Source organism: Cupressus sempervirens, chromosome 2 (assembly GCF_028749045.1).
Source record: "Cupressus sempervirens isolate cs-2001-9-10 chromosome 2, ASM2874904v1, whole genome shotgun sequence".
NCBI lineage: Eukaryota > Viridiplantae > Streptophyta > Pinopsida > Cupressales > Cupressaceae > Cupressus > Cupressus sempervirens.
Window position 1 is genome coordinate 41,193,687 of NC_143119.1, and position 72,089 is coordinate 41,265,775.

The 72,089-nt window shown below is 33.9% G+C and overlaps 1 pseudogene; it reads left to right on the top strand.

Moving 5' to 3' along the window:
• Positions 1–34,278: 34,278 nt before the first annotated feature.
• On the top strand, positions 34,279–48,669 carry LOC149570971 (stellacyanin-like; annotated as a pseudogene).
• Positions 48,670–72,089: the final 23,420 nt, after the last annotated feature.

The window sequence follows — 72,089 nt, forward strand, 5'->3', positions numbered from 1 at the left end:
AACTTAAAAAATTGGAATTAAGAACATAAACTTTTGATACATTTAGCTTATTTAACAACGAATAATAATAAAGTAATCTGATTGGTAGAAATTCATAGTTTTTTAATAGAGTACAAGTCAATACAATAGTATTGCCTAATAGAAAGTACTAATAATATCCATGTGAAAAATTTCTCAAGTATTTGATTTTTTCAAAATGGTGAACTATTGTTAGTTGTAAACACTACTACTTGACGAGGAATGGAAGACTACATACTACTATATGTGTCACCGGTGAGACATGTGTTGGTCCTACTATCTTCTTTTCTTAGTATGTCTATCGCCTTGGCTTAGCCAGAGTATGGAGAAACAACACACTTCGATGTTCTATTGTTTGTTCAAATTCTTTTCTTCTTCTTACAATCAATAAAACCTTGCTTAGTTGTGTATCCTTTTATTCCTTGATCCATTCATTGTATTGGATTGGAAATTTGAATAGATGAATAAATCATCCAGTCTTTATTTATGTCAATGGTTGAAGAATTTGTATTACAATGACATTCTTTTGAGAATAATTTAAATGACACGCCAGTTGTAAAAAAATATTAAATATATTTGAAAATTAATGATATAATGATGTTTATATTGTCCATGCACTGTAAATTAGTTGAGTAGTGTAGCAATATCTCTCTCCCTTTTTTAATAAATTGAAATGTGTAATTATTTTTTGTCACTCAAGTGCATTCAAGGCTACTTGTTCAACACATTCAAAACAATTGTTTCTCCTTCCCATAAGCATGCCACTTAAATGATCTAAACATACTCATTTTTGTCATTTATTAAATTATTTGTTTCAATTATTGTAACCTATGTTCACTAGAGTTTCTAGGGACAATAATTTTTTTTTACTAATTTTGGTGATGAATTGGAATGACTATATAACAATAGGGAATACTAAAATATATAGAAAAATTTAAAATATTTATATGAAAACATGGATAAAGCATGTACTTATACATAATAGAACCTTAAAATATAAGAATCAACATAATTCATATGCTAAATTTGTGTTAATTTTAAATCAAAGTCTAATTTGTTTAGAAGTCAAAGTCCAAGTCCCCTAGGTATCCTCAAGTCTCCGAAATGTTTTTGAGAAAGAGACAACGTCAAGATGCATCCCTAGGCAACACTATTTTGTAACTTATCCATTTGGCTTACTAGAAAATATATTCCCTTGTGAGGTTAGTAAATTCTCCACCTATTTTTAAATATATTAAATATATATATTATAGTGCCTGCCCCTAGTCTACATTTTTTTCTAGTTACATTTCTGCTATCATTTCCAAACTCTTTTAGGCCAAGTTTTATGTTTGATAATTAGTAGCATTATCTTGAGATTATTAGATATTGTTTCAAACTCAGTTGATAAATGATGAGATTACTGGGTACTCTATACTTCATGTGTGCATGATGATTATTACAATGCTGTTAGATTATTGATGATGTTTAGTTAGATGGGTTATCTTATGTCTTTTCTGATGGATATTTACCCCATACTGCATGTGTATGGTGTCCCTGTTTGTTTTCTTTATGTATGATGTTTATGATATGGTTAAGGAAGGGAGTCATAGTCACCTGCTAGCCAAGATCTACACGATGCACCACATCCTGCCATTGCCTATTTAGCTTAGTATATATTGTGTATGTACATGCGTGGATTTTATGCAGGTTGTAGGTACCGGGTATCGACTTCCTTGAATTGCCAGGATGAGCGTACCCTATCGCATTATCTCAATGGTAAGAGAGGGGAGATAAATTCTTAAGTCCAAATCCCAAACTTTTGAGCCATTCATCCTAATTAACCATTGGGACAAGTATCTAAGTCATGTACCTTTCCAATGCGTCGGATGACTTTAATTCGTGATTTTAAACCCTTAGTTGAATTTTGTATGTGTTTAACTATGATGGGTTTTCGTATTTTTACTTTATGAGTTTTGGTGAATTTTCTGTTAATTAAGTCTAATTAAAAAGATTTAATTAATAAATTAATTTAATAGAAAATTATTTGTTATGTTAATATTTTATTTAATTAATTGAGAAATTAATTATATAAAAGAGTCCTATAAAAAAGAATTAAATTTGAGAATAAATCTATAAGTTTAAATTTGAACATGATAATATTTAATTAATTAATAATTATAATTATATATATATATATATATATATATATATATATATATATATATATATATATATATATATATATATATATATATATATATATATATATATATATATATATATATATATATATATATATTTGGAGTGCATTTTTAAATAAATGCTAAATAATATTATTATTAAAATTAATAGATAGTTATCAAAATTATTGTTCAAAAATAAATTTAGAAGTGGGAAAAGAAAATTAAATTATTAAAAGTTTTATGATTGCATAATACGTGCATGAGATTAAATTGAATAAATCAATTTAAAAGAGGTCAAGTAAAAATTAAATAAATTAATTTAATGGATTATTGTATGTGCATGGAAAAGATAAAAGAAAGATAAATGAAAGTTAATAAAGAGTTAAAAAAGTGTGAGCAAAGAGTTCTCTGAGGGGAATGCACAATTAATGCCCCGATTATAGGGAGAGAACTCCTTTATCACAAATTGGGGGTTCATTTTTCAAGGGGCTGGAAATTTTGGAGGAGAAGAAGGAAAAATTTAGAGAAGGAGAAAGTTTTGAAAGGGGAATTGTTTTCTACAGATTTTTGGAGTGTAGCAAATTAGCATCAGTGTCGAAGTAGACACTTGTGAAGATTTGCATAATTCAAATACATTCTTTTAATTCCTGTCTTCTTCGTGTTTGCTAAATAATTGTCTAGATAATTCTGATAAAGAATATATATATATATATATATATATATATATATATATATATATATATATATATATATATATAATGATATATATAATGCTTGTGAATTCTGGATATTGGAAAATTATTCTGTATATGGGATGTTTTAATTGATCAATATAATTTCTTCCCAATAGATTGAAAATTGTGAAAACTTATCAAAAAGGGTAGAAATCTTATTGGAAAATCTTTTAAAAATATTGATAAGAAAATAAGAAATGGGGATCTAGATTTTTGTCTATCAGATTTAATTCTGGACTTTGGGTAAAAGAATATATATATATATATACACAGTAAATATATATTCATTTTAAAATAGGTTTGATTATAATCGAATTCATTATTTACAAAGTTTTATTGTTAAAACGTTTTTTATAAAAAATGCATTTTTCATAAAAACGTCATTTTTCTTGGAAATTCGTTTCATATATATTAAAATATATATATATATATAAAAAAAAAAATGACTTTGGGAGGGGGGATTTTACCCCACCCCATCCCCACTTTTTGCCTAACCGCAGTACAGATTGCGGCAGCAGCAATAGTACGTAGTACTGTTGCTGCGGTCGCAGCCTAGCCTGCGGCCGACATCTTTAATTTAAAGCCACGCGGGCTATAAACGTAGGGTTTTTTTTTAAACATTTTATTTTATCATTTTTAAATTATTAACATTTATTAATAGTTTTTTTTAATATGTATAAATTTTTAATTATTAATTTTATTAATAATTATTATTAATAAGATTAATATTTGTAATACTTTTTATATATAAATAAAATATTACTTAATAATATTTTGTTTATAAGATATATATTGTGAACAATTAATCAAAGATATTAATTAATTATTTTAAATTAGGTGATCATTTAATTTAAGTCTAGATTAATGAAAATCAATGGGAATCTTATCATCATCAGCTTAGAGTCAATATAATAATATTTGCCTTAGTAAATTTGGAAAATTGATCATGGGGTAAATATTTGTTTTATACTTAAGCTATTATTTAAATTTACTATAAGGAAAATGATGAAAATATTCCATCACTTGTTAGCAAAATCTAAAATGGAAACTGCAACTCCACATTCAACTTAAAACTGAAAGAAATGTGCTTGTATCTTGTTTTCCTTATGCTATTTATGTTTGGGATTCTTTTGGGTTGACTAGATTGTTGACCAAGTTATAGGACGTCTACCAGAGGCTTGGGGGTTTTGTGAGTGTGGTATCATGTTGACTCGACCTTGATCATTATTGCTCAACCATGTATGTGATGGTATGTTTATGATGAGTATATTTGTTTTGTTGAATATTATGTTTCAGTGTCTTGGTGAAATAGCGGAATGTATGCTATGAGATACCTGAATAACCATTATGAGTCATTGATCAATATTGTTGGATTATTGTCGGTTGCTTATTGAGAACCGATGGATATTTTGATTTATCTTGTTGCTTTCCAATTGCTCGTAGAGAACTGATGTGATTACTATAATTATCTTTATGATGCTTTCCAGTCACTTGTATAGGACTGAGGTGATTTTGCTATGATTATGTGATTTGTGATTTCATGAGCTTAGGGTAGGTTATCTTTATGCAGTGTCGGGAAGTGGCTTGCAATGGGGGCCGGGGACCCTAAGTGGTCCTGGGGGTAACCCATTGTAAGTTGTTTAATAAGTGATAACTTTACACTTAATACTAACTTAAATGAACCTAATAAGAGATAATTGTATGTTCTCGCCCATGCCATGAGTGCTATTACAGACTAGGATGGGAGTAGAGAGAATGCTTGGTTATGACCTTGCATTCCGTAGTATGCCTTGTCAGTGTGAGAGGATACTAGTGGCTACAGGGATCACTAGGAACCCAGGAGTCCTAAGGGACTGCTCGGGTAACTCCGAATGTGATTTCTGCGATGACACTTTCCCTCTTGCATAGTAGATACCTACGTGTCTTTGTGGTGCCTCTAGGTTTAGATGTCAATCTATTTTAGGAACCTTTGAGTTAGCATACTTATAGGATTTCCTGGACTTAGAGAGTATTTATGTTATATGTTTTGTTATTCTGTTTGGGACTTGAGATTATCTCCTCAGCGCGGTGGGAGTGGACCATTTAGGTTCCACGTGGTCGGGTGGTAGTGTTTTTTACTCTTACCATTGAGATCCGTCTGAGACACTATGGCTAGAGTATTCTTGTTGGCATATACCTTCATTCTATTCATGGATCATTATGATAGATGGTTATATTATATGTTGGATGTTGTATCATTTTATGATGGATGTATATCTCTTGATGTATGGATTTATTATGTATGATGGATGGTTTCATTTATTTTATTGCACGTGTATCATGGATTCGAAGAGGATGATGTATATTTATCTTGCTTATGTATATTCTTTTAAGCCTTTCATACCCTGTGACATGTACAGTGGATGAATGGGCATTCCGAATTAATTTTCCAAGAGGCATTTGGGACAATTGTATATTTTATGGACATTGGACTTTTCATTATTCTTTCATATGGATGTATTAAATGATGGACTTAGTTTTAGATTAGATTTTAAATGTGATTCAACGTCATGGGATCTTTAAGGAATGCAACATGTTATGTAAGTTATTGCTTCCGCTACTTTGTGTTTGATGTGTATGTTATTCTTTCTTTAAAAAAAAATGCTATCAAACTTAGTTAAACTTTAGGTTATTTCTTTTGGATCCCTTGGCGAGGCATTACATATATATTACACTGAACACATTCTATATATGAGGAGGAGGAGCTGAATATGTGGTTGTAATAGGAAAAAAGGTGAATGACCCCCTCTCTCTTCTCTCATTGTCCATTTTCTTCACTTCTCTGCTAATAATCGAAATGTCATTGAAAGCTATCGCGATCATTGTATATGAAATTTCGTAGAACTTTGAACCTAGTAATTAACCCTCCAAAACCAACAATGTATAATTTAAATATAAAGAATTTGGGAAGAATGAGAAGGGAACATTGTTGCCCAAATGCAATCACAACTTTCTTATCGAATACATTTTTATGTAGCTTAAATTGAATTCCTCCAGCTCACTTTGTGGCTCAGATGCCTGGTCTGACCCACCAATCGAAGCCCAAGATCCACCGTTTTGATTGTGAAGACAACCTTCATTGATGTTGAGTCTGGCACGTAGCTCTCCTACACAACACTATGCCACAATGTCAGAGCCTTGGAAATGGGTCTGGAATGCCAAGGGATTCAAAAGTCTAACATTTTTCTCATTATTGCACAACATCATTTACGTCGGACGATAGATAAAAAGAGAGAAGAAAGGGAAGATAGAGACGATAGAGATAAATATATAGATGATACATAAAGAAAGAATGAGATAGGGAGACATAGAAAGATAAAGGTAGAGATAAGAAATAATATATAGAAAAAGATGAAGAGTGAGGGATAGAAGGATAGACAATACTTATTAGTGTGTTTACAACTACCACTAGAAAGAAATACATAGTGGTCTTGATTTCAATGCATTACAAGCCCTCAGGAAGAGCATATGCTAAAAGTGAACTTAGTAGACACTACCTTTTGAACTAGGCAACCACAGGAGCACTCAGTAGACACAAAAAACTATCTTCATTGCCCGAGTGAGCTTGGCATATACTTCTTGATAATGATATGACATTTGTGTAATATCAAAGACAGTACACAATTAATCAATTGTATCCAAAAATCTCCCTCTTTGGAATTGATGGCAATACAACATGTCATAGCACAATAAAATTTTAAATTTATTCTTGAGAAATCCCTCTGTCAGTATGAGCTCTTTCTTTCACTGGATTCTTCCTTTGTCTGCAACAACTTTTGCCAAGTTCATTCACAGAACTTTCTCCCTCTTACAATAAACTTCTCCTTCTTTGAATGACAATAAACTTCTCCCTCTTTTAGTTCCTTAAATTATTCTTGTTCCAAAAAAAATCTGAGATATGATAGTAAACTTCTCCCTCTTTGACAACACATGCCAAAGACAACAACTCTGTTAATATCAATGTACCTTGAGTACTAATTCATTTGCAATATGCCCTTATCAATTTTGTACTAACTGATTGTTCTTCATATGAGTTCTTGTTGATGCATCACTAAACTTTATTTAGTGAGCTTTAGATAGGGGAATGACCCCTAGCTTACCTCTTAGATACATAAATGCATCCTTAGGTAATGGCTTGGTGAATATGTTTGCAATCTGTTCTTTTGTATTCACATATTCCAATCTAACTTCTTTATCCTGCACCAATTCTCTTAAAAAGTGATATTTTATTACAATGTGCTTTGATTTGGTATGCATCACTAGATTCTTTGATATATTGATTCCACTGGTGTTATCACAGTATATGATTATAGGATCCTTGATTTCTATCTTCATTCCTTCCAACAATTGTTTAAACCAAACAATGTTAGAACAATTAACTAGTTTTGCCACATATTTTGCCTCTACTATGGATTGAGATGTACAATTTTGCTTCTTGCTTGTCCAAGACATTAGTCTTTTACTAAGAAAGAATGCTCCACCACTAGTGATTTTTTTGTCATCAATACTTCCTGCCCAATCAATATTAGTAAATACCTTTAAGTCCAAATTGCCTCCAATTTTATACCATAAGCCATAGTCTTCAGTACTTTTCAGATATCTCATGATTCTTTTGATTTCCATCATGTGATTTTCTTTAGGATTTGCTGAGAATCTTGCCACTATTCTAACTGCTTGAACAATATCAGGCCTTGTATGTACTAAATACTGCAATTTTCCAATCATTGATCTATATGTGATCTGATCTACTTCTTTGGAATCATCATTTTTGGATAGCTTATGTCTAGTAGACATAGGGGTTTGAACTGGTCTTGAATCTTCCATTCCAAACTTCTTCAGTATCTGTTAGGATAAACCACAGACAGAAATAAAAACTACATGCAAATATAACCAATAATAGAAAATAATAGAACACACAGAAATGAACACAAGGCACCAAGATTTAACGTGGTTCACCCAATCCCTGGGCTACGTCCACCAAACAGCAAGTTCGATCTTATTACAATCCAGTGATTACAACCTGATTATAATCTGTAATCCCTTACAGCTCAATACCGCCGCAAGAACCAATTTCGTATCACCACATTATGAAAAATACCCAACCCTAAGCCCTTTTATACAAGTATTAAACCGCTTTAGGGTTATAACATGTCGGCCATAATATGTTGGCTACCATGTCGGCTACTGCCCAAAAAATATTGTCGGGGCGATGCCCCGAACCCCACTATTTGTGAAGTATGTACAGTACTTTCCTAATCAGTCACCACAATCTAACAATCTCCCACTTGGGGACTGATCAGGCTCCACACTAAACAACAATCTCCCACTTGGAGACTGATCCTGTAGCAATACCACTACCACATGGGGCTCCCACTGGATCAAACCATCCTGGACTTTACTGTTCTTTTATTCATGTTCAGTCTAAAAGACCAACCGCTTCTCCCTTGTTACAACCTTTGTCAACATATCTTTTGCTGGATTGTCATTGGTATGTATCTTCTCCAGCTTTAACTGTCCATCCTCCAAAACTGATTGAATGAAATGGTACCGCAACTGTATGTGTTTGGTCTTAGAATGCAGAGCTGAATTCTTAGCAATATGAATGGCACTCTGACTATCTGTGAACAAATAATTATCCTTCTAAGGATGTCCCAATTCTTCCAAGAAGAACTGAAGCCGTATCATCTCTTTGGCTGCCTCTGTAATAGCAACATACTCTGCCTCTGTAGTGGAGAGAGCATTAATCTTCTGTAACCTAGAAACCCAGCTCACGGCTGCCCCACCAATAGTAAAGACATAACCTGTAGTACTCCGCCTGGTATCAATATCCCCAGCCAAATCTGAGTCAACATAGCCTTGTAAATCAATAGTAGAGCCCCCAAAGTGTAAACACTTATTGGATGTTCCTCTCAAATATCTGAGAATCCACTTGACAGCATTCCAATGCTCAAATCCTGGATGACTCATATACCTGCTAACGACTCCCACTACATGTGCAATATCTGGCCTAGTGCATACCATAGCATACATCAAACTTCCTACAGCTGAAGCATAGGGTACCTTGGACATCTTATCCTCCTCTTCCTGTGTCTTGGGACACATCTCCTTAGTCAATTTCAAATGACCAGGTAAAGGTGTGCTGACAGCTTTAGCATTCTCCATAGAGAAACTTTACAACACCTTCTCAACATAATCAGCTTGAGATAGCGTCAATGTTCTGTTCATCCTATCTCTACAAATCTTCATACCAAGGATTTGTTTTGCTGCCCCCAAATCCTTCATAGCAAATGCATGTGCTAATTGGCGTTTCAGCCCCTTAATATGATCCATGTTAGACCCAGCTACAAGCATATCATCAACATATAAACATAAAATAATGTAGCTATCATCATCCAACCTCTTAAAATAAACACAATAATCTAAATGACACCTATTATATCCATGCTCATGCATAAAACTGTCAAATTTTAGATACCATTGCCGAGGTGCTTGCTTCAAGCCATATAAACTTTTCTTCAATTTGCACACTAAGTTCTCCTTACCTTTGACCTCAAAACCCTGTGGCTGAGCCATATATATTTCTTCATCCAAATCACCATGAAGAAAGGTTGTTTTAACATCCATCTGCTCTAAATGAAAATCTTCAGTAGCCACAAGACTTAAAATAGTACGAATAGAAGTCATTTTAACAACAAGAGAAAATATCTCATCAAAATCAATTCCCTTTTTCTGTGCAAATCCTTTGACAACTAACCTGGCCTTAAATCTTTTCTTACCTCCTTCCTCTTCTTTCAACCTGTAAACCCATTTATTCTGTAAAGCCTTTTTACCTACAGACAACTTGCACAAATCCCATCTCTTGTTTTTCAGCAAAGAGTCGATTTCATCTTTCATTGCAGACTCCCACTGAATCTTAGTATCCACCTGCACAGCTTCATCATAACTTTTAGGTTCACCAACATCAGTAAGTAAAATAGAATACAAAGAGGGAGAAAACCTTTGTGGAGGTCTAATTTGCCTTGTTGACCATTTGACATTTACTGGTGTGTGTGGTATTTGTTGTTGCAGTTGTTGCACATCATGAGGAATGGCTGGAACATCAGCTTTTGGAGTATCATCCAACACTACATAATCATCTTCTTTCTTCTCATGTTGCTGCAACAGATCTTTGTACAACACTTTCTCATTGAATATGACATCCTGACTGCTAATAATTTTAAGATTTTCAAAATCCCAAAGCCTATAACCAAATTCATTAATGCCATATCCAACAAAGACACATTTCTTTGATTTAGCTTCTAGCTTGGTTCTATTTTCAGAGTCTATATGAGCAAAAGCTTCACAATCGAAGGTCTTGAGAAAAGAATAACTCACCTTCTTACCAATCCATGCTTCCTCTAGAATACCACAACCCAAAGGAGTAGAGGGACCTCTATTAATCAAATATACTGCAGTATTGACAGCCTCCACCCACATGTGTAAGGGCAACCCAACATGCAACCTCATGCTCCTTGCGTGCTCCATTATAGTCTTGTTCATGCGTTCAGCCACTCCATTTTCCTATGGAGTCCTTGGAACAGTTTTTTGTCTACGAATACCATTAGTGGAGCAATAATCTTCAAATTCATGATTGCAATACTCACCACCATTATCAGATCTAAGACTTTAATTTCTTACCAGTCTCATTTTCAACCAAGCATTTACATTTCTTAAAAGTTTGAAATACATCAGATTTCTGTCTAAGAAAATAAACCCATACTTTTCTACTTGCATCATCAATAAATGTAACATAATAAAGAGAGCCACCAAGGGAAGATACCTGAGCTGGTCCCCATACATTTGTATGCACAAGCTCTAATTTCTCCTTTTTGTTTTCCTTCCCTGTCTTTACAAAACTCACTCTCTTTTGTTTTCCATACACACAACTTTCACAGAAACCCATATTCACACATTTTAGACCTGGTAAAACTTTCCTTGAATGAAGTAGTTTCATACCTTTCTCACTCATGTGTCCAAGTCTATTGTGCCACAGCGCTGTATCAGAATCTACAGCAGCTATTTGTTCTCCCTGCTCAACTGCAGTAATTGTTCCTGAATATTCATTTTTCTCTGAAACAATCAAAGTAGAAGGAACAATATGACCTGTACAAAGATATAAGGTGCCTACTTTCACACCTTTTGCTACTACAAGAGAACCATTTGAAACCTTCCAATTTTTATCATTAAAAGTAACTACACAACCCTCATCACCGAGTTGCCCTGCTGAAATTAAATTTCTACTTAGTTTTGGAACATGTCTTACCTTAGTTTTGGAACATGTCTTACCTCATGTAGTATCCAATGATTCCCAGTCTACAACTTAATCTTAATTTTTCCCTTTCCAACAATCTGACAGGGTTCATTATCCCCCAAATAAACAAGCCCAAAATCCCCTTGGACATAATCAATGAAATAACCTCTATGAGGTGTAGCATGAAATGAAGCACCAGAATCTAAAACCCATGAATCATCAACACTCTCTAAAGACAGAAGCAAAGCATCCTCTTCGGATTTGTTACTTACCACATTTGCCTCCTTGTCTCCATCTAATTTATCTCCTTCATTTTTCTTTCGATTCCAGCAATCTTTCTTTTTGTGCCCTGGTTTTCCACAGTACCAGCAATCATTTGGTCCTCTCGATTGAGACCTCCTCCCCTTTGACTTTCCTCTTGATTTCCCATGATTTCCAGAGTTACTTCCTCTTTCAATCGTTCTGCCCCTGCTTTGTGCATTTAAAGCACTTCCTGATGTAGATCCACTTGAGGATTTTCTACGAGTTTCCTCACTTAAAATAACATCGATCACATCATCATATTTTAGGGTACTAGATCCAGGAACAGAATTACTCACCACCATTACCAAGCCATTCCATCTTTCAGGCAAAGAACACAAAATCAAGAGAGCCCTAATTTCTTCATCAAAATTGATACCCACAGAAGATAATTGACTAGTAATAGTATTAAACTCATTTAAATGATCTGCAACAGATCCACCTTCTGTCATTTTCATATTAAATAAACGCTTCATGAGAAATACCTTATTTGAAGTGGAGGGCTTTTCATATAGTGTCGCTAGGGTTTTCATCAAATCTTCTGTTGTCTTTGCTTTTGTAATATTAAATGCCACCGATGGTGCCAAGCATAACTGAATGCTTTCGAGTGCCTTTCTATCCAAAAGATCTCATTCATCCTCTAACATAGTTCCCTGATTCTTGGCTTTTCCTTCCAATGGCTTCCATAAATCCTTTTGATATAAATAGTCTTCCATTTGCATCTTCCATAAATGGAAGTTCTGCCCATTAAACCTGTCAACCCTCAACTTACCCTCATCTGCCATCGCTCCCACTCAACTGTGAGACTCCCACTTAACCGTGAGACTTTCCTGCAGAGGATAACTGAAAGACAACCTTGTTCTGATACCACTTGTTAGGATAAACCACAGACAGAAATAAAAACTGCATGCAAATATAACCAATAACAGAAAATAATAGAACACACAGAAATGAACACAAGGCACTAAGATTTAACGTGGTTCACCCAATTCCTGGGCTACGTCCACCAAACAGCAAGTCCGATCTTATTACAATCCAGTGATTACAACCTGATTACAATCCGTAATCCCTTACAGCTCAATACCGCTGCAAGAACCAATTTTGTCTCACCACATTATGAAAAATACCCAACCCTAAGCCCTTTTATACAAGTATTAAACCGCTTTAGGGTTATAACATGTCGGCCATATGTCGACCATAATATGTCGGCTACCATGTCGGCTACTGCCCAAAAAAATTTTTTTACCTCACTATTTATGAAGTATGTACAATACTTTCCTGATCAGTCACCACAATCTAACAGTATCTCTTTGATATACTTAGATTGAGTAATGTAGATACCATTTTTGTTCTGCCTTATCTGCAATCCAACAAAGAATTTTATGTCAGGAAACGTGGACATCTCAAATTCTTTACTCATTTCTTCTAAAAATGCTTTGCAGAAGTCATCATTTCTTGTAAATAGAGAATCATCAACAAATATTTCTACCAACACAATCTTCTTGTTTGGTCCTTCCTTGATATACAAACTACTATTATCATTTGTTCTTTGAAAGCCAATCTGTACCAAGTAATTATGAAGTCTTTCATACCAAGCTCTAGGAGCTTGCTTGAGACTGTATAATGCTTTGTGTAACTTGCAAGCCATGTCTCTTTTTCTAGGATCTACAAAACCTTCTGGTTGTTTAATTTAGACTTCCTCATCAAGAATTCTATTCAAGAATGCAGATTTAACATCCATTTAATACACTTTAAATCCTTTATGTGCTGCATATTCTAGTAAAGTTCTAACACCTTCAAGTCTTGCTATAAGAGTAAAAGTCTCACCATAATCAATACATTCTTCTTGAGAATCGCATTTGCACACCAATCTCGCCTTATCTCTTGAAACATTTCCATCTTTATTCAGCTTATTTCTAAATACCCACTTTGTACCAATTACATTTTTATCTTTGGGTCTAGGAACAAGAGTCCAAGTTTTATTCTTCTCTATTTGTTCTATTTCTTTATTCATTGCTTCAGTCCAACTTTCATTATCCATAGCATCTTTAACACTTCTAAGTTCAAATTCAACAAGTAAACATGTACCTTTTAGTTTTATTCTTGTCATTGTTCCATCAGATTTGTTTGTAATGATTTGATCAGGTGCATGATGCCTTTTGACATATCTTGCTAACATAGGCTCTTTGGGCTTTGAATGAGTTCCACTATCTTCATTTTGAACTTCAGTTTCAAGCTAAGGTCTTTCTATCTGTGACTCGGGTCCATCAGATTTGGTTTGAACTAGCTTGGTAGCTTCTAATTGTGACTCGGGTCCTTCAGACTGTAACTCGATAACTATTGGAGATTTTGGGGACTCGGGAGATGAAGCTTCCTTTCTTCTAGATAGATTTGGTAGGGCATTAGGTTCATAGTAAACACATCTTTTGTAATCCAATGGCTCCTTGTTGCTTTCTTCTTCACTCTTTTTTGCAAACTCATCAATTCTAACATGTTCACTTTCTATTATTTTATGAGTGGACAAATTCAAACATTTGTATGCTTTACTTCTGCAAGAGTATCCTAGAAATATGCTTTCATCACCTTTTACATCAAATTTTCCTTTTCTGGATTCTTTCAAGATATAACATGTTCTACCAAATACTTTCAAGTAACTTATGTTAGGTTTGCAGCCATACCATAGTTGATAAGGAGTTTTATTTGAGTCTTTCTTCAACTGTACTTTTCTCAAAGTATGAACTGTAGTGTTGATAGCTTCCTTCTAGTATTTGAGAGCAACATTCTTTTCAATCATCAGGGTTCTTGCACAATCTATGATTGATCTATTTCTTCTTTCAACTATACCATTCTACTGTTGTTGATACTTGTCTTTTAATTCCTCTTTCAATGTAGAAATTATTGAATTCATTGGAGATGAATTCACCATCTCTATTTGATCTTAAACATTTCAACCTCTTTCTAGTTTCTTTTTCTACTCTTGCCAAAAATCATTTGAACTTTTGAAAAGCTTCTGATTTTTCTTTTAGATACATTACAATCATCATTCTAGAATAGTCGTCAACAAAAAGAATGTAAAAATTTTCTCCATTGTAACTCTCTATTCCAATAGGTCCATATAAGTCTGTATGAATAATTTCTAAGACTTCTTCTGATTGATATTTTTTGCTTTTGAAACTAGTCTTTCCCATCTTACCAATTTGGCAATTCTTGCATAGACCCATATCAAGCTTCTTCAAACTAGGAATGCCTCTTACTCTTCTATGTTTTCTTATCTTAACCAGATTATCAAATTTTACATGACATAGCCTCTTGTGCCATAACCGACTTTCTTCTACTTGAGCAATAAAACATGAACAATCACTGAGATCAAGATAAAATAGATTACCTTTTGTTTGTTTGCTAGATCCAACCAGATTTCCTTTTCCATCTAGTAGTTTGGCCTATCCATTCATGAATTCTACCTTGAACCCAATGTTATTCAACTATGCCATGCTCAGTAGATTATGCTTTAGTCCTTCAACCCAATAAGCAGTTGTTACATACAAGTTCTTTAGTTAATGAAATACATCGTTTTCCTTTTATGTTACAAGGTTCCTTGTTTCCAAATCTCACACTACCTCCATCATAATATTCCATGTGCTCAAATTTTGTTTCATCTCCAGTCATATGATGTGCACATCCACTGTCAATAATCTATATATAATTTTTTCTAACATGAGAGATAAGTGTCATCTTATCTCCTTCATCATCTGATTAATCTTTTACAACAATGTATACATTTCATCTTCACTGTTATCAAAATTTTTAGCTATAAAACAAGATTTCTTACCTTTGTTCTTGTAGTTCTTGGAATCCTTCTTGCCTTTGTGCTTATTGATTTTCTTTTCATCTTTGACTTCTTTATTTGGACACTTTGTAGCAATGTGACCAACTTCTCAATAGGAAAATCATATAAGAGGAACTTTACCTTTGTACTTTCCTCTACCTTTGGAATACTTGCTTGCAAGTAGGGCTTTAACAACTCCAAGATCACTGTCAAAACGTTCTTTTGATTCTTCTTCTTCACTTCCTGATTGAATAGACTTTGATTTCTTACCCTTTTTCTTTGAGTGAGAGTTTAATTTTAAAAGCAGATTCAATAACCTTTGAACTAGGAACATAGTTATCAAAGTTATCTAACTCAAAAGTTGTCAATCTTCCAACTAGAGCATCCAAAGATATTTTATTACATCTCATTTCTTGAATAGAAGACACTCTAATTGCATAAATAGGAAGAAGAGTTCTAAGTACCTTGCTTACAACTATTTTCTCTTCAATGTCTTCTCCAGATGCTTTGATTGCACTTACACTTTCTTTGATCCTTTCCACATATTTTGCGATGTTCTCATCTTCTCTCATTTTCATCTGATCAAAATGACCTCTAAGACTTTCAGCTGTAACTCTTCTTACATTGTCATCTCCTCCATATATGTCTTTTAGTTTGATCCACATCTCATGAGCTATCTTGCAATCTTTGACCTCATCAATTTCCACAAAACTAAGAGCAGATGCAATATAAATCATCATGATGTTATCATTCTTATTTTAAGCAATATCTTCAACAAATAATGCTCTAGTGGGAGTTTTGTATTTAGTATCAAGATATTTGCATCCCGAGTCACTGATGGTATGTAATGACCCCTTTTGGTCATTCATTTATTTACCATTTTTTTATTAGTATGCTTTGCAATATTTCTTTCTAATGATTTTTTTCAATGTGCATTGATGTGTGTGTGTGTGTGTGTGTGTGTGTGTGTGTGTTTGTATTCATAGAGTTGTGTCCTTTCATATATTAATTATATTAATAAGGTAATTATTAAATATATATTATTTTTTATGATTATATATTATATCATTATATAAATTATTATTAATATTAATAAGACTATTATAATATATTATTAATTTAAATAATATTATGTAATCTTATATTAAACATACCATCAAATTTTATATTAAAGAATTATATATTATTATATATATTTGAGATATATCCAATATATGTATATCACATATATTTAATATTATTTATCTTATTTGTTATAAGTAATATTTGTATTATCATAATAATTTATATTATTATTATTTCAATATGTATATGTCTATAATAATATGTTATTATATATATTATAATTTATATTCAACCTTGATATTATTATTTTATATCTAAATATATCCAATAATATATATTAAAGATATTTAATATTATTTATCTTATTTATTATTAATATTTAAAAATAGATAATAATAATAATTTAATAATCTAATATTGGTATTTAATCCTTATTTCCTATTAAAACTGAATCTAAAACTGGGGATATCACAATCCTCCCCTCTTGAAATTGCTTGTTGTTAAGCAATTAATTTGATCCTCAATAATTCATAATCTGGATTCATTCTCTTTCCTGCATATGTGTTAGGCACTTGTAAAGTAGACATGTTAGCAAATAAGAGCACATACAAGAACATATGAATGAAGACACAAAGTAGACACAGCAATGCATGAAGATGTGATGCAAACACAAGGTAGCCACATGAATGCATGAAGATACGAAGAAGACATGAAGCAAACAAATTTGAATGAAGACACGATGTAGACACATAGTATACATGTTAGAATCTAGCTTACAAATTGAAATAAGAAAAGGCTAAGGAAATGTTTTACCACTTTGATCATGAATGTCATGCTCCTTTCCTCTGTCTTGAAATAAAAAGTTAGATTGAAGATGCATATTTTCTATAGCTAGTACTATAATAGGGTGTATAATTCCATAGTGGATGGCAGATTTAATGTGGCTCTAAGTTTGGACATGCTCAGCTTGGGGCTCCCTCAGACCTTAGTCCATATTGGGATTCATTTTGCCCCAATGCGACCGATTTACTCCCCCCCTATGCACACTCCCTACCCACTAGGAACATGTTTAATTTTGACATGGATGGTATATTTTTATAATTTTTTCCCTTGCAGTAGGTCCCATGATGAATGGAAGATTTACTATTGCTCTAAGTTTGGACACACTTAGCTTGGGGCTCCCTCAGACCTTAGTCCATATTGGGATTCATTTTGTCCGAACACGACCGATTTACTCCTCCCTTTGTGTACACTCCCTATCCATCATGTGACTAATACAAGTGTCATATGATCTTACTAATATTAAATTCATAATTGTACATTTTATTTTAATATTATTAAAGGTCCCTCAAACATATTATTTCATTATCAAATAGTAATCTTTGATAAAGGATTTTCTTTTCAAATTGTGAGTAACTCATATTTAGTAATCTAACTCTTTACCAATATTTAATTTATATACAATTGATTCTGACCAATTCCCAATCTATATTAAATATCATAAACATGAGAGTCTAGTAATAAAGAGATGAATAAATACTTACCTTCATGGTGAGCCTACCATTACGCACGTGGCATGTGCACCGGAGAAGTCCACCCACAGAATGTATTTTGTTTTCGTTAAGAAATCATGACCTTTACTTTTATTGAGATAACACAAATCAAATGCCTTGTCCTCTATTTAATTATCACTTTGGCCTCTTGGCATCTTTTTCACGTGGACCCCGTAGCTTATGTATTTTCGTATGATGTATGAAAGGATGTGATCCTCTTTCCTCCTGAACTATTGTGAACCACCTTCATCGAACTCATAATAGATTATGGGTGACTCCATTCTCAAATATGCATGGTATTTAGATAAGTGATTTAGCAATGAACTTTTTTATTTAGTGATACTAAATTTGGTCTCAAGTGCCCAAATGACATGCATGTTTTTTGTAACCAATTCACCAAGTGAAATGGGATCAGTTTTGTCAGTGCTCATTAGACTTTTAGATAGGATGATCAAGGCTTATAAAAAATTGGTCCTATCATTGCAGAATGGAAGGAATTTGGTTGTAAAATGAGGAAATGGTACTTCATACAAAGGTCATAAAGTTGCCTCTTTGTAACTGACCTTGTGTTGACCGATTAAGAACAAGGGTGTCTTAAATGTTTTCCATTGAACGTGAAATGCAGATTATGAATGTTTTTGGGTTGATTTGTATGGTATATATGTGTGATTGAAGTCTTTGCTGATAAGTGTGATTGACCTTTAATGAAAAAGTTTTCAATATAAATAGCAGCATCCCAATGGTATTTTTATTGTTACGTGACATTGTAATGCAGATTTAAGTGTGATATTCTGATTGTGAATCCTTCCCATGCATCAATCTAGGCGACAACAAGTGCAACGCTAGTCTCAAGGGCACTTGGTACTGCCCTTGGAGTTCTTGCTCTATCAGGGGCACTCATCCTTGTTTCCATACTGCCCGCTAGGAACTCATTTGCACAACATACAACAATTGTTGCAGTAATTCAAACACCGATCTTAATGACATTAAACCTTTTGGCACCTCACCTAGCACTTATTGCCGCACTCTTTCTTTGTCATAATTGGTGCAAGAGCTGGTGCATGTGGTGCTGCAACAACATCAACTGCTATAATAATTTTACGTATCTTTTATCTTATTAAAATCCCTTATACTATTAAGCTTTCTTATATATGTTTTCACGTATCTTCCTCCATTTTTACCCATGTGATTTGACTTTCCATCATACTCCATGTCATCTCCCTTCTTATCCTCTTCCATGTTATTTTAAAATATGATATGTATCTTTCTATAGGTAATAAAATTTGGGGTTAGTTCAAATGTGAATAAAGATTATATTTTTTTCCAGCTTTTTGGAGAACAATAGGAGCAATCAAACATCTCTATTAACTTAAATTTAGTTGTATATGGGAAGGTGATTGAATCATTATCGAGGCATTATAGCAGAGGGGACTTATCTTTACATGGAATAGCTATAAACAAATTGTTAGGCTTCCTTTTTAGCCCCAGTTATACTCAAGTTCACTGTTGCATATTGAAGTGAAATATTGGAGGGAACAATTGCCTACACGGCATTTTTGTTTTTATGTTTGACTATATTTTTAGATAATTTTCCTCACAGGGCATGTACACTACTTTCTCAATCCCATGTAGACAAGAAATGATAATAGGTTTTGTGAAGATTACCTTATATATTATTCATAGAGAGCCGGGCCTAGAATCATGTTTTAGGGAATTATTTTATTCAATAGTTGTACAGACCTGTCATGGATGATTTATCTGAGCTGTGTATTTCAATGCTTTGTTTAATATAGAACAAAATTCAGTGTTTGATTTGGAATTTTGGCTTGGGTAAAAGCACAAACCTGTGTCACGTTTTATAAAGGAAAAGTGATATCAGAATTTAAACTCTTCAACTTTAATAACATAAAAGTGGCATTTGTGTTTAGAATTTGAAGATGATGTAAATTTAATGAAATATGTAAAATTGGATTAAGTTTATGTCTATAATTTGTTTTAAAAAAATTGAGTGAAAATTTTATTTATTTTTGAATTTTTAAAGTGTATTTTTTAATTTTTAAAAAATACTAAAAATATAGAGTTTTTTCCCCATCAAACAAATATATGCAAATGTTCATATTTTGGTTTAATTTTGGAATATGTTAGAGTTGACATGTGTACCTAGTGCACCGAAAAAGAAAAATTGAAATTGGGCTAATATTTTTGAAATTTTAACTGGTCAAAGTCGAAGTTATCAAAAATTGACAATTTTTTTCTCCCGTCAAACTTTTTCCATCAAATCTACATTTTTTTTTTAAAATTACATATTCTTGAAGAAGACTCTCTCCTCTAGAGCAACATTAAAAAATAATAATTTTTAACATGATTTACTATTTTTTTCTTATTTTTGAATAGACATCTTCCTGAATCTTAAGATACCTACTTGTAATATTTTCAAATTATAACATATTATTCATAATCAAAAATTTTAAAAAATTATATGATCATAATCATGACTCTGAGACCTACAAAAGTATATTTTTCGTTTTTAAAAAAATTTCAATTTAGTAGGTCAAATTGGCCTTCAAAGTGAGATGTTTATAGAAGTTCTGATTTTTGCTTGTTTGGCTGCCACATAGAATGCCACACAGACAGTTTTGGCTGTAACTATTTCGGCTGGAACGATTTAGGTTGAAACAGTTCCGGCCGAAACCCCTGTTGGCCGATTAAACCGCCAGTGGTTAATGTCACTGTTTGATATAAAATAAAGTTGTTTTTTCTTTTTAAAAAAATTGAATATATAGAACAGTGAAAATTGGAAGAGGATTTTCGAAAAAAAATTAACTTTGAAGAAATTTTCAGCAACTATTCTATGGATTTAATCAATATTGCAAAGGATCGAATATTTTGAAGGTGCTTTTTTTTCTCATCTACTTATTTTTATTGTTATGTATTCTATATTGAACCATTAGCTAATATTTAGTGAAATCTAATTTTTTTTTTTTTTTCTATAGATTGAAGTATTCAATGGGAAGTAAAAGGAAAAGATTAAGGAAATATGAAGAATAAGAGATGACAAAATGAAAGGCCATACAAAACATAATCAAAACCAACCTACTGAAATTCCTGAACAAGATGAGATTCATGAAGAAAATGAAAGTAATGAAGAGGAAAAAATTGGCAGTTCTATTGATAGAGAAAAATTAGAAAGCATAAAAAATTTGATGGATTTGGATGAAGAACTACTTTTTAACCAAATTCCATCTAAAGATATGATAAATGATAACACTATCAGAAAGCATTGTCAGAACATGTGGGATGAATATTTCAAGGATAAAAGTATATTTGGACAGGCACAATTATTTGTCAAGTTATTTAAGAGAAAAGATATGAGACCTGTTTTGGAGTTGTTGAGTGTTGATAACACGAAAAGCCATGCACATAATATTAATAAAAAAATAGTTGAAAACTTGCAAAAATCTTATAACAAAATTGACAACACAACTTGAGGAGGTGATTTGAGTAATGCACGTAGAGCATTGATGACTACTATATCTAGTAGAAAATTGACACATAGAAAATAGGTACGTGCAATTTCTGATGTACTATATATATCTAAAAGAATTGTCCAGAGATACATCAAGAGGAGAAATATGCTAGATGATAACATTGAGAATAACTGGGTGAATATTTGTAGAATTCCTCGAAAAGACAAGATTTCTAAAGATGTAAAAAGACAAGTTATTGAATTTTGGACCACACATTCTCGTGTTTCTTCCAACAGGCATGATATTATACAAATTAAAGATCAAGAAATAGGGGCCAAAATTGAACATCCAAAACATTTCATAGATATAACTCAAAGTGAATTATTTCGAACATTCAAACAAGAATTTTCAAATGTCAAAATATGTCAGAGAATGTTTGAGAGTTTACGTCCTTCCTTTGTACACATAAATAAGATACATGAAACTTGTTGTTGTAGAAATCATGTTGAATTTAGTCTACACTTGCAATCATTTAAAAAAGTTATGGAAGTACTTGATCCTAATTTGGTCATCCCTAATAGTACAACACAATTTGTGAGGTCCATATTATGTGATAAATTAGAAGATTCGGATGAATTCAAAGTGCAATGCATCAAAAATCAGTGTGAAGATTGTAGAGATTTATGTAAATTTTCTGAAATTATGCAAGTTGAGAATATTAATGAATCCACACCAGTTTCATAGATGAGATATGAATATGAGACATACCAAAATAAGAGAGGAGATGAATCCAAAAAAAATTGTATTGAAGGAGAGTGAATTTCATTATGATGAGTTCATGACCAAGTTTTGTCCATTGATATATCCACATATCCAACATTGTCATGGTGCACGATGGCAAGCTAAACAGTTTCGTGATTCCAAAAATTGTTTTCCACTTGGTTGTATACTTTCAATAGTAGATTTTTCTGAGAATTATACATTTGCACCTCATACAGAGCTTCAAGACCAATATTATCATTCTAAACAAGTTGCAATATTTGTGCAAGTGACTTATAGACATGCACAATTTGACGTGGATCAGATAGAAAGATTGGATGAAAATGAATGCATCATCATCAAAGAGGTTCATTTCTATATTAGTGATGATAGAGTTCATGATAGAAGTTATGTGGCTCATTGTTTTGCAATGTTCTCTGAAGATCTCAAAAATCGTGGAATAAATATTTCAGAGCATTGGATTCGGTCTAATGGATGTCCAGGTTAGTATACATGAAGTAACACATTTATTTAACTTTATTTTAACTTATATTTATTTGGACATGTCCATTTCTATTTGATATATGTACACGGATAATTGTAGATACTTATCATGTTTCATGTTCACAGGACAATTCAAATCTACAAAAGCATTTAATTGGTTAGCAATGCAACATGCTAGAACTAATGTTAGGTTTTTATGAAATTTCTTTGAAAGTGGACATGAAAAAGGGGAGCATGATGAAGTAGGAGCATGTATAAAATGTTCACTTCGACACCATGAACTTGCAGGTAAATATATGCATTTTTTAAATGTGCATGTTTAATACTCTAGTAGCATATATTTTAAATTTTATATATACATGCATATTGTATGTACATACAAGGAATAGGATAGAGCGTGCAAATCAAATTGTTGAATGGTGCAAAGTTCATTTTGCTACTTGAGATACTAAATACAATAAGTGTTACTTTTGGAAGGTGAAAGGTGAACTAAGTTATATTTATTTTTAAAGTATTTTTCAAATCAAGTTGAGTTTTTAATTAAATATTTATTTTCAAATATGATAATTATTTTTTGTATTTGTAATAGATATAGATCGATCTAATCCTTGCAATTGTCAAACGATTCCTGGTATTAGAAGTTTACATCAAGTGATGACTACAGGAAATCATAAACCTCCAGTAATTAAAGTAAGAGAGAAAACATGTTTTTGTGATGACTGCATTAAGGACAATCTAATGAGTGAAAATATTGTGAATGAATATGTTTCACATTGGTATTTGAAGGAGATAGTTAGAAAGCCTCCTTTTGAAGATGTTGACATTGACATTCATGATCTTGTATATTCAGTTGATTATGAGCGCATTTCTGATTTAGTTATGGCAGGTTTGTGTGCATATATACATATATATAAATTAATATACATGTATATTCATTTTTAAGTTAATTTATATTTATCTATATTTTTATATACATGCAGGAGATATTTTTGTAGTTCAAGCCTTACCAGAAAATGTGGACTAGATGCACAAAAGAAAAACATAATTTGCTAGAAGGAACTATAGATGCTGATCAACACTCATATCCAATTGGATCAGTTGTTATTGAAGGAACATATTATCAACAAACAAGAGTAATTGATAGTGGTATTGAATTTATTGAATACAAGCCTGGAGGAAAGGTTTTACATTATTGTAACTATGTTATAGCAACCAAATTACAATTTGAAGCAATACAAAGAAGAGGACGTCGTGGAAATCAAAAGTGGAAATCAAAAGTGGAAATTGCCTATTGAAGAACACGAAAAGCTTCTAGAGATAATAAAAAGTAGAGAGGATCCTAACAATACATTTTTTGTGGAGCTCTACTTTACCTATGTACTTATTGTGGAGCTCTAGTTGAGCTATGCTTGTATAGCACTTATATTTTCATATTTAATATGATAGGATATTTGTTTTATAAATTTTTGTACATTGGATCATTTATCTTGGATATGCAAAATTAGACATGTTTTGTTATTTTTATTTAAATTCGACATGGATATCTCATTTAAGACCACCTCTTAGGACCTCCCCTTAAGACAATCTCTTAGGACCTCCCCTTAAGACCACCTATTAGAACATCCCCTTAGTACCACCTTTTATATGACCTCTCCTTAAGACGACCCCTTTAGTATTTGTATGTATTTACATGTACATTGTTTATGTTTTCTTACATATGATTGTTAATGTTGTTATGTATTTATGTACATATAATCTTTATATGTTCTTATATGATACATTCTTTATGTTTGTATATAATCTTTATGTTCTTGCATGTATTAACTTTTATTAATTAAATATTGTAACATGCATTCTTTAGGTCATACTCTTTATATGTTCTTACATGTATATGTTATATGAACTATGTTACATATTACATACATTATATTTTATTAATTATAGTTAATTAAGAATGTATGTCATTAAATATAGTTAATTATACTTAGATTAAGACATTTCATTAAATATAGTTAATTATATTATAAATAGTTAATTATAGTTAGATTAAATATAAGAGTTAATTAAGATATTACATATAGTTAGATTAAATATATAGTTAATTAAGACATGTCATTAAATAGAGTTAATTAAGGCATTAAATATAATTAGATTAAATATAGTTAATTATAGTTAATTAAGGCGTGGCATTGAATATAGTTAATTATACTTAGATTAAGGCATGCCATTAAATATAGTTAATTATAGTTTTGATTAAATATATAGTTAATTTTACTTGACACGTCATTAAATATAGTTAATTATACTTAGATTAAATATATAGAACTTAATTATACTTATATTAAAACATGTCATTAAGTATAGTTAATTAAACTTAAATTAAGGCATTAAAAACAGTAACATGTATGTATAAACATGAATATTGAAAACATATACATATACATTTATTAACTTTTATTAATTAAATGTTGTAGTTCATGCATTCTTTCTCTAGGTGATCATACTCTTTATATGTTCTTATGTACATGTATATGTTATATTCTTATGTACATGGACCATTAAAATTATATAGTTAATTACACTTAGATTAAGGCATTAAGATGAATAACATATACAGAAACGTGTTCATAACACATACATAAGTTAGATAAAAGATTAAGACATTAAAAGATCAATAAGATACACATGTGTACATTAAAAGATCAATAACATATATGTACATATATCTGGAGAATATAATGTACCCATATCAAATGTATAAAAATAGATCATGTATCAAATGTCTAGAAATAACATATATGAAACATCAAAATCTCCATATAAACATGTATAGATGGAAATAACATATAAAACATCATTTAATGTCCATGATATAAACATGTATCTGGAAATAACATATAAAACATCAAAGTGTGACCCATATAAACATGTATCTATACATAACATGTATGTGTAATAAAATAAAAGGCCACATATGATAATCAGCTACATCCCCCCTCCCGATCCTGGGCCTTGTCCCCAAAAGGGTCTATCAGCTGCATCTGAACCCTGTGTCAAATGATAACATGGACCATTTAATTATGTGTATAGACAAATTATATCAAGATCTACATGTATATAAATCAAATATATATATTTAAATTGTAACATACCTAGGACTCATGATGTGTAGGATCTGTCGGTGTCTACAAATCAGCAAAAAGTAACATACTATCACTCAAACCCTATAACACATACACAAACACACACATATACATAAATTTAAACATACAGACATATTATTTACCATAATAAAAATAAATTTAAACATATAGAGATATTTACCATAGCATTATGTAATGCTCTGCCGATCTGACTGATATCTGAATCATGCAATGAAAAAATAGTATCAGCGTCCAAGTCAATAGCGTGGCCTTGATCTAAAAGCATGGAGGTAAATAGACCAAGTTGTCTAGCACTGACATCCTGAGTAGGGGGGGTGCTATAGGGTCCTGAGTAGCTGGGGCTAGTGTTGTAGCCTAGGCCTGTGTAGTAGCAGGAGCAGTAGAAGGTGCAGGAATGTCCTCCTGCCTTTATGAATCCTCTAGGACATCTATACGTGACAAAATATGACTAATCTGAGAGCTCATGTCATGAAATGGAATCCTTGTGAGTGTAGATAATGCTTGATATGCATCTAACAGATCAGATGCTAAATATGATGCCAAACAATGCAATGCATCCACCTCTAAGACTACAGAAATGTCTACTGGAGAAGGTATGTTTGCAACTCCATAATCATCGTCAATAGGTGCACTAGATGATGTAGCTGTGCGAGTGATACCTCAAGACTATAGCATATATCTACCACATCGATCACAAGAAACATCGTGTAACTGTGTGGTGAAGGTAGCGATGCTTAAAAAAATCTGTGTCCTAATTGTATCATTAGGAACACTCTTGCCTGCAGCAGCCATCTATGGACCTCTCGGCATAACCAAAAGGTTTGGACCCACCATTGCCCATTTGTTAATGGGTGTAGGAGTGTTCGCAGGTCTAAATCTGTCAAAAAGTCTCCCCTGATCCTGCCCAACATGCCCTGGATAATCTATATAGTCAACATTGTAGTGTAAATGAAATTATGCAAACAATTGTTTGCATAAATATAGAGGGAACTCATCCTTTTGTGGCCATCTATGATGAGTGGCCAACCAACGAGGATACATAAATGGTGCGAGGAGTGGATTAGTACACTTCATCGTAGAGTAGCCTTTGACTCTGCGATGATTTGTATAAGATGGAAACATGGATTTCACCATGCCGATGGAAACCTAAGTGTCAATTTGTCTATACTTCACAATGCCAGTGACACTGTGAGATAAAGAAGAACAAAATGTCTCAATGCTCATATCATCAAAAGGGTTGTATGATTCAATGGTCTAAATTATATGAAATAACTCCTCTCGCATCACTATGACCTTCTCCCTATTAGGGAGGGTGGTAGAAGAGGAAAGCAAGGTATCCAAAATCTGTATAGCACGAGATAATCTCACAACTATATCTCTAAATAACTGTTGTCTATCATGAGTGGAGGAAGTCAATCTGCGTGCTATACGAGACTCAACACTCTAACCCCCACCACAGACATTGGCATCCCCTGAGGATGCAGGAGCATGATCCCTAGAACCAGATGCCATAATGTATATATGAATATAAATACGAGGATATGAATGTGAAGCTACAAGAGTGATAAATATCTAGAGATCTGCACATGCATATATATACAAATATAAACATACAAGTGTATTTAAATTAAAATAATTAAAAGTTAAATTTAATTTGAAACACACGTATATATAAATGCACAACATTAAATGTATGGTGCTATTCAATAATGTAACATGTATGTATTTTTAAACAAATTATCTTAGAGACCATATCTAATGTACATTGTAACATGCTCATGCAAATGTGAAAAATAAATATTCATACATGCACATGTGTATATGTGATAAAAAAGAAAAAAATTCTTGTTAAATGATAACTAAGTGTACACATGTGTATATACAATAAAAAAATATAATTCTTGACTAAATTCTAGATTTTGATGTAAATGCTTTGATGATTATGGGGAGTGTAGATGAGAGTTAGGACATAGGGATAGAAAAATTTGTTACTAGATAAGTAAATGAGTTTAGTTAGCAAATGTTAGTTTACAATTTAGAACTCATGACTTAATTTAGTAGTTTGAATTAGAATTTTAATAAAGTAAATGGGATATAGTTTTATTAAGGTTGATAGTAAGGTCAATCTATGATGTGCTAGTAAACATATGAATACCTATTAGAACCTACAACAGACATAATGACCTAGTAGGAGTCCCTAGGTCCCCTTAACATATATATGGATAAAAATACCTAGAAATGTATCATAAGAGTTCATTATGTGTCAATTGGTAATGTAAGAATCATCATTACCTAATAAGACCTATTATATCCTAATAATACATATTAAGAGTTATTAGAACCTATAAAAAATAGTATGACCTATTACGACTCCTATATCCCCTTAAGACACACATGTATGGATAACGTACCAAAAAACATATCAGAAGTGATCTTAATGTGTTGTTTGGTAATGTAAGACTCATTATTATCTAACAATATCTATTATGTGCTAGTAAACATATAAATACCTATTAGAACCTATAACAGACATAATGACCTAGTAGGAGTCCCTAGGTCCCCTTAACATATATATGGATAAAAATACCTAAAAATGTATCATAAGAGGTCGTTATGTGTCATTTGGTAATGTAAGAATCATCATTACCTAATAAGACCTATAATATCCTAATAATACATATTAAGACTTATTAGAACCTATTAAAAATAGTATGACCTATTATGACTCCTATGTCCCCTTAAGACACACATGTATGGATAACGTACCAAAAAATGTATCATAAGCACGATCTTAATGTGTTGTTTGATAATGTAAGACTCATTATTACTTAACAATACCTATTATGTGCTAGTAAACATATGAATACCTATTAGAACCTACAACAGACATAATGACCTAGTAGGAGTCCCTAGGTCCCCTTAACATATATATGGATAAAAATACCTAGAAATGTATCATAAGAGGTCGTTATGTGTCATTTGGTAATGTAAGAATCATCATTACCTAATAAGACCTATTATATCCTAATAATACACATTAAGACTTATTAGAACCTATAAAAAATAGTGCATATGACCTATTAGACACACATGTATGGATAACGTACCTAAAAATGTATCATAAGTGATCTTAATGTGTTGTTTGGTAATGTAAGACTCACTATTACCTAACAATACCTATTATGTGTTGTTTGGTAATGTAATAATCATTATTACCTAACAATAACTAGTTGTTAAAATGAACATCGTGAATATCTAAGTGTGGTTCATTTGATTAGTAAAGTGCCTATGTTATGGTTAGAATGTGGTATAGGTTATGATTTTAGTTAATATAGGGTTATGTTAGAAGGTGTATTTAATGTCAAAATTAATTTCACCATAAGAGATTATTGTGTCACCTAGATCCATCAGGTTATGTTAGAAACTGAACAATGTTCCCTAAAATTTTGCTACATTTTTTACTAATGTTTTTCTACATTTTTACCTCATGTTTTTCTACATTTTTTAACTAATATTTTTGACATTTTTACCTAATGTTTTTCTATATTTTTATCTACTATTTTTCTACACTTTTAATTAATGTTTTTCTACGTTTTTAGCTCATGTTTAACTACATTTTTGCTAACAAATTAATTTAAATACCATTCTAAAAAAATCTAAAATAATTTAAAACAATTTAATTAATTAAAATTATTTTAAAAATAAACAATTCTAAATATTTCACTCACAAAATAGGTAAAAAACTACTTTAAGTATGATTAACATTTACTAATAAAAAAACACGTTAAATTCTTTTTAAAAATGGGGGAAAAAAAACCACTAACCCGTTATAGCCGAAACACCCCAATTGCTCTCCGGGAACCTAGGAACCGCAATAGTGAAAATGATAACCGCAAGAGGTTTATGACAGTTTTATTATGTCATTAGGGTTTCAGTCATAACTGTTCCAGCTAAAATGGTTCCAGTTGAAATGGTCCATGCGACATCAGCGTTGGAAACTGCCACATATGTTTGGCCGGAATAGTTTTGGCCAAAACTGTTCTGGTCGAAATACGCTATGGTATCACAAAGGGTGACACAAGTTTGTGCTTCCACCCACTTATACCATTCTTCTTTTTTCTTCTAACAATTGGTTAAGGGGTGTTTATTGTATCTCTATTTCTTTTCACCTATGAAAAATATAGCTTCTATACTTAGCACATGATTTATTATGACACATGCATTTTCTTCTTTAAACCAGCTCTTTTCAAATGGAAGAAAGCACGAGAGTTGAGCCAAATCTTAATTGATTTAACAATAAATATTCTTTGGAGTCTTCTGTATTTTTCTAACCCTAGAGGATGGTAGGGTCATTAGATGGTAGCCAAGTGTAACCTCATAAGTCCTTGCCATGCTGCAAAATTGTCTCTATTCAATTTGGGGATCTCTCTTCTGTAAGACATCTTGATCTTTAGCTTAGGTCCTTGAAACCTTCTCTCCATACACCAAAAACTATAATACCAATTGTTGGAAATATAAGAGGAGTAACTGAGAGGGGAGGGGTGAATTAGTTACTACTAAAATAAATCTCAAATCCCTTAGATGTTAGTACAAACTACAAACTGAAATCTGTTGATGCTCGGTAAACATACATAAAATGTTGTAACATGGTAATTACTGAATGTGCTCAGTAAATCCTTAACATATAAACTTTAAATGTTATATGTGATTACCATTACTTTAACTTAGTTTCAAACACATAAAGGAAAATAGCATGAACACATTTGACACAAGGATTTAATGTGGAAACTCAATTTGGGATAACCACCAATTGCAACTAGTTACTATTTTTACTCTTCTAAAGTGAGCCCTGTTAGGAGTCAACCCTGTTAAAGGTTAAAAAGCAGACTATTAGGTGTGACCCTATTAAAGGATTTAATCACCCTATTAGGAGTGGCCTTGTTAGAGGTATTTAGATAATTCAATAGAATTGCCACCTTTTTAGAGGATTTGCAAATAGCTATTAAGCTAACTTTGTTAAGAGATTTAGATCACTGCTACAGTGGTTAGAGAGTAACAATGAGATTACCTAATTTGAATGTAACTGAATTTCTGATTATAGATCTTTGTTCTAGCTTCTACTTGATCCTTCTTGATTAAATATAGCTTTTTTGTTCCACAAGGATATTTTTCTTATCCTTCAAATTCATTTCCTCTTCTCATCATTAAATCTTCAATAACATCTTCATACTTGCACACTTTGAAATCACAACTTGACCTTATACTTATATCTTTCACATTGTCAAGTTGGCTCAAATATAACTTAGAATAATTAATATTATCACCTTAGTTGGCTAGAATTAATAGATAAATCAATTAAGCTTAATATGCTAAAATAAGAAAATCCTTCATTGGCTGACCTGGTTTGGTAGAAATTAACTCAGAAATGATTTCTTGTGTTAACCAATAGAAGCTTGTTTAACACTGGAAACTGGTGAAAATTCTTTGGCAACTGAGTGAGCTCATTTGGTATTGGTTCCATCCAACTTTCCTTCATTAACCGAGTGAGCTCGGTTAACACTCATCTTCTACATACTTTTCTTAGATGCCTGAGCGAACTTAGTAGGCACTATTTTCTGAACTAGGCACCCACAAGAATGCTTCGTAGACATAGAAAATTGTCTTCATTGCCTGAGTGAGCTCAGCATATACTAATTGATAATGATATGACATTTGTGTAACATCAAAGATAATACACAATTAATCAATTATATCCAACACAATCTAATACATCCTTTACTTAAGGACTGTACAGTTCACCTTTAAGACCTCTTATATCTATTCATTACATATAATAGTCACATATTTTCTTTGTAGATAATGAAACACCTCCAATTAATTTGAAAATGAAGTAGATATTGAAGAATAAAGTAGATGAATTATTTTCTTAAATGGTGATGGGTATCTAGTAAATCATATTGACAATGGTGGAGTGTTGTGGGACTCAAGGCTCTAGTAGTTTGAGAACAATTACTATGTAATACCCCTCCAAGCCTAACATGCTTTGATGAGATTTTTGGAATTCAATGAAATTTTATAGGGACATTTATGCTTGATAAGAGTATATTTTTTCTCAAGGATTGCGTAATCCATTCAATTCTAATAACTTCTACTTCTAGTTTCAACAATGATAATTGTTTCCAAGTATATTCCTTGATGTGTATTCATCTCTTCTCACAGATGCATGATATCTTAAGACCTTGATGTTATGAGTCACTTGATAGATCTATATGTCTACTATGTGAAATACTCTTTTATCAATGGTTATGATTACTCTAGATAAGTTAGTTATAATATTTAAAGGGTTTATATTGATACTTTGACACTTATAGCCTAATTGATAAATGACCATTAATTATTATTTATTATGGATGATTTCATGAATTCTAACTTCCTAGAGTCAGGTTATGCATGATTAATTGCCTTATATAATGTAAGTGATAATACATGTATCATTTCTATGCTTTGATGTGGACAATGGATCATATATATATATATATATATATATATATATATATGTATGTATGTATGTATGTATGTATGTATGTATGTATGTATGTATGTATGTATGTATGTATGTATGTATGTATGTATGTATGTATGTATGTATGTATGTATGTATGTGCCTATGTGCCAATATATGTATAATCATATTTTCAAGTAAATGCATATGTTGTATTTATATATGAATCCACTATGCAAGTGTTTGTGTGTGTGTGTGTGTGTGTGTGTGTGTGAGTGTGTGTGAGTGAGCGAGCGAGAGAGAGAGAGAGAGAGAGAGAGAGAGAGAGAGAGAGAGAGAGAGAGAGAGAGAGAGAGAGAGAATAGATAATAAAAAAATTAAATAGCTATTATTTTAAAAAGAAATGAAAAAAAAAGATATGTAAGTATAAATTAAAAGCTAGACTCACTCTTTTTTTGATATGTTTAGAGGAAGTTACATTCTGGTGCAACTTCTCAAATTGAACTTCCATATCATACATATAGGGAGTGAAATTCATTATCAGGGGATACAAAGAGAGAGGGAGAAGGATAAATAGTTCCACTATTATTTGTAGGAGGATAAAATTAATTTTGACATAGTTTTGAATACAGTTTTGGAGAGGATTATTGCAAAGATAGGGAGAGAGGAACAAAGAGTAGGAAATTTTAGAAATAAAATTAAAGATTTAAGGAGATAGAGGCTGAAATTTTAGATGAGAGTTATTTTGATATTGTTTTAGAATGAAAATTCAACATGACTTTGGATTACAACTAAGACAATATAGAAAATTACTCTATCATTTATATTGGACCATGGATGCCCATACCCTATTCCGAAGCTCCCATTGTCACATAGGCAAGGAGAATCCACAAAATCTATTTAATGTATATCCTGCAATTATAGATTTTTATGAGATCACATGTGAAGGAGAAAAGTGTAAGAGACATCCAAAACAAGATGAAAATGAAAATAAAGTTTTGGATTTGATGTCCAAGAAGAGGGTGCCAAAAGGAGATATATCTAGAGTTAGAGGAGGAGTGAGTAAGAAAGAGGGAGATAGAAGATAGAGATATAAAGAAGGATAGAGGGAGAGAACAAAGATACATATATAGAGTATGTGTGTGTGTGGTGAGATAGCACAATAGAGAGAGAAAGATGTTAATTAAGTGTGTATGTGGGTGTTTTTAGTTATAATTGAAAGCTATCACTTGTCTATTGAGACCTTTGTTGGAAAAATGACATCATCTTCTATTTAATAATCTAATATTTGTCTCACATACTTCACTAATGTATGCAAAAATTGATCCACAATTTTGTCAAACTGATCTTCCACATGACATCCATGTACCCACTGCACACATAAGTGCAATTGCTAGTATTTTTTAAACAAATAATGTAGGCCATTATTGAATTACTAAAGAGGAAGAAAAGGTCTATCAATAAAAGCCATGGAATACTTCCTAAACAACTTGGACAATTCTAATAAAGTAATATAAATTTCCTTCACCAAACAAACAATAAAAAATTAAGCAAGCTCACGAATACTTAAACATGGCCAAATCAATGATAAATGAACGTGTCAAAAGAAACATAGAAGCAACGACTTATTTAAAATTGAACATAAACACTATTTTTTAAAATATAAAGTAGCACGATAGTCATTCAAAGTAGTTAAAAAGCACTTGAAATTCCATTGCCATTTTTGATGTATCTCCATTTGAATCTTTCTTCTTCCTTTCTTAGATACATTAACACTATATAATCATGTCTTCTCTCCTCCATTCTTCACAAACCTCTTTCAATTAATTCTATACAAATTAAAGGAAGTGGGCATTAAATCATTTCCTTTTTGTGGTCTTCGATTTGCAACAATGGGTCTTCCATTTGCACTAATGGCAGCTCTGTTAGTTTTGTGTGCATCTTATCATTATTAATCTATAGGGGCCATAGACTTCATAGTGAGAGACACCCAAAAGTGGGGATTTGGTGTAAATTATATGACTTGGGCTTCCACCAAAACATTCCTTATGGGAAACACCTTGGGTATATAACTATACACTTTTGAGTCTTTAGATTCCTTCATATTTCCTTTCATATTAATAATTATTAGAATGATATTAATGTTGAGAATTGTGCCTCAACCTTGCAAGCTTTTTTCAAAAAATTCTAGAATTTGTTTGTGGTAGTTCTCTACATGTTTATGAGTTGGAAAAAGGTGTACATGAGTTGTTAAAAATGTGTTTTGTCTCTAGTACAATATAGGAAGGCTATTTTTAGAGTATAAATAATTCATTATATGACTTTTATGGGGTTCTAAACTAGAGGACACAATTATGGATGAAAATACTATTCTTGGAGTTACAAATGACAAGTGGGTAACATGTGGTACGACTATTTTTCCCATGGTTTTGGCCCATGGTTTTGTAAGACCACAAATGGTTTCCAAGTTGTAAATCACTATAAAAGGAGGGCTTGGGGAGGTGTTTGAATTATTGAGTTATATTTGCAAGACTGGGTAATAGAAGAAGTCTCTCTGATTCCAAGTCCAAGTTTGAGTTGTGGTGATGCACTCCTATAAGAACTTGCATCGCAAGTGTATTGTGATCTACTTGATTTGAGAATACATTGTGTAGGTTTGGGAGGGTGTGGTTTTTCTCCTAGAAGGGTTTCCCCACAATAATCATTGTGTTATGTGTTCATTGTTATTTTGATTATATTACTATGCATTTCTTGAGATCTCTACAATAGTTAGTTGAATTTTCATAATTGTCCTCTCAAGATTAGTGTAAGAAGCAATTCTGCACACCTTTGCTTCCTTACAAGATGTATTAGAGCTTGGCCAGTTTTGGTTCTATTTGTTGGGTGTAAGGTTTTTTGAGCTAATCAAGGTTTGAGTGGGAGAATGTGTAGAGGTTTTTCATTTTTGTGTTATAGGATTGTAAAGATGGCAAGCATATCAGGGAGGATTGACGTGGAGAATTTTTTTGGCACAAAATTTGAGATGTGGAATCTAAAGATGGAAGATCTATTGATTGATCAAGATACATGGGATGCAATTGATGAGAATAAGTTGAGGCCCATAGATCTAACTTTAGCTACACAATATGATGTGACAGACAGAAAAGCTAAAGGCCTCATTAGATTGTGTCTTGCAGACTTGATTGTGATTAATGTTCATGAAGAACCTACCACTAAGAAGCTTTGGAAGAAGCTAAGTGAGATCTATCAAGAAAAATCACTTGTCAATAATATTTTCTTGAGGAAGAAGTTGTATTCCTTTAGAATGGAAGGTGGATGAATTTTTGAGCATCTTGAACATTTTAATATGTTGATGACTCAGTTGACCTTAGTTGGAGTTTCAATGGATGAAGAAGAAAGGTACCAAATCTTGCTATGTTCATTGCCAGACTCATGGGATAGCCTTGTTATGGCCATAGGGAGAACTTTAGTTGTCTTGAAGATGGAGGAGGTTGTTGGTTCTCTACTTTTTGAGGAGATGAGAATGAAGGTCTCTTTAAATGCCAAAGAGTCTTTGAGTGTTTGATGAAGTCCAAAAGAAAGAGGCAAGAACAAAAAGTAGCATGGCCATTCTAAGTCCAAGAATAAGGAGAGATAAAAATATCCTAGTAAATCCAAGGTGATTGGCTGGAATTATGGAAAACCTAGACATTTCCAAAAGGATTGTAAAGAGGAGAAGAAGAAAAAGAAGAAGAAGAAAGATTTTGATTTTAAGTCCAAGAAGGAAGATGGAGATGTTTTCATCGCAGCCTTGGCCACTCATGCAGGTGACAAGACTCAAATGCATCTCTTCACATGACTCCTAATAGAAATTAGTTTAGTAACTATGGAATGTTTGATGGTGATAAGGTGTATTCGGTTGATAGCGCAGTTCTTGATATTATTGGTCGTGGAAGTATTCGTGTGAAATTTTATGATGGTAGAATTAGTAGATTTGATAGTGTCTTGCATATCTTGGGACTAGTGAGGAATTTGTTATCTGATAGCAAAGTAATAGATGTGGGTGTCTATGTATAGTTTTTTGAAGCAAGTGTGAAAATGGTGAGAGGTGCTATGATAATGGAAAAAGGAAGCAGATTGGGTGCATTGTACCAACTTGATGCATGCACGGTTGAGTGCAATAGTACTTCTAATAAGATTTGTAAAGAGGACTACTTTTTTGGAGAAGGAGAGGGTTTCTCTTTCAACAGATGGTCATGGTTTTTGGGTACCCAAGGGTGCTCTACCTATTGAATCAAAGTTACATGTAGAGAAGACTATGTTATGGCACCAGAGACTTGGTCACATAGGTGAGAAGGGTCTACAAACCTTAAAAAATAAAAACCTTGTTGATGGGTTGAATTAATACAATCTTGAGTTTGATTTTTGTGAGCATTGTATCTATGGTAAGCAAAACGGTGTTTAGTTTAACTCAAGTTCTCATAAGTCCTCATGTATTTTGGATCTAATCCATTTAGATGTATTTGGTCCAGTTGATGTTCCTTCTATGGGTAGATCAGTTTATTATGTTTCTTTTATTGATGATTTCACTAGAAGATGGGGTTTATTTCCTTAGGAGTAAAGCTAAAGTTTTTAGTAATTTCAAAGAATTTAAAGCAATGGTTGAGTTGTAGACTAGAAAGAAGATAAAGTGTTTGAGAATTGATAATGGCGGTGAATTTCACTGCAATGATTTTGACATATTTTGTAAAGATTGTGGCATTAAGAGATAGAAGACAATTCCATATTCTCCACAATAGAATGGAGTTGCAGAAAGAATGAACAAGACCTTGATGGTAAAGGCTAGGAGTATGTTGAGTGGAGCTGGATTGGAACCAAAGTTTTGGGCTAAAGTTGTAGCCACTGCCTCCTACCTGATAAATAGGTCTTCTACACTAGCTCTTGTTGATAAGACACCAATGAAAGCATGGTCAAGCCACAAGCCTTCACTTAGACATCTAAGAGTTTTTGGTTGTGAGGCATATGCTCATGTGTCAAAGGAGAAGTGGAAAAAATTGGATAACAATGATATTAAATGTATCTTCATCGAATATAGTTATGGTGTAAAAGGATACAAGCTTTAGGATCCTATTGCACAAAAATTTTAACTCTAGAAGTATTATATTTAGAGAAACTAAGCCTTTTCTATTGCAGTATAGTTAGAACAGATGGAAGAAAAGAAAGATGTGATTCAACTTCCTGCTACACTTGAGAAAGTTGAATTAAGGCCCTTAGAAAGACAAGATGTTGAAGAGATCTCTACCAGTTCTAAATCATTAGAGGAAGAAGGAGAAAATGATCATGAGCTTGAACCAGATCTTGTTCGAAGGTCTAGTAGACAGAGGAAAGCACTGGAAAGGTATGGATATTCTCCTAATGATTGAAGGTGTATATTTGCTTTGAATGCTAATATTGATAAACCAAAATTTGTAGAAGAGGCTCTTGGTATGAATGATTCAGGTCCCTAGAAAATAGTGATGGAAGAAGAGATGACAACTCTTAAGAGGAATGACACATGGGACCTTGTACCATTGCCTAAAGGATAGAAGCATGTTGGTTGTAAATGGGTGTTCAAAAGGAATTTGGGTTTAGATGGAAGCATTGAGAAGTAAAAAGCACGATTGGTTGCAAAAGGTTACTCCTAAGTTGCAAGAATTAATTATGGTGAAATTTTTTCTCCTACAGAAAAAATGGAATTCATTTGATTTTTTCTTTCTATTGTAGTAGCTTATAATCTAGAAGTTGAGCAGATGGATGTGAAGACAGCTTTCCTTCATGGAGCTTTGGAGGAAGAAATTTATATGACACATCTAGAGCACTTTGTGGTGAAAGGTAAAAGTCATTTGGTTTGTAAATTGAAGAAATACTTGTATGGTTTAAAACAAAGTCCTAGGATGTGGCACTAGAAGCTTGATACATATGTATTGAGTTTGGGATTTGTACGATCTAAATCTTATCACTGTATATATTAAAAGTTTGATGGTGATAATTTCTTGGTTATTTCCTTATATATTGATGATATGTTGTTTATTGGCAAACGAAAAGTTTTGATTGTAGAATTAAAATTTCAACTCTTAGCAAAGTTTGAAATGAAAGATCTTGGTGCAACAAGGTACATTCTTGGAATGGAGATTATAAGAGATAGATAAAATAGAAAGCTTTGGCTAGGTCAGAGTAAGATTGCTAGTAATATTCTAAGAAGGTTCAATATGTAAGATTCCAGACCATTGAGTGTTCCTATTACTATGGGAACAAAGCTTTCTAGCTTACAGTGTCCTACATCCCCATTGGAGATGAAAGAGATGAGTCAAGTACCATATCAGAGTGCTATTGGGGTTGGATACAATTGGTTAATTGTGTGTTGTCTTTGATGTTACACAAATGTCATATCATTATCAATTAGTAAATGTTGAGCTCGCTTGAGAAGTGAAGATAGTTCTTAGTATCGACTGAGCATTCCTATGTTTGCCTAGTTTAGAAGGTAGTGTCTATAGAGATCACTTGAGTGTCAAAGGAAAATTTGTAGAAAGTGACCGTTAACTGAGTTCACTTGAGTAACAAAGGAAACTTGGATGGAACTAGTGCTAATTGAGCTCACTCAGTTGCTAGCGGATTTTCATGAGTTTGCAGTGTTAACTGAGCTTTTGTTGGTTAACAAAGGAAATCATTTCTGAGTTAGTTTCTACTAAGCTAGGTCAACTAATGAAGGATTTTCTTATTTTTTTGTATTAAGCTTAATTGATTTATCTATCAATTCCAACCGACTAAGGTGACGAATATTGATTATTCTAAGTTGTATTTGAGTTGACTTGACAAAGTGGAAGATATAACTATAAGGTCAACTTGTGATTTCAAAGTGTGTAAGTGTGAGTTATGAAGATTTAATGATGAGAAGAGGAAGAAAATTTGAAGGATAAGAAGAATATCCTTGTGGAGAAGAAAAGCTATATTCGATTAGGAAGGATCAAGTACAAGCCAGAATAGAGATCTAAAATAATAATTTAGTTACATTAAAATTAGGTCATGTCATTATTATTCTCTAACAATTTTTGTAGTGATCTAAATCTCTTAATAGAGTTTGCTTAATAGCTATTTGCAAATCCTCTAACAAGGTGGAAATTCCATTGAATTATTTTCAAGACCTCTAACAAGGCCACTCCTAATAGGGTGATTAAATTATTTAATAGGGTCACACCTAACAGTGTGTTTTGTAACCTTTAACAAGGTTGGTTCCTAATAGGGCTCACTTTAGAAGAGTGAAAATTAGTAACTAGTTACTATTGATGGTTTTACGAAAATTGGATTTCCACGTTAAATCTTGGTGTCAAATGTGTTCATGTTATTTCTTTTATATATTTGCAACTAAGTTAAAGTAATTATAATCACATATAACATCTAAAGGTTTATATGATAATCACTTACCAAGCTAATCCAGTTATTACCAAGTTACAACATTCTGTGCATTTACTGAGCTTCAGCAGTAATCAGTTATCTGTTTGCATTTTGTACTGACATCTAAGGGATTTGGGATTTATTTTTGTAGTAACTAATTCACCCATCCCCTCTTAGTTACTCCTCTTATATTTCCAACAATTTTTATAAGAGCTTTTGGTTCTTGTAGAGAAGGTTTCAAGGACATTAGCTAAAGATCAGGATGTCTTACAAAAGACAGATTCCCAAGCTGAATAGAGATAATTTTGCAGCATGGCAAGGACTTATGAGCCTACATCTGGCTACCATCAGTGATTCAAGTTGCAAGTATCTTGATGTTGATTATAATACCCCCACTGGAACATTATCAGTTGAAGACATTACTAAAAAGAAGAATCATAATATCATGATGATTGACATTGCATCTACTCTCAGTTATGCTGAATTTGATGGGGTAAAAGATTGCAAAACTACTTTTGAAATGTGGAACAAACTGAAAGATATCTATGGAGGAGATGACAATGTAAGAAGAGCCAAAGCAGATTGCCTTAGAGGACAATTTGATCAAATGAGAATGAGGGAAGATGAAAACATTGAAAAATATGTGGAAAAAATCAAGGCTAGTGTAAGTGCAATCAAAGCATCTGGAGGAGACATTAAGGACAAAATTGTTGGAAGTAAAGTGCTTAGAAATTTTCTTCCTATTTATGCAATTAGAGTATCTACTATTCAAGAAATGAGATGTGATCCAAATAATAAAATAGGCTTGGATGCTTTAGTTGAAAGATTGACAACTTTTGAATTAGACAATTATGATAACTATGTTCCTGCTTCAAACAATATTGAATCAGAATTTAAAGTTAAACTCTCACTCAAATAAAAAGGTAAAAATTCAAAGTCTAGTCAATTAGGAAGTGGAGAAGATGGATCATCAGAAGAAAGTTTAGACAGTGATCTTGAAATTGTTGAACCCATTATTGCAAGGAAGTATTCCAAAATAAGAGGAAAATACAAAGGCAAAGTTCCTTTGATCTGCTTTTCTTGTGAAGAAATTGGTCACATTGTTGCTAGGTGTCCAAACAATAAAATTAAGGATGAGAAGAAAAGAATTAAGCATAAAGGCAAGAAGGACTTCAAGAACTACAAGAGCTTCAAGGATAAAAGTAAGAAATCTTGTTTTACAACTAAAGATTTTGATAATAGTGAAGATGAAATGGTATATATTGTTGTGAAAGATTAATCTAATGATGAAGGAGATAAGATGTCAATTATCTCTCTTGTTAGCAAAAATAATATATGGTAGTATCGTCTTGACTAAAGAACTTTTATGTGACAATGATTATTGGGTTGAAGGATGAAAGAATAATCTATTGAATGTGGTACAACTGAATAACATTGGATTCAAGGTAGAATTCATGAGTGGACAGGCCAAACTGCTGGATGGGAAAGGAAATTTGGTTGGATTTGGCAAGCAAACAAAAAGTAATCTATTTTATCTTGATCTTGGTGATTGTTCATGTTTTATTGCTCAAATAGAGGAAAGTTGGTTATGGCACAAAAGGCTATGTCATGTGAATTTTTATAATCTAGTTAAGATGAGAAAACATAGTAGAGTAAGAGGTATTCCTAATTTGAAGAAGCTTGACATGGGTCTATGCAAGAATTACCAAATTGGTAAGATGGGAAAAACTAGCTTCAAAAGAAAAGACTATCAATCAAAAGAAATCTTGGAAATTATTCATACAGATTTATGTGGACCTATTGGAATAGAAAGCTATAGTGGAGAAAAAAAATTCATTCTTTTTGTTGATGACTACTCTAAAATGATGATAGTAGTGTACCTAAAAGGAAAATCATAAGCCTTTCAAAAATTCAAGTGTGTAAGAATTTGCCTAAGAGCAAAATTCACCTAGGAACTAAGAACTCAAACACAAGCACATAGTAGACCAACAAGAGAGAGAGTATCATTAGAATAACAATGTATTCAATAACTTGGTTCCTCGTAGTACACTAGGAGTGCCTATATATAAAGGCCTCAGGAGAGCTTTTAGAATGCATAGAAGTTAGCATCATAATGTGTCATACAACCAAGCACATGTCCACCAGATATGGATTATCCTCCATTAAGCACGGAAGTAAGTGCGGTGATGAGAGGATAAGTCTACAAGGGTGGGACACGCAAAATAGTGTTGTAGACACCATGTGCTTAAATAGAGTTGTGTACTCCTATGTTGTCAACATGACAACTAACAAGGTGTGCAAACTCCTAAGTGCCTCACAAATAAAAATTATAAAATATTGCAAAATAATAAAATAATGCATTAACCTAAGTAAACTTAAGTAAGTGTAAATAGTAAAGTATGTATTTACACCAACAAAGTGGTATCTGGTAAGAGTAGAAAAAGAAACTAGAAAGAAGTTGAAATGCTTAAAATCAAATAGAGGTGGTGAATTCATCTCCCATGAATTCAATAATTTTTGCATTGAAAGAGGAACCAAAAGACAAGTATCAGCCCCTAGTACACTATAGTAGAATGTTATAGCAAAAAGAAAAAATAGATCTATCATGGATTGTGCAAGAATCCTAATGATTGAAAAGAATTTTGCTCTCAAATATTGAAAGGAAGCTATCAACATTGCAGTACATACCTTGAATAGAGTTAAGTTGAAGAAAGATTCAAACAAGGCACCTTATCGGCTATGGTATGGCTACAAACCTAATGTAAGTTACTTGAAAGTATTTGGTAGAAAATGTTATATACTGAAAGAATCTACAAAAGGAAAATTTGATGTAAAAGGTGATGATGGCATATTTCTAGGATACTCCTACAGAAGTAAAGCATACAGATGTTTGAATTTGTCTACTCACAAAATTATAGAAAGTGCACATGTCAAAATTGATGAATTTGTAGAAAAGAGTGAAGAATAAAGTGACAAGGAACTTGAAGATTATAGAAGATTTATTTATTATGAACTTGATACTTTGCCAAATCTATTTGAGAGGAAAGAAGCTTCATCTCTTGAGTCCCTAGAAACTCCAATAGTTATCAATTGCAAATAGTGCAACCTGAGCTACAAGGACCTGAGTCACAATTAGAGGCTACTAAGTTAGTTCAAACTGAGCTTAATGGACCTAAGTCATAGATAGAAGGACCCAAGCTTTAAACTAAAATTCAAGAAGAAGATGGCAGAACTCATTCAAAGACCAAGGAACCTATGTTAGCAAGATATGTCAAAAGATATCATGCACTTGATCATATCATTTGAGATAAATCAGATGGAGCAATGACAAGAAGCAAATTAAAAGGTACATTTTTACTTTTTGAATTTGAACCTAGAAGTGTTAAAGATGCTCTAGAAAATGAAAGTTGGATTGAAGCAATTAATGAAAAGATAGAACATATAGAAAAGAACAAAACTTGGACTCTTGTTCCTAGACCCAAGGATAAAAATATAATTGGTACAAAATGGGCATTCAGAAATAAGTTAAATGAAGATGGAAAAGTATTAAGAAATAAAGCAAGATTAGTGTGCAAAGATTGTACTCAAGAAGAAGGTATTGACTATGGAGATACTAAAGAAATTTGGAATGGAAGATTCAAGAACAATTGGAACAACTATGTATATTTGACATAAGCTTTCCAAAAATGATGATTCCAAAGAAGTAGATAAGACCACTTATAGATCAATGATTGGAAAATTGCATTATGTAGTACACACAAGGCCTCATATTACTCTAGTAGTTGGAATAGTGGCAAGATTCTCAACAAATTCTAAGGAAAATCACATGATGGCAGTCAAGAGAATTATGAGATATCTGATAGGTACTGAAGACTATGGTTTATGCTATAAACTTGGAGGCAATTTGGACTTGAAAGTGTTTACTGATACTGACCAGGTAGGAAGTCTTGATGATAGAAAAAAAACTAGTGTTGGAGCATTCTTTCTTGGTAATAGACTAGTATCTTGGACAACAAAGAAGAAAAATTGTACATCTCAATCCACAACAGAGGCAAAATATGTAGCAAGAACAATCAATTGTTCTAACATTGTCTGGTTCAAACAACTATTGGAAGGAATGAAGGTAGAGATCAAAGATCTAGTTGTCATATATTGTGATAACACTAGTGCAATCAATATATCAAAGAATCTAGTAATGCACTCCAAAAAAACCATATTGCTATAAAATATCACTTCTTAAGAGAGTTAGTGGAAGATAAAGAAGTTAGATTGGAATATGTGAACATAAAGGAACAAATTGCAAACATATTCACCAAGCCATTACCTAAGGATGCATTTCTATATCTAAGAGTAAGCCAGGGGTCATTCCCCTATCTAAAATTCACTAAATAAAGTTTAGTGAATGCATCAACTAGAGCCTGTTGAAGATCAATAAGTTGGTGAAAAATTGGCAAGGGCATATTGTAGATGAATCAGTACTTAAGGTACATTGGTATTTATAGAATTATTATCTTTCGCATGTGTTGTCAAAGAGGGAGAATTTTGTTGTCATATCTCTTCTAAGAAATTTTTGGAACTTGAATAAAGTTAGAAATCAGAGAGGGAGAAGTCTCCCAATGAAGAAGTATGTTGAAAGAGGGAGAATGTTCTAAATGAACTTGGTAACAGTTTTTGCAGCCAAAGTCCAATAAACGGAAGAGGTCATACTGATAGAGGGAGGTCTCAAGTCTAAAATTCAAAATTTCATTGTGCTATGACATGTTGCGCTGCCATAAATACCAAAGAGGGAGATTGTTGGATACAATTGCTTAATTGTGTGTTGTCATTGATGTTACAAAAATGTCATATCATTATCAAATAGTATATGTCAAGCTCACTCAGGTAGTGAAGACAATTCTCTATGTCTACTAAGCATTCCTGTGTTTGCCCAGTTTAGAAGGTAGTGTCTACCAAGTTCACTTGGGTGTGAAAGGAAAATTTATAGAAAGCGAGTGTTAATCAAGCTCACTCGGGTATCAAAGGAAAGTTGGATGGAACCAGTGCTAACTAAGCTCACTCGGTTGACGAAGGATTTTTGTGAGTTTGCAGTGTTAACTGAGCTTCTATTTGTTAACAAAGGAAATCATTTATGAGTTAGTTTCTACTAAGTTGGGTCGGCTAACAAAGGATTTTTTTATTTTGTTGTATTAAGATTAATTGATTTATCTATTGATTCTAGCTAACTAAGGTGATGAATGTTAATTATTCTAAGTTGTATTTGAGCTAACTTGACAAAGTGGAAGATATAAGTATAAGGTCAAGTTGTGATTTTAAAGTGTGTAAGTGAAAGTTATGAAGATGTGATTGAAGATTTAATGATGAGAAGAGGAAGCAAATTTGAAGGATAAGAAAAATATCTTTGTCGAGGAGAAAAGTTGGATTCAATCAGGAAGGATCAAGTACAAGTTAGAATAGAGATCTAAAATTAGTAATTTAGTTGAATTCAAAATAGGTCATCTCATTGTTACTCTCTAACCATTGTAGCAGTGATCTAAATCTCTTAATAGAGTTGACTTAACAACTATTTGAAAATCCTCTAACAAGGTGGCAATTCCATTAAATTGTTCTCAAGACCTCTAACAAGGCCACTTCTAATAGGGTGATTAAATTCTTTAATAGGGCCACACTTAACAGTGTGTTTTGTAACCTTTAACAAGGTTAGCTCCTAATAGGGATCACTTTAGAAGAGTGAAAATTAGTAACTAGTTGTTATTAACGGTTTTTCCCAAATTGGGTTTCCACATTAAATCCTAGTGTCAAATGTGTTCATGCTATTTGTTTTATATATTTGCAACTAAGTTAAAAGTAATGATAATCACTAATAACATCTAAAGGTTTACATGATAATCATTTACTAAGCTAATCCAGTTATTACTGAGTTACAACATTCTATGTATTTACCGAGCTTCAACAGTAATTAGTTATCTATTTGCATTTTGTACTAACATCTAAGGGATCTGAGATTTATTTTTGTGGTAACTAATTCACCCCTCCCCTCTCAATTACTCTTCTTATATTTCCAATAGTTGGAAGTTTGATGTATACTATGGTTCGTGCAAGACCAAACATTGCCTAAGCAGTGGGAGTACTTTCTTGTTCCATGTCTAATCCAAGAAGAGCACATTGGGATGCAATAAAAAGTTTTTTTTAGATACTTTCGGGGTACCTTAGAGTACTCTATATATTTCCATGGAATAGGAAATGAGCATTCCTTGGATATTCAAGGCTATGTGGATTCAGACTAGGATGGCAATCTTGATAAAAGATCCACTAGTGCATATGTGTTTACATTATTTGGTGGAAAAATCAGTTGGATGAGAAAGTGACAAGTTGTGGTTTTTTTTTCCACTATAGAGGCAGAGTATATGGTAGCTAGTCATACCTACAAGGAACCTTGCAGGCTAAAGAGACTATGTTTAGATATAGAGTTCAAATAGGGTGCAGTGACAATTTATAGTGACAGTCAAAGTGCAATATGCCTAGCAAAGAATCAAACATTTCGTGCTAGGAGAAAGCACATTGATGTACAATATCATTTTGTGATAGATATGGTTGAGGATGACAAGGTGAAGCTGGAGAAGGTGGAGACTTTGGTAAATGTTGTTGATGCATTAACTAAGCCCATGAGCATAGAGAATTTTAGATGGTGCTCAAAGTCTATGAGTCTCTTGGCCCCTAGCATCTAAATACATGACACTTTGGATCTCCTGTCTCTTGCAAGGTGTTTGACAAGTGGGAGAATGTTGAGAATTGTGCCTCAACCTTGCAAGCTTTTTCCAAAAATTCTAAAATTTGTTTGTGTTAGTCTTCCACATGTTTATGAGTTGGAAAAAGGTGTATGAGTTGTTAAAAATGTGTCTTGTCCCTAGTACAATATAGGAAGGTTATTTTAAGAGTATAAACAACTCGTTATATGACTTTTATGGTGGTCTAATCTAGAGGATATAATTATGGACGAAAATGCTATTCTTGGAGTTACAAATGACAAGTGGGTAACATGTGGCATGGCTGTTTTGCCCATGATTTTGGCCAATGGTTTTGTAAGACCAGAAATGGTTTCCAAGTTATAAATCACTATAAAAGGAGGGCTTGGGAAGGTGTTTGAATCATCAAATTCTATTTGCAAGACTGGGTGCTAGAAGGAGTCTCTCTAAGTTTGAGTTTGAGTTTGAGTTTGAGTTGTGGTGATGCGCTCTTGTTAGAACTTGCATTGTAAGTGTATTGTAATCTTCTTGATTTGAGAATAGATTGTGCGGGTTTTGGAGGGTGGAGTTTTTCTGCCGGAAGGGTTTTCCCACGGTAATCATTGTGTTATTTGTTCATTGTTATTTTGATTATATTATTAGGGTAAAAGCATAAACTGGCATCACCCTTTTGTAAAGGAAAAGGCTAACAAAAGTATAATCGTTCACCTTTAATGACATAAAATTGGTATTATTATTTTGAATTTGGAAATGAATAAATTAATAAAATGTTTAGAAATGGACAAGTTTTAGGATTATAATTTTTAATAATTATTTGGAATAAGAATTGATATATTTTTTAATTTTTATAGATAAATTTTTAGGTGTTGAAAAATGCTAAAAATTAGGGGTGTAGTTCCCACCACAAAACTATATGGAAATAAAATTATTTCCCTTTGATCTCATACTATGTTATAGATAACATAGATATCTAGAACAATCAGAAATAAAAATTGGTTTTAGACCTATATTTTCTCATTTATACGGATTGAAAGTTCAACTCACCTGAAAATGATAGTTTTCATCTCCCACCACATTTTTCAAAACAAATATATTCTAACCAAGAGAAAAATTATATATTCTAGAAGAGGAATCTCTCCTCTAGAACATCATATATATTTTAGATATTTTTGATATGATTTAATATTTTTTCTTTATTGAAATCAACATCTTTCTAAGTGTTAAAATACATGGTTATGGAATTTTTTAATTATAATATACTAAATCTAATTAAAACAATATAAAATCTACATGAGAAAATTCTTGACTCTAAGCTCTATAAATGGTGTTTATATGTTATTAAAAAATTGTCATAAAAAATAGCAAGAGTTATTGAAATGCCACTTTTCTGAAATTATTTCATTTCTTTAGTAATTGGATATAAACTAGTACAAAACATGCATTTAATAGACATTTCCAATTGGAAAAGTGTGAGACCATATATAACTTAGCTAGAATGAATTTATCTAGATCATATGTTTAAATTTTTTTTAAATTTAGATGGAAATAATCAAATTTAGCCATTTTGATAAGTCAGCTTGAAAGGTGACACAACTTTGTATGTTTACCCATTATGCATTTCTTGAGATATCTACAATAGTTAGTTGAATTTACATAGTTGTCCTCTCAAGATTAGTGTAGGAAGTGATTTTTTGCACCTTTGTCTCCTTACAATTAATGATAATGATACCCGTTCTAATCCATTTGGAATATTTGTTGTGGTATGGTAATGAAATAATGTTCATGTATTCAAGCACATTGCATGACATGTTGGAAGTGTAGAAGTCAGCTTATGATTAGTGCCTCACAACTAATCCAACATAGAAGTACACTAACGATAACACAAAGATTTCATTGACAACTACTGGGATGAGGTATTTCATTTGTGGAGTTACCAGTCACTACAGTGGAGGTATGAAAATTGTAGTCACCATTTTAGCTGGTAGTTCAGGCACTCCCACCACTCTTGCCACTCAATCTCTATTAGTTAACATTACACAAGCACCGACAAGTGCAAGATACATGTCACAGGTGATAGATGTTTTGGGGTTGTTGTTTGCATCTCTTGTCATGCTTGCGATCTTGGCTTAGTTAGCTGCAAGAGCAATTTTTGAGATTTAATTATTTATTTATCTTTGTGTGAGTAGTAAAGCCTTAATTGACTATATATTGATTCGCTAATCCAATTGTGCTTGCAAGTGCTAGCAATTTCTCCCTTACATCAAATAAGATTTATGTTTAATTGCATACTTGAATTAGGAGTCTTTTCTAATGAATGATTCATAAGGAAAAACACTTTGTGAAGGTTTTGCAAATGTGTTTGCAAGCTTTGGGTTTAACCATGGAGGAAACTTTGTAGTTAAGCGCACTCAGCCTGGAGTAGTAATGGGATGAGTGACCTCCCAGAAAGTCCTAGTGCTTCACCTATGTGAGTATCACCTAGATCAATGAGTACTGAGTGTTCCATTTATTCTCATGAGAGATGGATTCATGTTGAATCACTACTCATGAAACATGGGTCAATGAGTTTGACTCAAAATCACATAGTTAAATCTTGATAGCAATATCATAATTCAACTTACTCTAGAAATTATCTCCTACTTATCAATTGGTGAGGTTAAGGGGCTTTCTAATGAATCGTTCATAAAGCACAACACTTGGTGAACATTTTTCAAATGTGGTTGCAAGCTTTGGGTTTAACCATGGAGGGAACTTTATAGTTAAGTGTGCTTAGGCTAGAGTAATACTAAGATGGGTGACCTCCCAAGAAGTCCTAATGCTTCACCCCTGTGAGCATCACCTAGATCTAATGAGTGATAAGTGTTCCATTTATTCTCACAAGAGATGGATTCATGTTGAATCACTACTCATGGAACATGGGTCAATGAGTTTGACTTAAAATCACACAGTTAAATCTTGATAGCAATACCATGATTTGACTTGCTATGGAAATTATCTCCTACTTATTGATTGATGAGATTAAGGGGCTTTCTAATGAATGGTTCATTAGGTACAACACTTGGTGAAGGTTTTGAAAATCTGGTTGCAAGCTTTGGGTTTAACCATGGAGGAAACTCTATAGTTAAGCGCACTCATGCTGGAGTAGTACTAGGATGGGTGACCTCCTGGGAAGTCCTGGTGCTTCACCCCTATGAGCATCACTTAGTTCCAATTAGTGCTAAGTGTTCTATTTATTCTCATGAGAGATGTATTCATGTTGAATCACTACTCATGAAGCATGGGTCAATGAGTTTGACTCAAAATCATACAGTTAAGTCACGATAGCAATATCACAATTTGACTTGCTGTGGAAATTATCTCCTACTTATCAATTGATGAGCTTAAGGGGATTTCTAATGAATGGTTCATAAGACACAACACTTGGTGAAGGTTTTTCAAATGCAATTGCAAGCCTTGGGTTTAACCATGGAGGAAACTATGTAGTTAAGTGCACTCAAGCTAGAGTAGTACTGGGATGGATGACCTCCCAAGAAGTCTTGGTGCTTCATCCCTGTGAGCATCACCTAGATCTAATGAGTGCCAAGTGTTCCATTTATTCTCATGAGAGATGGATTCATGTTGAATCACTGCTCATGAAACATGGGTCAATGAGTTTGACTCAAAATCACACTGTTAAATCTTGATAGCAATATCACAATTTGACTTGCTATGGAAATTATCTCCTACTTATCAATCTTTTCTTTTATTTTTTCCTTTTTATGAGAGGATGAATTTGTAATTTTTTTTGGGATCAATATTAGCAACTATATACAGTTTTTGTTCAAATTATTTTTTATATTTTGGCTCATCTAGTGACAATTTAAGAAGAATAAACATTGACATAATACATCTTAAAGGATGCAGCTATCTTCCCTACAAATTGCAGCATTGACTAAATTTCAAAAAAATAATAAAAAACAATGATTTTTTTTGAAAATTTCAGCATTTAATATTCATGATTTGTATATTTTGTGATGGAAAGCAACAAAAATTTTGAGAAAATTTCACTATGTTTTTGTGAATCTGAAAAAAATAATGCTTGACTTTGGTTTTTTTTTTTTTTTTGGTCTTTGGTGCATTTTTTTTGGAGATTAGCCAACACCAATCTTAATGACTAGAACATTTATCTTTAAATCAATCAATCTAAATGAAACTATACATTTTTATAAAATTTAACATAGATGACAATTTTTTTGTATGCATTCTTCAAGATGAATAATATTTAGTTCAACATTGTAATTATTGAAACATATAATAAAATATATATGTTTATATCTTTTAAACTTTCATTATGGGGTAAGTACCCCAAGTTGTGGTGCCAAAAGGGGGGTATAAGTGGACACCTTTTTTCTAAAATCAGAAATTTCTAAACTTCAACAAGAACTCGAAGATAGTTATGCTCAAAATTTTAAGATACGAAAAAAAAAAAAAAAAGTAGTAGTCCTTTCAATCTAGTTTCTAAACTACTATTTTTTTTTTCAAAATGGTTTAGTTTTAGGTCCTCAAAAAAGGGGGCCATAGAAAGTGGTACAATTTATTCCAAAAAAACATAACACGGTACAAAGTGTGCCCCCCCTAAAGTTTTAACTTTTTTTTTTTTGAAATTCTTTAATCACTCTAGTCAAAAGTTATCTAAAACTATGTAGTTTATCCCAATATTTTTGGGTAATTTTATAATGTGTATTTTTTTAATGAAATTTTTAATTAGACACATTCTAAAAACATGAAATATCTATGTGCTCCCCCTAGAAATTATTGAAAACTAATCTAAAATCAAAACTTCTTTTTTTCGAAGTGTGTAGAATGGAGTCTAGTTTCTAAAAAACTAAGTTGTTGCAAAATTTAATGAACAAGCTAAAATCTACAGCTCAATTAGTACATGTTGGTTTTTGAAAAAAAAAAATGGACATAGATTCAAAAGAAATTATAGTTGAAAGGCTTGAAATAGTTCAAATAAAAAATAAATTATATGGTTATATAGCTAACATAGAGACCTACAATGTCATGTAACTTTATTTTATCAATGCTCAACCATGAGAAAACTTGAAGGAGAGCACACAAGAAGAATTAGTCATTTTTTATATGTTCGTAGTAAAACATGTCTTAGACCAGTTTATAAACTCCAAACCTTTGGGTTGGATCGACAAGGAAAAACCAAGCCTTAGGCTTGGTAGAATGCAAAACTTTAAATAATGTATATGTGCTATAACATGTACGTGATATTTAAAGTATTTTAAAATTTGAGTCTTAATAGCACGTGTGCACTTTATTGCATATGTGCTTTAGTGCACACACACTATTAAGACCTAAATAGTACATAGAGAGGAAAGGAGAGAGGCAAAGTGAGACAAAGAGAGAGAGGAGAGGGGGGGATGGGTGTGTGTGAGAGAGGAGAGAGAGAAAGTAGGGGATGGGAGAGAGAGGAAGTGTGAGAGAGAGAGTAAGGGTGGCAGAGAGAGAGTATGGGATGGGAGAGAGAGATTTAGAGTAGAAATGGGAGAGAGAGAGTAGGTAGTGGGAGAGGGAGAGCAAGAGAGAGAGAGAGGAGGATGGGAGTGTGTGTGTGTGAGAGAGAGAGAGAGTAGGGCATGGGAGAGAGAGTGTGAGAGTGTGAGAGAGAGAAGGGGTGGAAGAGAGAGAAAGTAGGGGATGGGAGAGGGGAGGAAGAGAGTAGGGGATGGGAGAGAGAATGTGTGAGAGAGAGAATAGGGGTGGCAAAGAGAGTACAAGATGGGAGAGAGAGATTAAGAGTAGGGGATGGGGGGAGAGAGAGAGTAGGCGGTGGGAGATGGAGTGGGAGAGGAAGAGCGAGAGAGAGAGAGAGAGAGAGAGAGAGAGAGAGAGAGGAGGATGGGAGTGTGTGTGTGTGAGAGAGAGTAGGGGGGATGGAAGTGTGTGTGTGTGTGTGTGTGTGTGAAAGAGAGAGAGTAGGGGATGGGAGAGGGAAGAGAGAGAGTAGCCTAAGAGAGAGATAGTAGCCTAAGAGAGAGAGTAGGTAGTGGGAGGAAGAGTGGGAGAGGGACAGAGAGGGGGGATAAGAGTGTGTGTAAGAGAGAGTAGGGGTGGTAGAGAGAGAGTAGGGAATGAGAGAGAGTGAGAGAAGGGGATGGGGAGAGAGAGTAGAGAGGGAGAGAGAGAGTGAGAGAGAGTAGGTGGTGGGAGAGGGAGTGGGAGAGGGGGAGAGAGAGGGGGATGAGAGTGTGTGTGAGAGATCTAGAGAGTAGGGGATGAGAGAGGAGAGAGAGGGGGGATGGGAGTGTGTGTGTCTATGAGAGAGAGAGAGTAGGGGTTGGGAGAGGGGAGAGAGAAAGTAGGGAATGGGAGAGAGAGTGAGAGAGAGAGAGAGTAGGTGGTGGGAGAGGGAGTGGGAGAGGGAGAGAGAGGGGAGATGAGAGTGTGTGTAAGGGAGAGAGTAGGGTATGGGAGAGAGAGAGTAGGGGTGGTAGAGAGAGAGTGAGAGTAGGGGATGGGAGAGAGTGTGAGAATGAGAGAGAGTAGGGGGTGGTAGAGAGAGAGTGGGGGATGGGAGAGAGAGTGAGAGTAGGGGGTGGGAGAGAGAGAGTAGGCAATGGGAGAGGGAGAGTGAGAGAGAGAGAGAGAGGAGGATGAGAGTGTGCAAGAAAGAGAGAGAGAGTAGGGGATGGGAGAGGGGAGAGAGAGTAGGAGATGGGAGAGGAGAGAGAGAGAGAGGGGTGGGATGGGAGTGTGTGTGTGTGTGTTTGAAAGAGAGAGAGTAGCCCAAGAGAGAGAGAGTAGGGGATGGGAGAGAGAGAGTAGGCGGTGGGAGATGGAGTGGGAGAGGGAGAGAGAGAGGGGGGATGGGAATGTGTGTAAGAGAGTGAGAGAGAGTAGGGAATGGGAGAGATTGTGAGAGTGTATGAGAGATTTGGGGGTGGTAGAGAGAGAGTAGAGAGGGGGAGAGAGAGAGTAGGTGGTGGGAGAGGGAGTGGGAGAGGGAGAGTGAGTGAGAGAGAGAGAGAGTAGGGAATGGTAGAGGAGAGAGAGAAAGAGAGGGGGGATGGGTGTGTGTGTGAAAGAGAGAGTAGGGGATGGGAGAGGGGAGAGAGACAGAGTAGGGGATGGGAGAGATAGAGTAGGCAGTGGGAGAGGGAGAGAGAGAGAGGGGGGGATGGAAGTGTGTGTAAGAGATAGTAGGGGATGGGAGTGTGCATAAGAGAGAGAGTAGGGTATGGGAGAGGAGAGAGGGTGAGAGAGAGTAGGGGATGGGAGAGAGAGAGAGTAGGCGATGGGAGAGGGAGTAGGAGAGGGAGAGTGAGAGAGAGTAGAGGATGGAAGAGGAGAGAGAGCGAGAGAGAGTAGGGGATGTTAAAGGAGAGAGAGAGAGAGCAAGAGAGTACGGGATAGGAGAGGAGAGAGAGTGAGAGAGAGTAGGGGATGAGAGAGAGAGAGTAGGTAGTAGGAGAGGGAGTAGGAGAGGGAGAGCAAGAGAGAGAGTAGGGGATGAGAAAGGAGAGAGAGTGAGAGAGACTAGGGGATGGGAGAGGAGAGAGAGTAGGGGATGGGAGAGGGGAGAGAGAGAGTAAGTGGTGGGAGAGGGAGAGAGAGGAGGGATGGGAGTGTGAGAGAGAGTAGGGGATGGGACAAGAGAGAGGGTGAGAGAGAGTAGGGGATGGGAGAGAGAGAGTAGGTGGTGGGAAAGGGAGAGTGTGAGAGAGAGAGTAGGGGATGGGAGAGGAGAGAGAGAGTAGGGAGAGAGTAGGGTATGGGAGAGGGGAGAGAGAGAGTAGGGGATGGGAGAGAGAGATTAGGTGGTGGGAGAGGGAGAGAGAGGGGGGATGGAAGTGTGTGAGAGAGAGAGATTAGGGGATGGGAGAGGAGAGAGGGTGAGAGAGAGTAGGTGATGGGAGAGCGAGAGCGAGAGAGAGAGTAGGGGATGAGAGAGGAGAGAGAGAGAGAGTAGGGAATGGGAGAGGGGAGAGAGAGTGAGAGAGAGTAGGGGATGGGAGAGGAGAGAGAGTGAGAGAGACTAGGGGATGGGAGAGAGAGAGTGAGAGAGATTAGGCGATGGGAGAGGGAGTAGGAGAGGGAGAGCGAGAGAGAGTAGGGAATGGGAGAAGAGAGAGAGAGTGAGAGAGAGTACGAGATGGGAGAGGAGAGAGAGTAGGGGATGGGGGATGGTGGGATAGGGAGAGATTATTCTTCACATAATGCGTACGCACTATATGAAAACACCAAAAAAAGTTCATAAGGAAAGTTTGGGTCCCTACTGATCCATATTCTTTTTTTTGTCTATTGTGTATTCTGTTGTTCCAATAGAAAACATGGGTTTTAAGCTGTTGGAAATTAGAAAGCACTATTTGAAGGATTTTTGAATATTCTTTCTATAGAAAAGGTTAGTGCAGTCCTTTTAAAATATTCTTTGTTGTTATATAGAGACAAATTTGATTATAATTTGACATGTTTAATATATAGTGAATTCATTAAAATTTGTATGTTTGAATAAATTGTTATTTGGAAATGGTTAGAAATTTGGCAAGTTGTTTTTAATATATTGTGTATTCATTGAAATAATTGCAATTTTTATATGTATTTGAATTATTTTTAATTTACAAATTGTAAGTAATTCAGATGTTTGAATAATTTGACATATAGAAATCATCATCATGCTAAGGAAGAAACCAAAACCTCAAACAATGGAAGAGAGGGAGAGAGATTTGGAAATTAAAAGAGATAAAATGAAACTACTATGTGAGCAAATAAAATTGCAAAGCAATAATGAAGAATTGACTTTTGAAGAGGAACAAGAACCACCAATACAAAGAAACCAAGAGGAAGAATTGGAAAGACAAAGAGAACAAATTCGACTATTACACTCAAGAAGACAATTGAATTGTGAAGCTACACTATCTTTCAATGTTGGAGTTATATAATCATCTCATGTTGAAGAGATGCTAATTTGTAGATCTGACTATGTACACACTCCATCATGTCATGTTGAAGGCACAACATCAACATATCAATTAGGTGATATTCCATCTTTTGCATCTTATTTCCAAGGCACACCATCTTCTATTCAAGGTATGCAAAGCACTCAACCTTATGTTGATGTTCAAAATATGGAGGGAATCAAAGAGATTATAACACCTTCTAGAATTTATTTTAGAAGACCAAAATATTTGAATGATATTGATACTAACATTTTGAAATCAATGCCTGACAAGATTAGCAAGCATACTTGTCAAAGAAAAGTTAATCGTATGTGGAGATTATTATTTGAAGAATTAAATATTATAGGCCAATGCCAATTATTTGTTGAAAGGATAAGGAATTAAAAATTTAGGCCTATCATGAAGATTCTTGGGTTAATAAAAATGGACGATTCAAATGAAAAAAATATTGTAAATAATCTAATGAGTGCTTATGACAAAGTGGGCTCTAAATCATGCACCAAAGATAGTAATATCACAAGATGAGTACTTACATCAATAATAGTAAGTACCCAAATGAATAAATCTTGACTCATGAGAAAGATAAGAAAAATATTGAAAATCGGTAGAGGTACTCTATGGAGAGTCATGCTAAGGCCTGAGAGATTGGAAGATCCAACAAAAAATGAGTTATAGACATTTAGCGGTAGACTACCATGAAAGAATAAAGAAACTAGTGAAGCTTTGAAAACATTGATCAAAGATTTTTGAACAAATAACACATGTGTTTCCCCTAATCAAAGAGATGTTGTAAGAAGGAGGATTGGTAGCAAAAATTGTGACCCACATGCAAAACATTTTTTAGACTCAACTCAAACGCAATTTTTTGTAAAATTTATTGGTATGTATTCTCAAATTTGAATAAGTCAAAGATTTTTTGAGATGGGTAAACCTTTTTATGGGAAGATAAATCACACATGCACAATTTATTGTTGTAGGACACACATTGAATTTTCTAACCATTTTGATGTTTTTAGGCATATATGTGTGTTTTTGCATTCTAGTTTGTTTTGTAGGATTGTGACATGAATGAGCCACCTAGATCTTCAAGGGAATTCATATTCAACATTTTATGTGAAATAGGGGATGACCAACAATTTTACAAGACATCATGCTTGTATGGTACATGCTTATTTTGTAGTTCTTTAAAAAATTTATCAACTTGTGAACATATGGATAGTATACATGCAATTGGAAATGAAATTGTAGACTATGAAAAATATAAGACAGTGAAATATGCTCTAAAAGATGGAAATAGGGTAAAAGATGTGATTTAGTCATTGAAAAGATTCCATTGTATGAGTTCATGAAAATTTTTCATGCAAAGATTATTTATGATTATGCAAGGAATACACATAGAGCTCGATGGCTAGATTTGCAATTCAAGTTGTGCAAGGATACATTTCCACTGGATACCATTGTTTGACTTGTAGACTTCGAAGAGAACTACACACTACAACCACAAAATGAGGTGCAGGCAAAATATTATACTTTTCAACAGGTTTTCATATTTGTTCACATAACATTCATTCATTCACCTACAATTATAGAGGACAACAAGAAGATTTTGAGGGAGTATCATTTTTACGTCAGCGATGATCGATCACATTCTACGAAATTTATATATGGTTGTTTTCAACTATTTTATGTAGATTTGACTAATAGGGGCATACCATATTGTTAGCACATTATTTGGTCAGGCAATTTTGCATCTCAATTCAAGAATGTACAAATGCTTTATTGGTTGACTAGGATGTATAGGTTGTCTAGAATTCAATCCATGTGGAATTTCATAGAGGCTGGTCATGGAAAGGCAGAGCATGATGGTTCAAGCGCATGCATCTAAAGAGCCTTAGCTCATGAAGAACTAAAGTACAAAGATGGAGCAATGTTGACAGATGCAAAATCCACCATCCAGTGGTATAATGCTACAATGGGTCCAGGTAAGGAAGGTGAGTCTATGGTTCATAGACTTTTTTGGTTGATAGATAATACTAACATTGCAAAATATGAGGATTGTTGCACACTAACAAGACCAAGTGAGTTGCACTCTTTTAGAAGCTTTGATACAGGTTCATGGAGTATTTACACATGAAAAATGGCATGTTATTGTCCATCATGTGCAGAGGAAAATTGGGATGACCATGAGTCTATTGAATGGGTCGATGAGTGGGATATATGAGTTTTGGACCCAATTGACACCTATCATCCCCCACAAGCACTAGAAATTGTAGAGATGGATTCATCTATTGAATTTGACCGCTTCTCTGATCTAGTGCAACCTGGTAATATATATATTTATATATCTTTGTAATTTCAATATGTAACTTTATAACTTTTACCTAAGTATTTTCTAAATTAATGATTGCATTTTGTACATTTATCATTGTAGGCCATGTTTTTGCTTTTTATTGTACTTGAAGACAATGAAGAAGGGACAAATTATTATTTGTGTCATTGTGTCCAAGCCAAACAAAAATTGGATCACTCAATTATTGATGGTGAAGGTTTAGAGTATCATATCAGTGCAGTGGTTGTAATCGGCACATGGCTTAGACTATATTCTATGAAGAAACCTAACTTGTGATTATTCAAGGATTGGCAAACATTGAGGAAGATTCTACATTATTTGAACCTTTTTTTCACATCAAATGTCCACTTGATAAAGTATGGTGGAAAAACCACATAATAAGACTCTTTGAAAAGTTCACAAGTCAGAGCACAAGGCAATACATGAGACATTAAAATGTAGAGTAGATCTAGTTGGTTCATTAGATTGAATAGGGAGAGAGGGAGAGAGAGAAAGAGTGGTTCAAGGCCACCTTGAATCATTGATGCAAGTGGCAGGGTACTAACAATGAAGTTTGGGAGAGTACAACCCACAAGGACACCTAAACAAAGTTTGAATGCCCAAACAAGGCCCAAAACCCTGCACTTGCATCTTGAAAACAATAAAGGCTTAACATATGAACCTACTCCAAACATGGAACCATGAACATAGACTTAAGGCATGTTTTTTTTACATCAACAAGGGCATATGGACTAAATTTGAAGGCCTCAAACTAAGAAAAAGTCATAGTTCCTTCATTAACCTCTTGGATTCTTAGTAGCCCAAGAAGCAAGGTTATGGCCTACAACTTAGTAAATGTTGAATGAAAGAAAAAACTAACCATCAAGACACCTCATACTCCTGATATACTATCCGATTCCAAATTTCTAACATTGCATACACAAAAATGTTGCATTAACTCATGCGGACAACAATTAAGGCTAAAGGGAAGATTAGGCCACTATTGTAAAGGAAGTACTATTTAGACATGTGCTAGAACTACCAAACCAATTAGACATGTTGGGGAATTTTTTGAATAGCCTAAATCCAAAATTTGAGGCTTTGGAAATGAGTTTTTAGGTCTCAAGTGTTGACTATAGAAAACTAGTGAGTTGGTGCATATATGCTACATGCACCTAGCGCATCATCTTTCTCCCTTGTACCTACATTTCTACAAATAAAACCACAAAAATATCAAAGATAATTAAGAATAAAAGGACTCAACCAAAGGCCATAAAATTAATATGGTGTAATCTCAAGTTATAATGTGATTTCCACCAAAACCCTTGAAACCCTTAAGTTTTGCACGGTCAGCACTAAAATAGGAATAACTTGAGCTCTACAATGTTTCAAGACCTCAAACTAGTTGAATTAGAAAGGTAACTCAAATATGCATCCAAACATGCCAAGATTTGACACCTATTCATTCATATAGGTCCATACCATGTAGAAAAACAACCCACAATGCAACAAAATAGGTTATATTTTATTGATTTCAAAGCAAAATCTTACATTATACCCTCCACTTGCCTAGAAGGGATATATGAAAGTCTTCCCCAACTGATCCAACCAATTTTGAAAGGTTGTGACCATTGAGGGAATGATTAAAAATATTTTTTCTTAGTTATGCCCAAAGTTGCATAGCAACTTTTGCAACTTTTATTGCATTTTTGTGCCTAAAAGGAATTTTAACTATGTAAATGAGTCCTAATTGATTCAATACAACTATTAGATCCTAGATGACAAGCATATGAATTCAAATACAAAAATTGTGCCCTTGTGTCCTCATTGAACAATGGGCTTATAAAACACCCAATATTGCTAATGGACCACACAAAAGGGTTAATGGAAAATCTAGGAGTCTAAAATCATGATCTTGTTGAAAACATGGAAGGAAAATTGGAAAGAGGTCATAAATCACCCAAAAAACTTGATTACATGATTTCATAAGAGGGGTGCTCCTACACCAATCATAGGGCTGTCACCTTTTCATTTTTGTTGTGTTATGCTCCAAGTGAGCCTTGTAAGTAGAATAAAGGTCATTAGACCTAGGTGTGGTAATTAGGGTATTGGATATCATTTAATGTCCTTAGAAGAGTCACTATTTTGGCCTAAAAATCAAGGCATATATTGCCATAGGGAAATGAGTAAACTAAGGGATGAATCATTATCTTAGGGAAGGGTCCCTAGCATGGAATTGCTAAGGGATAGCCTAAATAACAAGTTATAAGTGTTAAGACTTGAGCAAGCAAGAAAAATCCAAAAAGTTGCTATATTGCAATTCTACAATTTTTGCAAAATACTGATTTGGCAAGAAATTATGGATTTTCCTTTTAAAACTTGAAGGAGGCTGATGCAAACCATAAGGATGAAGGGGAAAGACCTAGGAGGAGATATAAAGACTTTCCAAACCCTAAAATGAGAGAAGTTAATAGCATTGTGTATGGTCAGCATGCTATAACATGATATTTGAAGGCAAAATCATGTAGCAAGCTAGGGTGGTGGGCTTCAATATACAATAAGTATTAGAAATTTTAGTGGTTTAGGCATTTGGGCCTATTGACAATCTAAATGCTCCAAGGAAATGACCTAAAACTTGTCTTAATATGCATTTTCTTAGTTAGCACTTAATAATACAACTTATTTTTATCGTCCCATGAATATTGGGCCCTAAATTATTCAACATAGTGATGTTGAGTGAATAACTTTATTGATTCTTTGGCATATCAAAACAAGCTGAGTTGAGATTCTCAAGAATGAACAAACTTGCAAACATAAAGAGTTTTATTGCTTCATTTCACCAATCTCGCCATGTCTATCCATACACCCAATTCTCACATATATAAAAGCTTCAAAATAACTTCTCCAAATTGTTTCAACCAACTCTCATTAGTTGGGTTGAAGGTTTAATGCTTTAAAACAATAAAAACTCCACCTTCCCTCTAAATCCTAAACTAGCCATTGGATTTTGAAACTTCAAAATTCCAACATACAATTTATTGAATTCTTTTAAACAAAAAGATCACTAAATTACTCATTTTGATCTTTTATGATCATTAAACTTTCCTAGACCATAAACATTCCAATTTAACCCAAAGACTCTATTGGTCCCCCTTACAAAACAAATTTGGTCCCTTTAGGACTTTTAACAATTTCTAAGATTTGTAGAATCAAAAAGCCATTATAGTTATTAGTATTTTCCAATTTATTTTACTTATCCTCTGATTGTCTTGTTGACCCTGATTATGTATTTGATACAAATGGTCAGGGTACTAACATGGTAGGTTGGGTGAGATCAACCACAAGAACACCTTCATAAGGTTTGAAAGCCCAAATAGGGCTCAAGACCCCACATTTTCACCTTAATCACAAAAATTTCTTAATGTATGAAACCTATTACCAACATGGAATCATGAAGCGAGACTCAAAAAATATTGTTCTTACACTAGCAGGTCATGTTTATTAGATTTGAGGACTCCAAAACAAAAATAATGCATAGTTCCTTCAATACTCCCCTGGCCTACAACTTGAAAACCTAGGATTGGAATAATGAAACTAACCACCCAACAATTGTTATTCTTGATGTACTTCAAGATCTCCAAGTGATAAGACCCTATCATCAATGATACTACCCAAACACTTGAAATCAGCAACTAGGCCTGAATACTAATTAGGCCTATTTTTCAAAGGAAGTACCAATTAAACATGTGGCAAAAACTTCATACCAACTAGGTTAGATGAAAACATCTCAAATAGCTTAGGTCCAGAGTTATAGGTCTTAGGAACAAGTTTTGGAGTCACAAAATGTTGCTACAGTAGGACTGTGTGCTGATGCATACAAGATATGTGCATCTAGGGCATCACCTTTCTCCCTTGTCTCTGCATATGAAAACCTAAAACCAAAATAATTTCAAATTGCATTATAAGTACAAGGATTCCACCAAAGACCATAAGTTTCCTATGGTGGAATCTAGAGTTATAACCTGATTTCCTTCAAAACCCTACAAACCCTCAAAATTTGGGTTGTTTGCACAAAAATAGGTATAACTTGAGTTTTATAAAGTCTCAAAACCTCAAACTAGTTGCTTTAGAAAGGTGATTCAAGAATGCATCCAACCATACAAGGCATAGATCACTTTAAATTGTGTCTTCATGTGGATTTTTCCATATTATGTTCAATTTATAATTTGAAGGCCCACTAAACTTTTCAATGGAAAATTGATGTAACTATATATTAGTGCTATTTGGATACAACAGAATCACTTTACCTACTCTATACAAACCTTAATAGGTCTAAGGCATGTTTGTATTCCATTCCATGGTCATTGTTCTCTTTACATTCATGTTTGGGGCTATGTTCCAGGTGCAGAGCACCAAGACACTTGGTTTATATTTTGATTTTCATTTTTTTTACCTACTTAGGATATAATAAACAACCCTTGGATGAGAAGTCCATGGTTGTTAAAGAAAGACACCATTTTGTATGCTTAAGGCACTTTATGCAATTTATAAGAAAAAGTTACTCATTAGGAAATTTCAGGATTTTTAATGTTTTTGGTTAAGAAATCCTAGGATTATTTGTTTCTAGTTGGTTTCAGGTATGTTGGAACCTTTTCCAAGTCCTAGAAGTGGAATCAAGTGAAAAATGTAAAAATTGCACTTTTTGTGTAAAGTTGCATTGTTGAAAGTTGTAAAAGTTGCTCAAATTTGCAACTCAGTGGGAAAAGGGTTATAACTATTAGAATATTGGTTGTAACCATTAAAATAGACATAGAAGATATATATACCTCATTTGTGAGGTCTGGAGGGCATTAATGTAAGGATTGGAAGAAGCTACAAAGAAAGAAATTCAGTTTTGGAGTCATTTTTACTGTTGTTTGTATTCTGCATGAAATATATAGAACTTAAAACTAGTTGTGATGAATTTTTGAGATAGATATTTGAATCAACTTTCTTTTTCTTTTGGTCTCATCATTCTACGTGTTTTCTAACTCAAGTTATTGCATTTTTAGTGAAACTAGGTTTTTAGGACAACATTTTGGTGCACACAACAAAAATGGGCCTCTAACTACAATTTCCTTGGTTCAAATTTCATGGACACTTTGGAAATGGTATTTATTAAGGTCCTTTTTAAGATTCCAAGGTTTCAATATTGGACAATGTGTTTTGTGATTTTTCCAATCAAGCCCTAGGTCAAGTACCATGAAGGATTTGACCTCTTGTAGCATGTTGATTTGTGAATGGCAGGAGTTTGGGAATTGTTGAAGGGCTAAGCATTTGAAAATAAGTTATTTTAGTGTTTTAAAACCTTCCTAAGAATTGAGTTCATTTCCATGACCTTGTTTTCTACTGGTTAATTTGTAAACTAGTCATCTACTTGACTAGGACATGTTTGGGAACTGAAAATCTCCATTTAAACTCAAGTCTCCATTTAAAGGTGGTAATGAGGTTTTTATTGTTCTATTAAGATTATTAATATATTTTGATGATAAATTTGATGAGTCATTCCCAACTCGAGTATTCTAGGTTCCCAAGTCCTATAAATGCAAGGCCATTAATGAATAGGCATTTCTAATTGAAACATTTGTGGTACAACTAATGCAAAGTTCACTAGATTTCACTTCTAGGACTTGGAAAAGGTTCCAAACTATTAGAAAACAAATAAAAACACCTAATCCTAGGCTATCTTGACCAAAAACTCAAAAAGACCCAATTTGGCCTAATTAGCAACTTTTGCTCATATCTCACAGAAAGTGGCCTAGGCATACATATCTTGCTCATATCTCTCTCACCATTTGATGTGGGATTGAACTATCTATTCTATTAGCTCCAAGTGGTTGGGTAAACCCTAGCCCCAATTTTGTCCTATCCCATTGAGTTCTTGAACATTCTTGGGTACACCGAATTGAAACGTCCCTAAAATTCACTAAATGCCATAGGGCAGTGATCTTTGACAGGGCATATCTCAGAGCTCATGCAAGGTAATGGATGTGATTCTTAGTGCTATAGGACCATGTTGCAGAGACCTATAATAAAATCTCTCTCTTTTTGGAGATCTTACTCAATTTGATTTTGTGATGCCATCTTGGGTGATGTTGAAACTTGTAGTGTTGGCCAGTACAAAGTTTTCAACTGCCAAATCTCCCTCATTGTTCATCGTGGAATCAAAATATCTATTCTGTTAGCTCTAGGTGGCCAGGTAAACTATAGCCCCAAGCTCATCTTGTTCCACTGAGTTCTTGAACATTCTCAGGCACGTTGTACCAAAACATCCCCAAGAGTCACTAAATGTCATAGGGTAGCGATCTTTGATGGGGCATATCTTGGAGCTTGTGCAAGGTATGGATGTGATTCTAAGCACTATACAACTATGTTGCAGAGACCTACAATAACCTCTCTCACTTTTTTGTGATCTTACTCCATTTTGATTTTGTGATGCCATCTCAAGTGATGCTAAAACTTGTAGTATTGGCCAATAAAAAGTTGTAAACTGCCAAATCTCCCTCATCATTCATCGTGGGATCAAATTGTTTATTCTGTTAGCTTCATTTGGCTTGGTAAACCCTAGCACCCAACTTGCCCCATCCTGTTGAGTGCTCAAATGTTCTTGGGAATGCCAAACTAAAATGTCCCTAAGAGTTACTAAATGTCATAGGGAAACGATCTCTGACGAGGCATATCTTAGAGCTCGTGTGAGGTATGGATGTGATTCTAAGTGTTATAGGACTACGTTGCAAAGACCTACAATAACCTCTCTCAATTTTTGGAAATCTTACTCCATTTTGATTTTGCGACACCATTTCGGGTGATGCTAGAACTCATAGTATTGGCTAGTACAAAGTTGCCAACTGCCAGATCTCCCTCACCATTCATCATAGAATCGAACTGTCTATTTCGTTAGCTTTATGGGGCTGGGTAAACCCTATCCTCAAGCTTGTCCCATCCCATTGAGTGCTCAAATGTTATCAAGCATGCCAAATTGAAACGTCCCTAAGAGTCACTAAATGCCATAGGGAAATGATCTTTGACGGGGCATATCTTGGAGCTTGTGTGAGGAATGGATGCAATTCTAGGTGTTATAAGACTATTTTGTGGAGACCTATAATAACCTCTCTCACTTTTTGGAGATCTTACTCCATTTTGATTTTGTGACACCATTTCAAGTGATGTTGAAACTCATAGTGTTGGCCAATACAAAGTTGCCAACTGCCAAAGCTCCCTCACCATTTGTTGTGGGATCAAAATTTCTATTTCATTAGCTTTGGGTGGCTAGGTAAACCCTAGCCCCAAGCTTGTTCTTTCCTATTGAGTGCTCCAACGTTCCCGAGCACATCGAACCAAAATGTCCCTAAGAGTCACTAAATGTCATAAGGCAATGATCTTTGACAAGGCATATCTCGAAGCTCATGCCAGCTATGGATGCAATTTTGGGTGTTGTAGGATTGTGTTGTGAAGACCTATAATAACCTCTCTTTATTTTTGGAGATCTTAATCTATTTTGATTTTGTGATGTCATCTTGGGTGATGATGAAACTCATAGTGTTGGCCAGTACAAAGTTACAAACTGCCAAATCCTCCTCACCATTTGCCATGGAATTGAACTATCTATTTTGTTAGCTCTAAGTGGCTAGCTAAACCATAGCCCCAAGCTCATCCCATCCTGTTGAGTACTCAAATGTTCTCAAGCATGATGAATCAAAACATCCCTAAGAGTCACTAAATGCCATAGGACAGTGATCTTTGACATGACATATCTTGGAGCTCATGTGAGCTATGGATACAATTCTAGGTGCTATAGGACCATGTTGTAGGGACCTATAATAACCTCTCTCATTTTTTTGAAATCTTACTCTATTTTGATTTTGGAACACCATTTTAGGTGATGTTGAAACTTGTAGTGTTGGCTAGTACAAAGTTTCCAACTGTCGAATCTCCCTCACCATTTGTCATGGGATCAAATTGTCTATTATGTTAGCTTCAAGTGGCTAGGTAAACTCTAGCCCAAAGCTCATCCTATCCTATTGAGCACTCAAACATTCTCGGGTACACAAAACTAAATTGTCCCTAAGAGTCACTAAATGCCATAGGGCAGCGATCTTTGATGGTGCATATCTTGGAGCTCCTGTGAGGTATAAATTCAATTCTAAGTGCTATAGAACTATGTTGTAGAAACCTAAAATAACCTCTCTCCCTTTTTAGAGATCTTACTCCATTTTGATTTTGTGATGTCATCTTTGGTGATGCTAAAACTAGTAGTTTTGGCTAGTACAAAGTTGCTAACTACCAAATCTGCCTCGCCATTCATTATGGGATTGAACTATCTATTCTATTAGCTCCAGGTGGTTAGGTAAACCCTAGATTTAAGCATTTCCTATCTTGTTGAGTGATCAAACATTCTCAGGCACACTGAACTGAAATGTCCCTAAGAGTCACTAAATGCCATAGGGCAGTGATCTTTGACGAGGCATATCTCAGAGATCGTGTGAGGTATGGATGTTTTCTAGGTGCTATAGGACCATGTTGTAGTGACCTATAATAATCTCTCTCACTTTTTTGAGATTTTACTCTATTTTGATTTTGTGATGCCATCTCGGGTGATGCCAAAGTTCGTAGTGTTGGCTAGTACAAAGTTGCCAACTGCCAAATCTCCCTCACCATTCTTCATGGGTTTAAACTATCTATTCCATTAGCTCTAGGTGGCTAGGTAAACCCTAGCCCTAGGCTCATCCTATCTCATTGAGCACTTGAACATTCTTGGGCATGTCGAATCGAAACATCCCTAAGAGTCACTAAATGTCATAGGTCAGTGATCTTTGATAGGGCGTATCTTAGAGCTCGTGTGAGGTATGGATGCAATTTTGGGTGCTATAGGACAATGTTGCAGAGACCTACAATAATCTTTCTCACTTTTTGGAGATCTTACTCTGTTTTGATTTTGCAATGCCATCTCGAGTGATGCTGAAACTCATAGTGTTGGCCAGTACAAAGTTTCCAACTACCAAATCTCCCTCACCATTTTTCATGGGATCAAACTATCTATTTCATTAGCTCCAAGTGGCTAGGTAAAACCTAGCACCAAGCTTGTCCAATCCCATTGAGTGCTCAAACGTTCTTGGGCACGCCAAACTGAAACGTCCTTAAGAGTCACTAAATGTCATAAGGAAGCGATCTTTGATAGGGCATATCTTGAAGCTCATGTGAGGTATGGATATAATTCTAAGTGTTATAGGACCATGTTGTAGAGACCTACAATAACCTCTCTCACTTTTTGGAGATCTTACTCTATTTTAATTTTGTGATACCATCTCGGGTGATGCTAAAACTTGTAGTGTTGGCCCATACAAAGTTGCCAACTGCCAAATCTCCCTCACCATTTGTTCTGGGATCAAACTGTCTATTTTGTTAGTTCTGGGTGGTTGGGTAAACCCTAGCCCCAAGCTTGTCCCATCCCATTGAGTGCTCAAACATTCTTGGGCACGCCAAATCGAAATGTCCCTAAGAGTCATTAAATGCCATAGGGTAGTGATCTTTGACGGGGCATATCTCAAAGATCGTGAAAGCTATGGATGGGATTTTGGGTGTTATAGGACTCTATTGTGGAGACCTACAATAAAATCTCTCTCCTTTTGGAGATCTTACTTTGTTTTGATTTTGCGATGCCATTTCAGGTGATGTTGAAACTCATAGTGTTGGCCAATACAAAGTTGCTAACTACCAAATCTCCCTCGTTGTTGGTCGTGGAATCAAACTATCTATTTTGTTAGCTTTGGGTGGCTAGGTAAACCCTAGTGAAAAGATCATCCCATCTTGTTGAGCGCTCAAACATTCTCAAGAATACTGAATCAAAACATCCCTGAGTCACTAAATGTCATAGGAAAAATATCTTTGATGGGGCATATCTCAGAGCTTGTGTGAGGTATGAATGTGATTTTGGGTTCTATAGGACTATGTTGGGAGACCTATAATAACCTCTCTCACTTTTTGGAGATCTTACTCTATTTTGATTTTGTGACGCCATCTCAGATGATGTTGAAACTTGTAGTGTTGGCCAGTACAAAGTTGCCAACTGCCAAATCTCTTTAAACATTCATCATGGGATCAAATTGTCTATTTTGTTAGCTTTGGGTGGCTAGGTAAACCCTAGCCCCAAACTTGTCCTATCCTGTTCAGTGCTCAAACATTCTCGGGCACGTCGAACTGAAACATCCCAAAGAGTCTCTAAAAGCCATAGGGCAATGATCTTTGAGCAGGCATATCTCTGAGCTCGTGCAAGTTATGGATGTGATTCTAGGTGCTATAGGACCATGTTGTGGAGATCTAAAATAACCTATCTCACTTTTTGGAGATATTACTCCATTTTTATTTTGCAATTTTCCATCTTGGGTGATGCTAAAACTTGTAGTGTTGGCTAGTACAAAGTTTCTAACTGCCAAATCTTGCTCACTATTCATCATGGGATCAAATTTTCTATTCTGTTAGCTCTGGCTAGCTGAGTAAACCCTAGCCCCAAGATTGTCTTGTCCCATTGAGTGCTTGAACATTCTCGGGCATGCCAAACCTAATTATCACTAAGAGTCACTAAATGCCATAGGGAAACAATCTTTGATGGACCATATCTCGAAGCTTGTGTGAGGTATGGATGCAATTCTAGGTGTTATAGGACTGTGTTGTAGATACCTATAATAAACACTCTCACTTTTTGGAGATCTTAATCCATTTTGATTTTGCGATGCCATCTCGGATGATGCTGAAACATGTAGTGTTGGCCAGTACAAAGTTGCCAACTACAAAATCTCTGTCACTGTTCATTGTGGGATCAAACTATCTATTCCATTAGCTCCCAATGTATGGGTAAACACTAGTACCAAGCTCCTCCCATCCTTTTGAGCACTTGAACATTCTTAGGCACATCGAACCGAATTGTCCCTAAATGCTATAGGGAAATGATCTTTGATGGGGCATATCTTAGAGCTTGTGTGAGGTATGGATGTTATTCTAGGTGTTATAGAACCATGTTGTGGAGACCTACAATAACCTCTCTCACTTTTTTGTGATCTTGGTCCATTTTGATTTTTTGATGCCATTTTGAGTGATGCTGAAACTTGTAGTGTTGGCCAGTACAAAGTTGTCAACTACCAAATCTCTCTCACCTTTTATCGTGGGATTGAACTATCTATTTTATTAGCTTTGGGTGGCTAGGTAAACACTAGCCCCAATATCCTCCCATCCCATTGAGCACTCAAACATTCTCGGGCATGCCAAACTAAATTGTCCCCAAGAGTCACTAAATACCATAGGGCAACGATCTTTGACTGTGGCAACTGGATATGTCATCTCATCCAATGATGGATATTTGTGATAGAAGGTAAAGGGTGATCATGCACATCATTTTGAACATGTTATTTTTTATTGTGATAATATAATCCTTGTTTGTAAGGTCAAGGAACTTGAGGTCACCTATAAACCCAAATTGCCTTAGTCCTAACAATTTTCCTTATTTTGTTGTTTTTGTTAATAAGTTGACTCAATAAGTGTTTTGAGACTCATTACACCTTATATAGCTGCATGTTATCACTAAATGGAGTTAGTGGAAGATGTTAATGATCTTCTTGGTTGTCTTAATAGTCATTTCATGGGTTTGAAATGTAACCACTTCTCTTTGTGAAGAGTTGTCTAAAAATCAACAAATTACATGTTGTTGCAAAGAAAATACAGTCATAGGATGTTGGAAGATTATTTTCACTCATAAGATGTTGAAGAATCTCTTGGAAGGATGGAATAGATGATAGACTAAAGTTTGTGAGATAGTTATTAGGTATTCCTTGAAGTAGCTAAGATGTTAGTTTGAAGCAAGAAGTTGATTATGATCCATTTCTCAAATTTTCTCATTCTCCCCTTATTGCTTCCCAAGTCTTTAATAGGGAAAGTGATCATGTAGTTTTGTGATTTTGGGTAGAAGTTTGTTCAATAATATAACCAAGTTGGAAAGATTCTTTGAAAATACTTACAAAGGTAAGAAAGGTAGTTTTCCTTAAAAGTGTTCTTTTCTGGGAATCTGCTAGTTTTTGGTGTGAGCACTCTGCATCATTTTGGATGTAATTTACATTAAAATGAAATACATGAAATATACTTAAAACATAAACAATAAAAACAAGATATATATTATGATAACCAATAATGTCATACATGAACAAACATATAATATATAAGGTTGCATGGGGAGGAGGGCACTTGGGGTACTTAGGGTACAGGTACGGGTAAGGTACAACTATTTTTTATAATAGGGGACAAGGGTACTTGGGTATGTCAAACTTTATTTTTAATTATACTTTTATATTTATAGAAAACCTGAATTTATGAGTCATGACAATGATTTTCAAATCAAGAATAGTGATAAAGTTTGCAAATACAATGTATTGTTTTCAGTTTCAGATTTGTTATAGGTTTGTAATAATAATTTATGATAAATGTTTAGATACCTAAAATAGAAGGAAAACTTTAAACATGAACAAGAAGATCATAAATCATATGAAAATGACATAATGCAAATGATAAATTTCTAACTTTAACAGTGATAAAGTTTATTCTTGATCAATATTGTATCAAAGTTTCAAACTGATTAGGTATTGAATTAAGCTTGATAAACAAATAACAGAGAAGGAAAACTTTAAACATGAGCAAGATCATAAATCATATGATGATGACATATTGAAAATGATAAACTTATGCTTGAACAATGATAAAGTTTATTGTTAATCAATATTCTATCAAAGTTTCAAACTACTTAGGTATTGAATTAAGCTTGATAAACAATGAGCTAATACACAAACAAATAATCAAAAATCTCAACCAAGGTCCTTAGCTATGATGCTCTCCACCGAGTACCTGATACTTGGGATACATGTACCTAGTACTTGGGTATGTGGGTATGAGTACCAGGGGTGTGGGTACAAGTACCCATGCAACCTTTATAATATATTATGATAACCAATAATTTCATACATGAATGAACATATAATATATTATGATAACCAATAATGTTATACATGAACTAACATATAATATATTATGATAAAGGTCATGCCATACATGAACAAACATATCATATATTAACTAATAATGTCATAAGTCTAATAATGTCATGCATCAAATATATGTCATACATCAAATATAAAATGTCATATACATCAAATGATATCGAATATGTCCACTGGCATAAAATCCAACATATATGCCCACTGATGCCTATACATGTGTGTCTATCAACTATATCTTCTCCTTCCCATGAGGGGAAGGAAACAAATCCCTAGAGGTCTTTGGTCATTGTGTGGAGGGAGATGATGGGGATGATGGGGTCTTCCTCACACGCTCGCTTGTCCTCTTGTTTAGGCTCTTCTCTAACAAGAATATATGAATTAGATATGAATTAGGCTCTTTCAAGATGATACAAACAAAGTAGAAATGAATTAATAATTATTATACATTTAAATCAAATATATGTACAACAAAATTAATTATTTTCTTACTATTATCAAATAGTCACTCTATACGTCCACCTCAAAGGCTCATGGATGATCGCATGTAACAAGGGCATGCAACAATTCAATCAATATAATCACTTATAAATAACATTAGAAATTTTGATACTAACTATTATAAAAAATAACCAAAACCAAGAAAAAAATTTCATACCTCAATCAATGGCTCTAAACTAGCCATCACTGTAGCAACTCCATGATCGATGGACTACCAAAGATGAGGAGGAGTCTCAAATGTCAAGAGCTACATGTCATACAATATAAGTTACATGTAATATAAAACATGAAACAAATATAATCAAATGAATTAAATTAACATGAAACAAATGTACCTCTACAAAGCTCATATCACACCTAGGCTCAGAGTCCCTAGTGAATGTCGATGGTCTAGTAGAGAACTGATGCACATGCATTTTTTTGTCAATCCTTCATATGATTACTTAATAAATATATGTATTAATTTAAATGATTAAATTGATACATACCTCTAGACTCGTTGACAGGATGAAAAATGGAGTTGGGGGATCTCTATTAGGGCCACCAACACTCTTACCCTAAATTTTGAACAATGTCAATACACGCTAATTAATTAGTCATTCACTATACGTATGAAATGTGATCAAATTAGTTTATTATAATTGTAATTTCTCTATGTGTCAATGCCAAATGTCTCATTCAAGAACTAATTAATGACTA